Source organism: Phaenicophaeus curvirostris, chromosome Z (assembly GCF_032191515.1).
Source record: "Phaenicophaeus curvirostris isolate KB17595 chromosome Z, BPBGC_Pcur_1.0, whole genome shotgun sequence".
In the NCBI taxonomy this organism is placed as follows: domain Eukaryota; kingdom Metazoa; phylum Chordata; class Aves; order Cuculiformes; family Cuculidae; genus Phaenicophaeus; species Phaenicophaeus curvirostris.
In genome coordinates this window covers 34,908,663-34,980,751 of record NC_091431.1, presented here as the reverse complement: position 1 = coordinate 34,980,751, position 72,089 = coordinate 34,908,663, and the positions used below count along the sequence as shown (strand labels likewise).

At 39.8% G+C, this 72,089-nt stretch overlaps 1 protein-coding gene across 2 annotated transcripts; it reads right to left on the bottom strand.

Annotated features, from left to right (window-relative positions):
- Positions 1-24,837: 24,837 nt before the first annotated feature.
- RASEF (RAS and EF-hand domain containing) lies at positions 24,838-64,408 on the bottom strand. Of its 2 annotated transcripts, XM_069880821.1 has the most exons (17): positions 64,032-64,408; positions 48,741-48,887; positions 47,870-47,960; positions 44,490-44,585; positions 43,495-43,572; positions 42,895-43,010; positions 40,305-40,373; positions 39,038-39,122; positions 37,582-37,673; positions 34,460-34,694; positions 33,435-33,572; positions 33,194-33,341; positions 32,268-32,349; positions 30,477-30,591; positions 29,537-29,656; positions 28,141-28,217; positions 24,840-26,207 (listed from the first exon to the last, which is right to left on the bottom strand). In XM_069880821.1, the coding sequence occupies exons 1-17, from the start codon at positions 64,385-64,387 to the stop codon at positions 26,099-26,101; spliced, it is 2,154 nt and encodes a 717-aa protein (XP_069736922.1). In that variant the 5' UTR covers positions 64,388-64,408; the 3' UTR covers positions 24,840-26,098. The 2 variants fall into 2 exon arrangements, with proteins under 2 accessions (XP_069736923.1, XP_069736922.1); XM_069880822.1 differs by lacking the exon at positions 29,537-29,656 and having other exon boundaries at positions 24,838-26,207.
- Between the last annotated feature and the right edge of the window lie 7,681 nt (positions 64,409-72,089).

Here is a 72,089-nt window from a genome sequence, read left to right as displayed (position 1 = left end):
TTCACATGAAGTACAATTTACTCTCATCTTATCTGTTCTCTTAAGTACACACACTTGTTTTAGACAGTGCTGCTGCAACTATACACCATGCACAGATTCATCTTTCTGGCATAAACTAATTGGAGTAAAGACAAAAAGCAACAAGACTACTAGTCTTGGAAATAACACAGCTTCTATAAAAAGCAAAGCCATTGGAGAATGAAAAACACCTGTTCACTTTAAACTATTCATAGTATTATAACTTTATCAGAGAAAGTAACTGTCATTTAGATTTAAAATACCAATAAAAGTTTACAAGTTGTGACAACTGCCAATCATATGAAAGGATTTCTTGTCCTAAAGGTTACCAAACTTACAGAAAAGGGGGAAAAGCCCACTGCTATGCTTTGTGGGTCCCCAAGAAATCCACATGGAGGACATAGGCATCTGCATTTCAGCTCCATCTCTCTTGCAGGAGGGATGGCAGAAGCAATACCCTTCTCTGAGGCAGCCAGACAATTCCACAAGAAAACATGATCTTTGCATGTCTCATCATTTGGGCCTGCAATAGATGTATGACACTTCACTTCTTGTATTTTAAGACAATTTACTTCTATTTCTCTTTAATAGTCTAGGTAATGAAAAGTCATGTTTATGATGCAAACTGTAAGCTTCATAATACTTTTATTAATAATTCCCCAATGAAGTTGCAAAGTTGAAGGGGGGATTAATTTTATGTATTTATTTACATTGCTGAACCTATCATCATCTATTATGGTAGTACTAATTTTTATATATGACAACCTCTCAATGGATCAGTAGTGCTAAATCTAGTGCCCATTGAAACTGTTTCAGATTAATTTATGGTCAATTTTCTAGAATCTGATGCACAGTCAAATGCAGTAAATTAAATATTCTTTAGGTTTTATGGTTTATGCTCAGAAATAAGTGTGCATTAAAACTGGTTTTAATACTGAAGAATCATATGGTGCTTATAGATAACCACCAGAAGAAAGTATCAAGAATACAGTGAGGCTGTATTACTTAAACTGAAAAATTAGAGGATGGTAGAAAATAGTAGGAATGAGTAGAGAGGCAAATGGTGGAGTAGATGGAGAGGATGGCAAGTTGTTGAAAAATTGATTAACAAATGAAGTATATTGAAGAGGAAGACTACTTTATGATCAGAAAGTACCACCATTAATCAATTTAAGTTGATTTTCTTTTTTCAAAGAGTCTGTTACACTGAAAGATTCCTCTGTGTGTTGTGGAAGGATGTAGTATTTTCAGTATTTTTCATGTGAAGAGCTTATCAACATATTGACTATTACGAACATAAAGTTCAAGTGCAGAAGCTCTGTAATAGCTCTTATGTTCAAACAAGAAGGCCACAGCAAAGCCATTATGATAAAGAAGCTAGTCTAGAGAGAGGTAAATGGATTTTGTGCAGACTTGTGCATACACACACACAAAAATCCCATTAAAACGAGTCTCCAAGCGTACCAGTACAAGTCTAAATGCTGGATCAAACAGAAGCAAAGTAATTACTGGTCTCCGTTATTGTGTTAAATATGAAAAGATATAGAGGCTGTAAGGGGCAATAGTCAAGGTTTTGACTAGGAAAGTATTTGTACATGTAACTTACAAACTTACAAAGGATGGTATTGTAAATAATGTTTCCTAAATCAAGATCACAGATCATTTGCCGATTTGTAAGACTTGACTGGTAACATATTCTGTTATTTTCCTGTAGTTGTCATCAGCTATCACCACATTACCTGTTCTGAGAAAAATTTCTTTGTAAAGGGAGAAATGAGAGTAATGAGAGAGACAGGACTGAGTTGGTCTCAATTAAATGTGCGTCTATGCAATGAAGGCTACCGTCCAGCATTATTTAGCACACCAGACATATACTTCATAATTTTAAGTGAATCAATGCTTTGACATGCTAAAATTACTGTTTTAATTTTCAAACACAACTTAATTCTTGCTTTCACATTTGCAGGAGATAATCCACCAACATGGAATTTCTGCTCTGCTGACTCTCCCAGCATGTGTTGTGTCACTGACATCACCATTGCCCTATTTGCAAACTTACCTCACGCGCAGCAGGTATTACAGGACCTTTCCTCTTTCATTCATTTAGCTGTTTATTGGGTCTTGTCATTTAATACAAATGTGAATTGCTGAATACTGACACCATTGTTTGCACGAGTTTGAGGTATGATATTCTACGCCTTAGTTGTCAGGTATTTGTAAATCCAGGTGTAGAGGCATGCTTACATTTGACCCAAAAGGCTAAATCCTCTCTCTTCAACCAACAGATTTGAGCAAAAAAAAACACCAAGAAGGATTATACTGGAGAGAGTACATAGAGGTATTTCTTTTAGCTGCTGTAGTGAAACACAACTACTTAAAAGCACTACTACCTAGTAACTTGCTTTTCAAAAAATAAAAAAAAAGAAAGAAAAAATCAACTCAGACTCCCACCTTCATAGCTTTGTAGAAAAGAATTGTATACATCAGCCTAATCTTTGTCTGTCAAAGAACTTGACAGACCTATGCCATAAAAGAATCTTTTCCTCTGGATGAAAGTAGACCATAAAAAGGCAGAATATAATGAAACAAAATTTGATGGCAGGTCAGTAGTTATATAATTCTTTGGCTAGACTCTTGTGTATGCCTTTTTAGGGGAAAAAAATAAGGACAGTCAGTAAAATCAGATACAGAGATTAAAGGACATTGCCAGATTCTTCCTAGGAAAAAAACCTTATTTGCCATCATTTGCATCATATGCACACCTTCCCTGGTCTGAAGGATAATATGTACGTGTCAATTACAAGTGTGTTTCAAGAGTGGCTAAGGTCCTTATCATATGTAAAGTACACTGAAGAATTATTTACTCAGAACAAAAACAAGTGAAAAAGAAAGATAATCTGATTTATCTTACATCGCCTACTCATCCCTTTCTGTACATTCCTCAGTAGTAAGCTTAATTTTAAAGGTTAGTAATTTTCTTTGTGTTTGCTCCTTTTTAATTTATGGGATAGAATAGAAGGTATAGTTTTGCTCAGATGTTCCACAACTTGATACAACTCTGACTGCAGTGACCCTGACGATTTTTTCAAATTCTTATTCTGCAATTGTAATAAAGTCTGTTCGCAAACATAAGTAATTTCTCTTTGATTATATTTTTATCCTTTGATTTATTGCAAATCAATGCATCTCAAGCCAAAATTACAGTCTTCACGTAAACATACATTACCCAGTTATAAGTTTGAGTGATTGCTCATATCCTATAGATCTCAAGTATTAATTTAAGTTTTAACTCAAGTTGCCTTTCTCCTAAGGAGATAAAACCAAATAACATGACTGAATCAAAGTATTAGGTACACTGAGAAGGACCATTTCATTATCAATAACAGGAAAAAAACTACTGGATCACATGAAAGGTCCCCTAGGCCAAGATCCTGTCTCAAATGTTTCAGTTTCTTCCCAACTTCCCTTTCTTTCAGTCCCTGCCGATCAGGGAGAACTCTCAGGTTTTGAAAGGAAAAGCTAACAGCCCTATCCAGGGAGAAGAATTTGTTTTAAATGTATCTTGTAATAAACGAATAGGTGTGGTGGGTTGAATCCAGCCAATACCCAGACACCTGCTTGCTCACTTACCTTTCCTGTAGAATGGGGAGAAAATAGGAGAAGGGTAAGAAGTTCATAAAAGTCCATTGAGTTTCTTAAGTCCACAACTTGGGCTCCATCTACAATGCTTGCTCAGAAAAGAACATATGGTTTATTGTGTTGTTGAGAAGCAAAGCCAGCTCAAACAGAGTCACCACCACACTTGCCCAGCTTCTCATGAGGTTCGTCCTCCATTCATTTCAGTGGTTCCTGCAATAGCACTTCCCATAACATAAAACTCACACTGTGGGTTACAACACCTAAATGTATATGCATTACAATCTCCACCCCTTGTTCCCTTACACCACTACAACAACACTGCACCTGTACAAGGACAGATCCTCCATGTGCTGCAGTCCCTCTGAGGGTGCACCTGCTCCACCATGGGCTTATTCACAGGCCACAGACCCTTCAGGAGCGTTCCTGCTCCAGTTCATATTCAACTTCCCAGATGTCTGGTACGACATTAGAGGAATGGCAGCAATGCCAGGCTCACAGGCCAGCCCAAGCACAAACTATTATCAAAAAGTTACCAGAAACAGTGAAGTAAGATGGTAAGCAGTACATCAAACAGCAAAAAAAAAACCAACAAACCAAAAACATGGACTAACAAAGTATAGGCTTTAGTATACAACAAAGTAAATGAGCCCTATGGCAAGCACAGGCACCTACCAATTAACAGCTAAGCAATTATAATAGCTATAAATTCAGTCTAGCACACTACAATTAAATCTTATGTTATGTTGAATTCCTTAAGCCCCATGTTATGCAACAAAAAGGCCTATCATGGATTGACCAAGTCAAACGCCAAATATCTGTACAGCAAATCTGTCACTGCCCTAATCCCTTAAGAAGGGGAGAAAACAGAAGGGAGGCATGAAAACTCATGGATCAGGAGAGACAGTTTAATAGATGAAGCAAAAGCTGCATGTGCAAACAAAATAGAGGAGGAATTTATTCACTATTTGACATGGGCCAGCAGATGTTCAGCCACTCCCAGGAAAGCAGGGCCTTACCATGCATAACAGTTACTTGGGAAGACACAAACCAGAACCACAAACGTCCTTACTCCTTTCCTTCATCTTTTATTGCTGATCATTATGTCATAGAGCATGCAATATCCCTTTAGTCTTTGTAGGTGGCTGTCCCCTCCTAGGGGGCTGTGTCCCCTCCCAGTTTCTTGCACATCCCCAGTCACTGAGATGGGAAGGGGAGGGAGGAGAGTGAGAAAAAACAAAAGGCCTTAATGCTGGTCAACACTGTTTCAGTTACAAATTCAAAACACAGCACCATATAGCCTGCTATTAAAAAAAAAACCAACAAAAAAAACCAACCCAAAACCAAAAACTAACCTCCATCTCAAACAGACAGAGTAGGAAAGAAAAAAATCATGAATTAAGGATAGTAATACTACTCTGGTGATCCTTCTTAACTTTGAACACCCTGATCCTTAGGGACTACCTAAGGTGGTGGCACTAAGCATTTGATTAGATACTTAATGATATCACTAGATTTTTAACTAGTATTTAGAAAATCCACCAAATAAAAACCACATTTTTTTTAATATACTTAGAGTACTGGCATACCTATTCTGTATGACAGACGTTAGTGCAACTTCAATTCACAGGTGAAAAACATGTTTCATCTCTAGTGGCATGGTTCTATCCAGGGACTTACATACAGAAATAGGTCCCTTCTGGCCACATGCTTCCATTTCTCCACTAAATACTCACATGACTAGTTATTTCTTTTCCCTTTGACATTCTACCATCTTCTGGGAAGCTTGCCTTTTCTGTGTTGAATTATTCTACCATATTTCTCGTGTTTTATCTGTATTCACACATTCTACCAGTTTAACAAACCCTATATACTCTGCTTTTCGCATGAAAGCATGCACTTATATCACTGGTGCCTATGTGACTTTAGGTACTCCTCGGAAAATCAACACACAGATCAATCCCCTCCATCAAATCATAAGGTCTTTCTCTACAGCAACTTGAATGCAAAAGTTCACAGAAAACTATCACACAGTTCTGTAAAAGCCATTTTGAATATTTCCTGTTGGATATTCATGCAGTAACAAATTACACAAGGGTATAATTTTACATCTTTTTCACTATTTATAGAAGCAATGATTTTTATATATACTCTCTCTACAACAACTTGCACTTAACTTCTTCTAACAATTTAATTTGTCTGACAAGAAAAATGAAAGCTGCATTATGCTTGTTATAATTCTATCCCTTGCGTATAATTTTAGCAAATTTTACTAGTTAAGAGTGAAATTTCTGTGTTCCTCTCTACTTAAGGCCATATTAAGTTTATTTAAACGTACCAGCAGAAACAGCTCAACCATTTCCCAGAAAGTCTTCAATGGATAAAACGTAAGAAAATTGGTGAAACTACCTGTTTAAGTCAGATTATTTGTTTAACACTACTAGCCACCTCATCACTTGCATTCTGTAGATGGTAAGCAAACAATCACAAAGTTACATTCACTATCTTGATAAACATGTACAGATTTAAAAAAGTATCCGGTTGTTAAAATCTGTTGTGAGCTCAGCCTCATCAACACTTGACTTCCCCAGACCACAAGAAAACCAGCTTGGACAAAGATTATCATAAGTGCACAGTCTAGAGTTTCTTCAGAATAAACTTGAGTATAACAATACAGATAGTCGTCACACTCTATCCTGCATTCAGCAGTGTAGTTCTATAATGACTCTGTGAAGGACAGTGGGGGAAATGTAAACCAAAAAAACAATAAAATGATCAGATAAAAATAAACTATAAATGGAGTTTAGATTTTCGAAGTTTCGGGTACAGCTGTCTTGCAGCAACTTTCAAAGGGCTAGAATAGCTTTATTTTGTTGCAGACACTTAAAAAGAAAATCCACAAGACTAAACGAGGAAAAATCATTTGTCTCTGGACTTAAGTGACGGAACAGGAAGTTCTCTTTTTCCAAATGTCTAAAGTTCCTACTCTGAGGTCAGAGGTGTTTACTTTCTCATGGTAAATAGGTAACAGATTCATGCCCGTAGCTCAACTGGATTCCTCATGCAATTCTTGTGGGAAAGTTCCTGACCCATGAACAGAGTGTCCTCGAAATTGTGGTCCCAAGATAACCCTTAAAAAAGTAATAGCAAGCATCCAATGTCAACATTTCCCAATACGTGGAGGGGGGGCGGGTGGAAAGATGAAGCAAATCTTCAGTCTAGATTTCCAGCCATTTTTTGGCAGACAGCTACATCTTAGAGCCTCAGCTCTGGAAAGTACTCTGGAGATAGTATAATAATCTGTATTTGTTGTGTTTCTCCTGATAACCTCTCCAGCTAGCAGTCATTTCCTTGCTAGGGAAAACCCTCATAGACACTACTCACTTCTCATTTGCTAAAATTTGAGGGGGTGCACTGAGTGAATGTAACAAGCCTGTAGACATTGTGTAATAGCAGTCACAAATAGTCCATGAGAAGTGAGTTGCCCAAACACCTGTCACACTCCTTCTTGCCTAGGAACAATCAGTTGCTTTCAAACCTGTATTGAATTCCAGGTTTGGGGCTTATGCTACAGGCTTCTTATGAAGGGAACTTATTTGAAAGGCAACTCTTCCTCTTTTCCATACTCATAGAATTACTAATACCAGAGTCTGAGCTGGAACTTCAGTGACATATGAGAAGGCACAAATAGTAAGAACTTCAGTTTCAAAAATCTACTTTCCCACTTGTCCCAGAACAATCCTTATCTGTCCTAGGGCCACTCTGAAAGTAACTGCTGAACTGGAGCTGCATATGACTACTGAGTTAGTTGAGATGTGCAGGCTAATTTTCTATACCTACCACGCCTACATTTACTTTTATCTGATTGACTTTCATCTGCTAGGATAGCAAATTAACTGGTGAGATTAGTTACTTTGCAGTACTGGTAATACAGTGGTTAAGCTTGCTCTTGTAAACTAGTCTAGATCAGCATCACATGTGCCCTGTAATGATTTTTTCACTGTCATCTCATGAAGACTCTGTTAAGGTCACGTAGACATCTGCCTGCCTAAAACAACTTTATAGAAACAACATAATTAATCACTAAAATACACTTTCAGTTAGGATTTTTTTAATTTACAGAAGGAATTAAGATTTCTTCATTTAAAAAAAATGCTAATAATTCACATTTCAGTTCTACCACAACACACAGCAATATTTACATCAACTACAACCAAGTTGTTCTGTCATATATTTTAATGTATATGCTGAAACCTAATTAGCCTCTTAAGTCAAATCGAAAATGTCTTTTTAAATGACTACTTTTCTTATTTGGTATAAGTAAGCTTTTAAACACAAAGTATACAAAGCAGCATTTCATCTGAATCCTATCAAACAAAGTTACTGAAGCATGAGGTCTATATAACCAGTGAAGCAGAAGACCATGCTGTTACATGGGTAAATGCTCCAGAGTTACTGAAGCAATGCAAAAACAATCACAGAAACGGCTTTTGAAAACTCATAAGTAATTCATTTTGGAAAAAAAGTTCATGTGTATAGACACACACACACATATATATACACACATATACATGTGAGTATACAAACACAGCAAAAAATGTAAACCATTTGATATTAAAACTGCAGAACAGATAGATGTGTTTTCATTTTAAAAAAACTTTATTTCCCACTCATGTCCTCCCAAAAATAACAAAATCCAAGCCTGAAATCAAAGCACTTTATCTGTGAGATTTTTTAAAAAAAGAGAGAAAAAAAAATCCTTATCTCCTTAAGGTTTATTGTTCTTTCTCAAATGTTCAGACAAAGGAGAAAAAACAGTTTTCAACCCATTCTGTCTCTGGAGACAGCATCACCAGCAGCATGCAGCCTTTATAGCCTCTCAAAAATAGGTGGTGCTACAGGCTACCCATATAAATGGAACTCTCTCAAGGCCTCCACTTACCCACTTCATGCTTTCTGTCCCCATCTCTCCCCAGCCTTCTGAGCCTCTTCTCTTCATAAACATTAATTTCCTCACCACCTTCACTGCAGCTTTGCTAGCCTGCAGCAGGACAATATTTGCTCTTTCTGTTCCCATACAAAGGACCTCCACATACAATATTGGAGGGGGCTGCTCAAAAAGTACCCCCTGGGGCCCATCTCCAACAGTAGATATCAATACCCAACGCCCTGCTCACCCAAAGGGTCACTCAAAAGGGGACATCTTTTTACACCACCACCTCTGCTGGAGAAGGTGCCCTGTGGTTCCACCCTCCCACTCCTACTCAGCAGCCCCATTGCTATGGGGGAAACCTTTGGGACAACCCCCACTGCCAGGGTCCCACTTCACCCTCACTTCACCTATCAGCTCTGAGGGGTCCTTAGCCATCCCCCAGCAGCACTGGCTGGCACCTTGCAGAGTTGGGACCTCACAGGAGGCCAGCAGCAGTTAGTTGGGTCAGATTCCTTCCCTCTAGTGTTTGTGCAGCACCTAGAAATTTTTTAATTCAAGTGTCCCATGATCCCACAGGCAGCAAACTCTCCACAGCCACCGGCAACTAGACCAGGACTGAGCAGCAGGGGCATTGGGCTGTGGGGATGATGCTGCCTGGTGTTCACCTCAGATCACAACCTCCACAGTGACGGCAAAGGCTACTGTAGTACCACGCCAGCATCTTTGATCCAGGGTCAGAGGTTCACCACTTAATTAGTAGTTTTTTCCACATTTGCAACTGTTTTCCATGGCACACAGTAAGTTTAGTGTGGAACTCATTTGTTTCCAACTGCAAATATTTGCTCATTACCCTAGGCTGATCAGGAGGGTAAAGAACAAGCATTTTCTGCATTGATGAAAAGGAGCAATGAATAAAGACCTTGGGACTAGCCAAATCTTAACATTTAGAGTTGTTATAGTTAACTTGAGTTAATTGCCAATTAATGCATGCCACTACACAACCAAAAATTCTACTCAAGATTGTCCCAAAGTGAAGGTCTTCTATTTCTCAAATTTTAGTTATCTACTTCCTCAAAAGTAACAAATGCAGACTACCAAGATACATTTGTAAAGGGACTGTTGAAAGAAGTGATCTCTTCAGCCCACAAGATACTGCAGGACATAAAAATGTGACACACATTCCTCATTCATAACTACACTATCAGTCAGAGGAGATGAGGTGGAATGGGGCTTTTTCCTCCACTCAGAAACCATAATGCAATCCTTTTCATTATAGAAAGCTACCTTGCAGTAGTTTGTTTAAATAATAATAATAATATCCTAAAAGACAATTGAAAGTAATCAAATAATTAAACTAATCCAAGCAATTTTGCAACATGAGAACAGCCAATACAATGCACAGCAAAAGAAATGCGCGACAGGACTCTGGGGGCAGTAAGATTTTTGAATGTGAACTTTAGCCTTGGGGTAATTTTCACAAGGAAGTAATAAAACATTCAGAACGCCTTTTTTTTAAATTGAAAACTGTGCTGAATTTAACTAATATAGTACCAATTTTCTGCTATACCAACCTACATTTTGACTGTATGTATTTCTAAAGGGGGGCAGGGGGATTGCATGTGTTTGGTTTTGCAACAGGCGCCTAACCTGATGGATTAATAGCGAGAATAAAGAGTATTATATTGGAAATTGCTGCCCTCTAGTGACTACACAGAACAGGCAACTGGAAGAGTATTTGCTGCCAAAGTGTAAATCATCATTTGGCTGTCATTGAACTATGACATAGTGTTATGAGATGAAATCTTGCTTAATCTTAGCCTTAAAATATCATTTGAATAAGCAAAGTACTTGAGTGTAAATAAGTAATTAAACATTTCTGTAAATTGAATGTGTAGTGCAATAAATTACCACTGATTACAATCAACAGTACATATGTGTTGCATTAATATATTGCATAACCAGTAATTCAGAAACATTACAGCTGCAAACAATAAATCTATATTACATGGTAACTAGTTCAATGGATAAATTGGTCTAACTTATCTAGGAATCATTTTTCATATGTGACAATGTTTACAGTACTGGGGATTTTCAAAATAAAAAGTGTTGGTTCACCAACTTGGTTAACTGGACTAAATTATAACAAATGGAAACGTCATAGTAAACCACTTCAGTGAACCACTTGGGTTTCACCTTTACATGCAGCAAGCTGGTGGAGAACATCTGAATCCTACAGGCATAAATCTCCAGTTAGGTTTTACAGGTATTTGAAACAATATAATCAAATTAATGCAGCTAGCAACACAGTCGTGTAAATTGTGTAGGTTTATTGGTGGGAAAAAGATTTGGAAAGGGTTAATGCACTCTTAATGTTTCCTGGTGTACGCACTCTTGAGAAACTTCACCATTGTTTTTCAAAAGTAAGTCTCAAATATGAGATGGTTGCTTTATGAAATTATTGCTGACTCCTCAAAATTAAGTTCCTTGAACTGGCATTTCCTCCCAATAAAGAAAACTGTTGCCACTCGTGTGCAGTTACAAATGAGGAAAATAAGTAGTCTGTTCAAAAATTACTGCTTATGGTATCATTGTCTGTATTAAGATATTACCTAGGCCTGTGTTTGGCACTATCACAACATTCAAGTCTGTCTCTGATCCAATGAGATTATAAACAAAGTAGACGTTGCATTTATGTAAGCCAGACTATTTCCTTTTCCAGATTCTCAGGCTATATATCTAAATAGCATGCACCAGAGATGTTTTCTGGATGCTGCAGAAGAGCTTCTTCTGGACCTCATACCCATTTCCTTTCTGGTAAAACCTAAGATGAACGTCCAAAGCAGGGAGGAAAAGAAACAAACATGTTGTGAATGGGGAACATGATCAGAGCACATAACCAGGCCTAAAGGATCAAAGTCAGTAATTTTGAATCAGATTAATACTGAAAAAAAACCCCGACTTGTTCATGCCTCTTTTACTGTCTTTCAAGTCTTTTTGTCAACCGCTTTTGGTTTTTCATGCACTTATGCTTTGACTAGCAGAACATATTCCAGGTTTTAGTTAACATAGGACTACAACACACCAGATGAATGCAGCAAAACTACTCTGTCATTAGCAAGCTTTCAGCTCTGTAACCGACCTGGCAGAACAGAGCGCACTAAATATTAAGCAGCTGTCTAGCTAATAATCAAACCCTGGAGGACACACATGCATTCTTTTTGAACTACGCTTTTCAACTCCACCTTATAGCTCTTATCTGAAAAGAATCAGTGATAAAAGGAGTTACTCACGTTTTCTTGTCTAAAACCATTAAAATGCCAACTACTCTCAGAAAAATTGTTTACCATCTGGGCTGTTCTTTAGTAAGTTGGCAAAGGAAATTTCTCATAATTATCTGTCAACATTTTCCATGAGGCAAAGCAGAGACAGGCCCAGAAGTGTCAGAAGACAAAGCCTTTGCATTGGGATGGAATTTTGCAAAGGAATAGCTATGGGTGACAGAAAAATAGAAAATACATAAATAACTGGAAGATTAATGAGAAGGATGTGGAGAAGCATGGAAGAAGGATAGTGAGAGTATTGAATGGCTAACGACGCAAAGACACAGGATAAAGTTAAAAATAATAACACTAGAAAACTGCAGGACTAGGGAGCAGGGCAGTAAGCCCTTCTGCATATGCTGTGCAGGTAGACTTCTGGCCCACAAATATTTGGTCACAGTTATTGGATATTTGACTTTCCTTCATGAAGAAAATATTTAAAATGTCTTCATACAGAAACTACTGAGTTGCCTAAATCCTAAATCTCAAATTTAAGATAAAAGTAAGGTAAAGATGAGATTTAATAAAATATTATGATTTAACAAATGTTTACAAAACTAGTCTTTAAAGAAGATGATCCAGGTTAAACCCACTTATACCTCTTTCATTCAAAGTTATATCGGCACTTAGATGCTTCCCTAGTTAGGATTTTAAACCTCCCCATCTAGCTTCAAATGTATTCTTTGGAAGTAGAATTTAATTCAAAAAATCCTACAGGTAGCTAATCACCAAAGATATTTCACATGCCCCTATTTGTTCCATTCCCTGAAAGTGTCATATTCTATTTGAACTCACTTAAAAGCTTGATTTGGGAAACTCTCTGGGAAAAACACTACACAAAAGACTGCAGCACGTATATTACATGTAAACACACTAAAAAAGATGAAGAAAAAGAAGAAGAAGAAAGACAGAGTGGGAGGGGGAAGGGAAATGGAAAGGGGTTACTAGTCTCTGCTTAGCCTTATATTATCAATCACATTTGGTCACTTCAGATGACTTGAAAATGAATGTGGAAAAAGTATACGCATTTTTATGTATTCACTGAAATCTCTTAGGAGTAGAATTTCTTTTGTTCATACAGCTTTGTTCAGACTTCCACCAAAACTGATGGATAATGTTTAAGAATGGGAAGAGTTACAGAGCTGGCAAGGGTTTTGTTTAGTTCAATTGGGATGCTTGTGAGCCACCACTCTGTTTACAGGCAAGTTTAATGTTATAGCTCTAATAGTGCCAGAACAATGTCTTCTGGTTTGGGGAAAATAAAGACTAGAAGAAATATATAGCAACTACTTCCATATTGTTACTGTAATTCACAGATTAGGGTTTATATTAGATTTATTTTAAACATTGCATCAAATTGATAACTTCCATTTTTATTTGCATCACTTCTACACATAGTTTTTAATACAACTCCTCACAGGCCTGCTCTCACAAGCATGGTTTTCATTTTACACCTCTCATACAGTTAATTTGTTTTAATATTTTATCTTAGAATGTGCATCTGTTCAGTAGACAGAGGTTAAGCAAGTCTGTTCACTGGAAATGAAAACCCAGGCACTTTGACCTATCAATTGATCAAGGAAATTCTTCTCATAAATTTACTGCAACTCCAATAACAGTTGCCTCTGCAAAGATATGTTTGTGATATGAACAGAATGGTTCCCTAGGAACAACAAAAGGAAACATTCTGCAGGAATAGATACAGATGAAAGCAGAAAGCTACTTTCAGGAAAAACAAACAAACAAACAAACAAACAAACAAACAAACAAGCTAAAAAGCAAAAGCTATGAGAGAGTCACTATTTTGCTCTGACAATTTTTCTCAGCTGTTTCCACTACTCTTTTTATTCTGGTGTGCTGGTTTAGGCTGGAGAATCACAGAATCATAGATTGGTTTGAATTGGAAGGGACCTTAACAATCATCTAATTCCAACCTCTCTGCCATGGGCAGGTACACATCCCACTAGATCAGATGAATTTCCTTCTGCCTAGTCTAAATCTTCCCCTCTCCAATTTATAGCCATTTCTCCTAGTCCTATTACTACAAGCCGTTGTAAAAAGTCCCTCCCCAGCTTTCTGGTACTCCCTTCAGGTACTGGAAGGTTGCTATAAGATGTCCTTGGAGCCTTCTCTGCTCCAGGCTGAACAACCCCAGCTCTCTCAGCCTGTCCTCCTTTAGGAGGTGTTCCAGCTCCCTGATCATCTTTGTAGCCCTCCTCTGGACCCGTTCCAACAGTTCCATATTCTTCTTATGTTTAGGATTCCAGAACTGGACGTAATACTCCAGGTGGGGTCTTACAAGAGAGGAATAGAGAGGCAAAATCACCTCCCTCGACCTGCTGGCTACACTTCTTTTGATGGAGTCCAGGATACAGTTGGCCTTCTGTGCTGTGACCGTGCATTGCCTGCGCAATCGTAGAATCATAGAATCATAGAATCAAACTTCTTCTGACTGCCATGACTTTTCAAATATCATGGAGAGTGGCTTGGCAACCACAGCGGCCAATTCCCTCAGGACTCTGGGACGCATCTCTGAGCTTCACCAGGGGCAAATCCTTTATGACCAACTTAGTGGCTTTCTATGATGGGGTAACTGCAGCAGTGGACATGGGTAAACCAATAGACTTCTGTAAAGCCTTTGACACCGTCCGCCACAATATCCTTCTCTCTGAATTGGAGAGATATGGATTTGATGGGTGGACAGTATGGTGGATAAGAAACTGGTTGGATGGTCGCACTCAAAGAGTAGTGGTCAATGGCTCGAAGTCCAGATGGAGTGGTGTCCCTCAGGGGTCCATACTGGGACTGATGCTGTTTAATATCTTTATCAATGATATTGACAGCAAGATTGAGTGCACCTTCAGCAAGTTTGTAGATGACACCAAGCTGAGTGGTGCAGTTGCCTCACCTGATGGACGGGACGGCATCCAGAGGCACCTGGACAGGCTGGAGAAGTGGGATCGTGAGCACCTCATGAGGTTCAACAAGGCCAAGTGCAAGGTCCTACACCTGGGTTGGGGCAATTCCTGTTTTCAGTACATGATGGGAGATGATGTGATTGAGAGCTGCCCTGCAGAGAAAGACTTGAGTGTGCTAGTCAATAAGAAGCTCAACATGAGCCTGCAATGTGCCCTCGCAGCTCAGGCAGCCAACCATATCTTGGGCTGCATCAAAAGAAGCGTGGGCAGCAGGTCGAGGGAGGCGATTCTGCCCTTCTATTCCTCTCTTGTGAGACCTCATCTGGAGTACTGTGTCCAGTTCTGGAATCCTCAGTGTAAGAAAGATACGGAGCTGTTGGAACTGGTCCAGAGGAGGGCTACAAAGATGATCAGAGGGCTGGAGCACCTCCCATACGAGGACAGGCTGAGAGAATTGGGCTTGTTCAGCCTGGAGAAGAGAAGACTCAGATCTTATAGCAACCTTCCAGTACCTGAAAGGGGCCTACAAGAAAGCTGGAGAAGAACTATTCATAAAGGCTTGTGGTGATATAACGAGGGGGAATGGGTATAGACTGTAGAGGGGCACATTTAGACTAGACATCAAGAAGAATTTCTTCACCATGAGAGTGGTGAGACACTGGAACAGGTCACCAAGGGAAGTTGTGGATGTCCCATCCCTGGAGGTGTTCAAGGCCAGGCCGGATGGGGCCTTGGGTAACTTGATCTAGTGGGATGTCCCTGCCCATGGCAGGGGGGCTGGAACTAGATGATCTTCCAACCCTAACTATTCTATGATTCTATTCTATGATTCTCTGATCTCATCAGGTCCCTTGACTCATAGGCTCAAGTTACTCAGATGGTCAAGAACCTGATCCTCCCCTATAATCATCCCCTATAGTGGGAGGGGCTTTACCCCTCTGGTCCTCATCTTGTTGTCCGTTTATACAGGACAGGTGAGAACAGCAGTTGTCAGTGGAGACTGAGGCAAAAAAGTTGTTGGGTACCTTAGTCTGCTCCCTGTCTGTTGATCCAAGGTCATAATTTTAATCCATTAGTGGGAGTATGCTTTCTTTAACCTTCCTTTTCTGACTGATGTACCTGTAGAAACCCTTCTTGTTAGTCTTCACTTCCATTGCCAATTTCAGATCCAGCTGCACCTTGGCCTTCCTGACCTCATCCCTACACAAGTGGGCAGCATCCCTATCCTCTTCCTGGGTTCCCTGTCCCTGCTTGCACTGCCTATGCCATTCCCTCTTGCTCTTAGGTTTGACCAGCAGGTCTCGACTCAGCCACACTGGTCTCCTCCCTTCCCTGCTTGGTTTCCTACATCTGGGGACTAAGCGCTCATGGCAAGCTCTGTCCTGCTCCCTTTTCCGTGAGGACCATGTCCGAGGGGGTGCTACTGACTAACTCCTTGAAGAGTTTGAAGTCTGCTTTCCCAAAATTTAGGGTCCTGACTATACTACTCACTTGCCCCATAACCCTCAGGATCTTGAACTCTACCAGTGAGTGTTCACTGCAGCCCAGGATGCCTCTGATTTTGACATCACTGATGAGCTCGCTTGTATTGGCAGGTCCAGTATTGCATTCCTGTGGGGTGGCGTATCTTATTAGCTGGGTTAAGAAATTATCTTCAATGCACTCTAGGAGTCTCCTGGATTGCCTACAGATTGCTGTGCTACTTTTCCAGTGTATGTCAGGGTGGTTTAAGCCCACTAGTATGATAAGAATTTACAGGGTGTAGCCATTGATAGCCCAAACTTCAATCATGGAATTCCTCCTACCAAGATTCAGTGATGGTGAGCAGATCATAGCTTTCTAGTAGCACGGTAGCTTCCAGCTCCTCCTGCTTGTTGCCCAAGCTTCCTACATTTGTATAGAGGCACTTCAGCTGGGCTGTTCGCCACATCACCTTCTTAGTGGAAGACCCCTTATTTCCCTTAAGGTGTTCTGCAGAAGTTTCCTTCCTGGCACCTACTACCTCAGAAGCTCCCCCACTCATCTCTGCAGGACTTCAACTGTGTCACGGCACCCCCAGCATGCTCTGAGGCAGCAGGTGGAGGGCTCATACCGGCACTCCATTCCTCCAGCCACTGTGTAGCCTGACGCAACTTGTCATAGGCAAGCCTGGTATTAACCCCCTCCCCCTTCACAGCTAGTTTAAAGCCCTATCAATGATCCCTGCAAGCTCCTGATAAAAGACCCTCCTCCCCCTTTTGAGAAAGGTGGCTCCTGTGTAATACCTGTAAAACCTGGTGCTGTGTAGGCCATCCCACTGTCAAAAAAAACAGTTATTATTGTGACACCAGCCACAGAGCCATGTATTAATAGACTGAACCCATCTGATCCTTACAATGTCACTGTCCATAACTGGAAGGAGGGAGGAAAATATCATCTGGGCCCCAGATTCCCTCACCAGCTGTCTCAAGGCCCTAAAATATCTACTAATCACCCTTGGGCCACATGCTGCAGCTTCACCACCTCCCACATAGGACAGCAGTAACGGGTAGTAGTCTGATGACCTTATCAGACTGGGGAGTTTCCTAGCAATATCCTGCTAGGGCTGTTTTTCAGATTTGTGACAAAAACAGTGTTGACAACAGAGGGATGTTTTAGTTATTGCCGAGAAGTGCTTACACAGCATCATACCTTTTCAGCTTCTCACACCACTCCAACAGTGAGCAGGCTGAAGGTTTACAAGAAGCCAGGAGGGGACACAGCCAAGATAGCTGTCTCCAGCTGACCAGATAGACATTCCAAACCATATGACATCATCCTCAGCTGGGGGAAGAAGAAAGAAAGAAAGGGGGTTCACAGTTACAGCACTGATCTTCCCAAGCAATCATTACATGTAATGGAACCCTGGTTTCCTGGAGGTGGCTGAACACTTGACTGCTGATGGGAATCAGTGAATGAATTCCTTGCTTAGCTTTGCTTGCATGTGCAGCTTTTGCTTTACCTATTACACTGTCTATATCTCAACCCATGAGTTTTCTTACTGTCACCCTTCCGATTCTCTGCTGCATCTCACCAGGAAGAGTGAGTGAGCAGCTGTGTTTAACATTTTTGCTCATGGAAATACACAGTGAGAGCTGGGGAAAAGAAAAAAATAGCAACTCTTATGGAGAATTTTCTCTATTCTTTTAAAGATTTAATCTTTGATTCTGCATTTGGGTTTTTTCCCTATTTTTAAATAAGGTAAAAAAGACCTTTTGCAAAATGAAAACAATAGCAAGTTCTAAGAAGTAATAAAAAAGAATAAAAAGAAAATTACCAGGCAGGTATTTTCAGGTGCAGTAATATCAGCTTCCATGGCTGTACATGTTATCTTTCTTGGATTAAAAAAATTTACTTATGAACTAGAACTCCCCACTGACCACAATAATAGTAAGAAGATATAGTTCCTTAATATCGGACTATAAAACCTTCTCAACTCATCTCATTAAGGAGCTCAAAGTATCAAAACTTTGCAAGGTCAGATGTCAGCAGTACTCAGGAAAGCACCAGCCTGTTCTGAAGCCTAGGAATATACACCATGATAGTTCTGCCAGTAAATTTAAAGACTACCCTAAAAATCTATGATCTGTCTTATCGGTTGCTCTGAACTACCTTGCTTTTTATTAAAATGAAGTATATTTAGTACTTTGAGCATTGTGCTTATTAATATATTTGTAAGACAACAAAGTGCCTTTACGTTCCTATTGTACCAATAATGATGGCCATGCTCAAAGGGTTGTTTTGAATGGAGTTATATCCAGTTGACAGCCATTTACACATGTTGTTCCCCAGGGGTCAGCATCGATGATGTGGATGAAGGGATTGAGGGAGTCCTCAGTAAGTCTGCAGATGACACCAAGTCTTCTTGAGGGTAGGAAAGCTCTGCAGAAGGATCTGGATGGGCTGGATCAATGGGTCAAGGCCAGTGGTATGAGGTTTAACAACGCCAAGTGCCTGGTCCTGCACCTGGGCCACAACCCCATGCAATCTATAGTCTTGGGGAAGAGCGGCTGAAAAGCTGCCCAGCAGAAAAGGACCTGTTCATTGACATGGGCAGCACGCCCAGGTGGCCAAGGTTAACAGCATCCTGACTTTTATCAGAAATGGTGTGACCAGCAGGAGTAGGGTAGAGATTGTGCCCCTGTACTTAGCACCAATGAGGCTGCACCTCAAATACTGTGTTCAGTTTTGGGTCCCTCACTGTAAGAAGGACACTGAGTTCCTGGAACGCATCCAGAAAAGGGCAATGAAGCTGCTGTAGGGTCTGGAGCACAAGTGCTATAAGGAGAAGCTAAGGAAACTGGAGTTGTTTAGTCCGGAGAAGAGAAGGCTGAGGGAAGACCTTGGCATTCTCTACAACTACCTGAAAGCGACATGAATTGTTGGTCTCTTCTCCCAAGTAATATGTCATAGGATGAGGAAAAGGCCCAGGGAGGTGGCTGAGTTGCCATCCCTAGAGGTACCTATAAAGATGTGTAGACATGTGTTCTTAGGGACACAGGTTAATGACAGGCTTGGCAGTGTTTGGTTAACAGTTGGACTCAAGGGTCTTTTGCAACCTAAATGATTCCACGATTCTATGATAGCAGTTAAAGTTGCCAATTTTACTTGAAGCGGGTTTTAATTTGGGTTTTGGTGCAGTTTTTTCTTTGATATATGGACCCCTAAGTATTTCGTCTATCAGCAGCCCCGGCTGACTGGAGAAGTTCCACTTGACTGGAGGTTGGCAAATGTTACAGCAAACATAGGTTTGATAGGTTGAAGGGAGAATCTGTGGAACTACAGGCCTGTGAGTCTGACCTCAGTGCCAGAGAAGGTCGTGGAGCAGGTCATCTCAAGTGCTATTGCACAGCACACACAAGACAACCAGGTGATCAGGCCCAGTCAACACGGATTTATGAAAGGCAGGTCCTGCCAAACTAACCTGATTTCCTACTATGACAAGGTTACCCACTGAATAGGCAAGGAAAAGGCTGTACATACAGCATACCTGGACTTTAGCAAAGCCTTTGACCCCATTTCTCACAGTATTCTGCTTGAGAAACTGGGTGTCACTGGCTTGCACAGGCATACACTCTGCTGGGTAAAAAACTGGCTGGATGGTCAGGCCCAAAGCATGGTGGTAAATGGAGTGAAATCCAGGTAGAGGCTGGTTGCAAGTGGTGTTCCCCAGGGCTCAATGTTGGGTCCAGTCCTGTTCAATATCTTTATCAATGATCTGGATGAGAGGATTGAGTGCACCCTATTAAGTTTGTCGATGACACTAAGCTAGGAAAAACTGTTGATCTGATTGAGGGTAGGGAGGCTCTACAGAGGGATCTGGACAGGCAGTATCAATGCACTGAGACCAATGGTGTGAGGTTCAACAAGGCCAAGTGCCAATTCCTGCACTTGGGACACAACCCCATGAAGTGTTACAGGCTTGGGGAAGAGTGGCTGGAAAGCTGCCTGGCAGAGAAGGTCCTGAGGGTGTTGGCTGACATCTGGCTGAATACAAGCCAGCAGTGTGCCCAGGTGGTCAAGAACACCGATGGCATCTTGACATGTATCAGAAAGAGGATGGCCAGCAGGACCACGGAAGTGATTGTGTCCCTCTACTTGACTGAATACTGTGTTCAGTTTTGGGTGCCTCGCTACAAGAAAGAGAATGAGGTGCTGAAACACATCCAGAGAAGGTCAATGAAGCTGATGTAGGGTCTGGAGCACAAGTGTTATGAGGATTGGCTGAAGGAACTGAGGTTATTTAGCCTAGAGAAAAGGTGGCTGAGGGGAGACCTTTTCACTGCCTACAACTACCTGAAAGGAGGTTGTAGCAAGGTGAGTGTTGGTCTCTTCTCACAAGTGATAGGATGAGAGGAAATGGCCTAAAGTTGTGTCAGGGGAGGTTCAAATTAAACATCAGGAAAAATTTCTTCATCAAAGAGGGCTATCGGGCACAGGAACAGGCTGCCTAGGGATATGGTTGAGTCAACATCCTGGAGGTGCTGAAGAAACAGTACCTGGAGGTACTGAAGAAATGAGGTGTTCAGGAATACGATTTTGTAGTGGACAGGTACAGTTGGACTCTATGATCTCTAAGGTCTTTTTACCAATTTTCTATTTGAGGCCTAGAGCCTTAGAGCATAATCGCAATAGACTTATTACTTCTGGTTATTTCCTTTTTTTTAGCCTCACCCATATCACATATTAGTGGTTACAGACAGTGTGGTGAAAGCAACCCTGTAAACAGATAGAGCAGCACAATTTCAAGATTTTTTCAGGACTCACTATGAGGGACGTGTCTCAGCCCAGATGTAAACTGATGACTGTTCAATTAAGGCTAAGATGTTAGAAGCAGTAAGAGATTCCAGTAGTTGCGCCACTCTTGTACGGTACTGGCCGCTGAAATGAGTGAAATCTAACAACATTAAGCTGGCGGGTCACTGACAAAAAGAAAATACACAGAAGAAAAATGGCTATTGAACCATATTTTATTATACTGCAATTTGGAATACAGAGAATTTGAAGTTCTTTTAAAATACATATATGTTCAAAGTTACAGGGAATGCAGTGATTTGTACTTTTGAGGAACAAACTGCATGAACACCACAGCTTTACTTGTGAACATTATATATTAAAGTTTCAAAAGTCTTCACCATTTATAGCCTTATTTATTTAATATACAGGCTTATCTTAAAAGCAATTGGCACTGAATTTCTTCCACATACTAGTATGAAAATACACTTCTAATTTAAATATTTCACTTTATATTCAGTGGGAAACCTTCACAGGCTGGGTTTATTTGTTATTCAGCCACTTAATGTGTAATTTCCTATAAACCCAGCTATCTATACCCACAACACAAAGACTGCAAGTTGTAAGAGAAGGACGACTACTTAAAACCGAGTAATACATTTGACCCTACCTTCCACACCTCAGTCAAATTTTCTTTTAACATAAGCAGAGTTTTCAAACAAATCAAGATACGTGGGAAAAAAATAATAATGATGAATATTAACGTTACTAGTCCTAAAGATACCAATAAGAAAGGATTAGGCCTGGTGGTAATACAGTGGGAAAGAAATACTAAGATATATGATGCTGTAAAAATCTGCCTAAATCTGTAAGTAGCTTGTACAGGGTCAGAGGGATAGCATTATGGGCTACATCTAATCTGGAAAGATTAGTAGTAAAGAGCATTAGAACTGCACACAGGATATTAATGCAATTTTTAATTACCTCATACAATCAGAAACATCTTGGAAGTGTGTTTCTTTGTAATATAACTATATGAATAAATGTCTCCCTTGGGGTTATGAGTTAGGGATTTTTCACTAAAATATTTTTCCTCTAAAAATTTACCTAGCATTGTTATACATCATTGGACTGGGAAAAAAGGATTTATATTTGATCAGATTGCCTGTACAGATCCTATTAGCTAAACTGGGGACCTGCATGGGTGTACATCTACATGATGCTCCTTGCAGGAGCAATCTGTACATATTTTCCTCGGAATACATTTTAATAGGCTATACAGATGTGAATTTTGTAGTCAATACAAAAATAATTACAAAGAAAAATACTTAAACCATGTTAGGCCATAACTGTACTTCTAAGAACAATTAAAAGAAGCTACAGCTTGTCTTATTAAGTCACTAACATATGCTAAAGAGGCACAAAGTGGTTACAAGAACTTATGTGATCAAAACATTTTCAGAGCATCTCACAGAAATTATTGCCTTAGAAATGTATATTACACCACAATTAAAAAGGGTCAAAAGCAATACAATAATACTTCCATGTCAACTGAATAAAAAATAATTTATTTACAGATCATGCAGGAAAACAATGAAAGGCCTTGCCTTTTCAAATAAATAGAAGCACTAAGGGTACACATCCACTAACTGAAAAAATAACTTTGTGCCATTAAATGAATCATTCTTATGTACTAAACAAAACCATAAGTACATTCAAAGCACAAGAGTGCAACCCTGTCAGCTTTATAGCTCGTGTTTGCCAAAACAACAGACAGCTTGATATAGTCATTATTCCCATATATGAATACATGCTTTAATTTCTAAATTTAAATATTTTTTTCCAAGTTCTTTTTGCTTCAATGTGAATTCTATGTGGTACTATATAAATATTCAGACTTGAGGGAGCTGATCATCATAGGATTTCTAATATTATTTCCAACTGAACCATTCAGTAAAGTTTTCTGAAGTCATCTATACACTGACCATAAAACTACTGCAAGGTAAAACTTTGTTAATAGTTTCCAACCCTGAATCATATTTAAAAGCAACACTGTTTCAAAATTAAGTTGCCTTACATGACACAAAAAAATTACAGAGCTTAGAAAAGACAATTCAGTTTATACAATTTGGCCAAATAACACAAGAGAGATTTTGGATATTAGAATAAACAAAAAGAAGTACCCAAAATATCAATGGCCCAATTCTGCAGAGAGAAAAAAATATCAGTGAAGGCAGGTGCCAGAACTCATATCATTCACCTAAGTTCTCTAGAGACATGGACATTTACCTTAGCTCTCTACAGGCGTTTGTACAGTACTCTCTGTATGGTTAAGACTCTTAGATATGAAAACAATTGCTGCCCATGCACGTACACTCCTAATTCTGGAATGTTGAAACCACATCTGCAAGAGGTACCTCATAATGTTACTACAGTGGTGAAGAGAAGGCAAAGGGTGATCTAACAGCCTTCAAACACTGAAAGGCAAGTAACCAAGATAGCAGCCAAACACTTCTTGGTAGTAGGACGTGATACAATGAGGAGAAATGGCTACAGATTTGTAGTCACTTGGAAAACTGAGGTTGGACATGGAGAGAAATTTTTATCCAGAAGGGGAATGCAAGCACAGGAATACATTGTCCAGAATGGTGGTGGCATCTCTGTCTTTGGGGATTTTCACAGCCTGGCTAACAAAAGCCACAGCTAAACTGATCTAAGGCTGGCAACAATCCATCTCTGCTTGGGTGGCTGGACAAAACCACCTCCAGAAATACTTCTTGCAAATAATGTTATGTGAACCTCTGCATTCAGCCAAAATATTTTTCTCATCAGGTGCATCAACAAGTTTTAGGCAAACATATTTCACCTAATTTACTGCAGGCTATGACCATAGAGCTGGTCAATCACTGGTTCAGGAGACACACATGGAACACTGAGCCTCAGCCAAAGCCCTACAAGTTATAAAAAGCAACACTGACGAAACAATATTTTGGAATGTAAGTAACAGCTTATAATTATGACCTTTTCATCCTGACAAAATGCAAAGACCTACATGCTGTAAGTTTACAACTCAGAAAACAAGTGCTGGATTATTTCCCTCCCTCCTCCATAATGCTGCAGGAAGAACTTTCTTAACCAATGTAACTCTGCTTCCATTTCTCTCCTGTGGAAGCAGAGAAGCCTTTACATAAAATGAACACAGAAGAGGCCCTCACCAATGCTCTACCACGTATTCCAGATAATTCTCAGGGCTACAGTGAGGCCTCTCATACTGTTGGGTGGGCAGATGCTACAAGCCTGAAGTCTCCTGTGTGGACTATATTAGTGTGTGAAGGTACCCCTAGTATATCAAAAAGGACACCAACCATGTTTTCTCTTCTAAGGTTGAAGTACAATATGGCAAAATAAAAAGTCCTATTCCTTCTGGCATTAGATTTCTTTCTTAATAAGAACAAGTTTTCAGATAGTCACTCAAGAATTAGCTGCTCTGATCTAAAGGTTTGAAAGGACACCTAAAAGCATTGCTCCTCCTACATTAAAACTGCATTATTTAAAAAAAAAACATATGAACCATTCTGTTTCTGAGAAATCCACATTCTATAAAATTGATAACACAGTACAGTGTTCAAATATAGTGCTGATAAAATCCAGTAGCAGCAGTAAGTCATAAGGATGTCCAAACAGTCCCTACGACTATTTAAGGTTGATCTGCTGAGCTAGTTTCAATCTGAAGATGTTCTATATATATAGATGTCCAATATATATAAAAAAAAGAACTGAAACTGTTTGCTGGTTCTGAATGGGCCCTATCAAATTCCCATCAAAATTAGTGAAAGCTGAGAAGAATTGGATCATGACTGTTCACTGTAGAAATACCTGCATTTTTTGCTACATTATAGGGCATTACAAGCAGCAATATCTCAGTTTTCAGAGATGCTGACACCTAAAGCTACCACTGACTGGTGAGTTTCTCATCATTTTCCTATAATCAGGAATTCCTTATTAAGGTAAGTGGTTACTGTTCACTTCAGGAACTTCTTTTAATGAATAGTTTATACAGATGCTTGTGCACATGCAGTAGTTCTTTCACTTGCAGGTTTAAAACTTCAAAAATGCATAACGAATATCCATTAAAACAGACTTGTCTGTACTATTACAATCCAATTAGTGTCTGAGTGGAAGACATTTGAAAGACAAGGGAAAATTTGCAACCCCTATCTATCTGCAATACTATCAATGACCTAGTCTAAACAAGCAGGCAGGTATTGGATCATCAATTAACCTCTGAAACCCTACATATCACAGGTATTATAGTCTCTCTGGAATTTTGAGCTGTAATGGTCCTTTCACTTCTGAGCTCTGTAGGATCAGATGTAATGTCTACTTCTCAGTTCAGAATGAAACCTCAACTCCCCAAATTAAACAAATTCTAACTCACCAACTTTTGCAAAATTGCAATAGAACTCCATGCACCTGCTACTGTCTTCTCCCAACAAACCGTTCAGCTTCATGCCCTGAACTTAGGGATTACCTGGATCTAGGCAAATTTTCAATGGTTTGGGGTTTTCTTGGGAAGTGTTTCATCAACATATAACTTTAGGCCTTCAAAAAACTACATAAGCAGATGTAAGCAAATAGAGATTAAATTAATTGAAGCCATATTTTTTTCTTTTCCTGTATGATATGATATTAATGTTTTCTATATCTAAGAAAAATTGAGCCCATAAAGAAACAAATAGGTAAAGATAAAATATATGACAATACTGTAAGCACTGGCAATTGTAATATTGATTCTGATCTAATTCCACTGACTTATACTACTTAAGAAAAGTGAAAACAGAGCCTAAGAGGCAAAGCAACTGCCTAAATACGAATGAGCAGAAAGTACAGTCTGGATTTTTAACATGATGTGCAATTCCTCAATATGCAAATGTATATATCCCCAAGAATACATTATTGAAATCCTTCATTTTTTTAAAAAATATGTTAAAGTTATTTCGGTCAGGAAAAGTATCTGTCACTTAAACATTGCAACAGTTTTTCGTGAGTGCCAATTTTTTGACAGTTGTCCCAGCCAAGCTAGTGACTGACCTCGTATCATCTTGATTATCACTTCGTTTTCGCACTTCACTGTAAAAAAAGGCAACCAAAGAAACAAAACAATGCCCTCCATTAAAACATTTCTATTCATGTTTACTGTTTCTCCCAGTAAATCTTACATAGCTCACCATCACCTGTGTGTGGTTAATACAAACAATGGCTTTACGTGCACAGAATCAACATGTCTCTACTTCGGGAATCATATCAATATTTCTACAGAAATCATAATTAGTGATAGAAATAATCTCCTATACGTAGTAACTCCAGTGTTCTGTTTTCCCTTTCCTTTTCTTTTGATAATTTTTCTTTAATTAGTTTTCTTCAGTATACCACCACAGAAACAGAATACATCCATAGCTGAAAACATAAAACTAACTACAATTTCAAGTATAATATTATTTCAGAGGAAAAGTTCGTATTGCTGCATTCTTTATTATAAATGCAGCCTTAAAAGTTGTGTATGTATGAATGATAATTGATCTGTATTCTTACTATGGGCCCCTCAGAATAGCAAAAGCCAGCTCTAAAATTTCTTGCTTATAAATGTAGAGATAAATATATATATAAGTCTAAAAACTAATTTCAGCCCTCTTTATATTAGCAGAAGAAATTCATTAAGTTCCTCTCAAAATGCTGTATTATTCAATATAGCGGTGGCAAAAAGGAACGCTACAAAGTGGAAACCGGTAAGTCTGTAAGACTATCTGCTCTAACAAAATGTTCATTTAGACATTTTTATTTTGAAATTAAATGCTTCTTTCAAAAAATTACTAAGATTCAAGTAAAAAAATTGAAACCAACCACTCCAGAATATGGTTCTGGTCAACAGCTACACCATTTGAGGGTCAATGAACCTTGTGAAGAAAAATATCAATTTTCATTTTCCTTTGAGACTCTGAAAAGAGAGGCTCCAACTGTCAAAAAAATTTTAATCCTTGAAACTGTTAAACAAAGTTATCATGTTTAAATATTAGACAGAATCTTCCAGTTGTGATTAATTTACATAGCTGTGCATGTTCTCTAATTTCATAATCCACTGCTGCACTCACAGACAGGTTCTTGGCATTTAAACATCTGGCAACTAACTTTACGTTGACACTAACAGATAAATAAATCCCTGTGTTCTAGCTATGTATCCAGCCGATGCATTTTCCTAGAAATACAGGTGCTTTTTAAAGTTCCAAGTGAAGACACAACGTTCCATGCTAGAAAGCCAATATTTTGTATGCAAGTCCTGTTAATCAGTACTGCTTTAAAAATGATCAAATACTGACCAAATCTTTAAATGTTTGATTATTGCATTAGGTTGCTGCAAAAATCATATGAATATGTTTTGTAATTCTAGCCTTGAATTCTGTGTATTAAACTGAAAAATCAGAGGCTGAGGATTCATTACATACCACCAGCCCTTCCTAATTACACTGTAACTAAGAATGGTTTGGAAAGGTAGCAGAAGTGTAATGTTTGGCTCATCTCTTTTGGAGAGAGAAACACCAAAGAAAATATAAGGGATTAGAAGGATCAGTAATAATATTGAACATATATTAGTATATGTGAAAGAACTCAGAATCAATTATACATAGAATATATACATTTGAAATTAATTTTATAAAGAATTAACAAAGTAAATCCATGTTCCATTAAACAGTGTGACTGATTCACTAAACAGGCTTTAAAATTGTGAGCTTCCTAACTGTGCTTTAATTTAAATATTAATTATTGAGACAGCTTTGTAACATTCACAAGTAAAAATGTTACTTGATTAAACTTAGAATAAATCCTGTCTTGCATTTGTCTGTAAAGATTTAACATGTTATTCTTCTTAAAATTTTGTTTGTTGAATTTGATACTGGTATAATTTTAAATGTACATGTGTGTCTTTGTAGGTTTATTCATATGTAATGTCGTTTTCACGAAATATACTCCAATGTGTTCATTCAAAACCAGAAACACAGCTACTTACCGAGCAAGATGAAGAACTGCTTCTACAATATTAGATCCATCTCTAGCACTTGTTTCACAGAATAGCGCATTGTAAGTCTATGAGTAAAAATAAAATGTTAAGTCATCTAATCTGAAATGGTTCCCAGGTATACTCAAATGGTTTCCTCAATAACACAAAGAAATATGACACACACTTAAATGAACAGGATTTCTTCTTCTTCAATACATTCATAGAATCATAGAATAACCAGCTTGGAAGAGACCCACTGGATCATCGAGTCCAACCATTCCTATCAAACACTAAACCATGCCCCTTAGCACCTGGTCCACCCGTGCCTTAAACACCTCCAGGGAAGGTGAATCAACCACCTCCCTGGGCAGCCTGTTCCAGTGCCCAGTGACCCTTTCTGTGAACAATTTTTTCCTAATGTCCAGCCTAAACCTCCCCAGTGGAGCTTGAGGCCATTTCCTCTCATCCTCTCCCCTGTCACTTGGGAGAAGAGGCCAGCTCCCTCCTCTCCACAACCTCCTTTCAGGTAGTTGTAGAGAGCAATGAGGTCTCCCCTCAGGCTCCTCTTCTCCAGGTTAAACAACTCCAGCTCTCTCAGCCATTCCTCACAAGGCCTGTTCTCCAGCCCCTTCACCAGCTTTGTTGCTCTTCTCTGGACTCACTCCAGAGCCTCAACATCCTTCTTGTGGTGCAAAAAAAAATCCAGTAATTTCTTTTTAATTGTACCATTTTTATATTCGGGATATTCTGAATAATAAACTTAATAAAATACACATTGCAAGCTTAATTTCTGAACTGAAACTTCTTGCCTACAAGACTGTTGCTAGCACAGGTTACTGAATCCAAGTTGTCAGCTACTCTTAACCTACAGCAACAAGCTTCTAAAGATTCCACATTCTTTTCTGCAAATTATGTGACATATGCATTCCTTATTCTCCATATAAATACATGCCAAAAACCCTGTCTGCACTCTATAGCAGAGTTGCCTTTTTATTTCCTGACATGGCAGGAATATAAAATAGTCCCTTGGAGATGAAAATATTCTGCTCAAAAGGAGGGCAGACACAAGACAGGTGAAATGCCTCATATGCTCACTACTGTGTTTCACGTTTGTGCTGGCCATTTCTCTTTGGCAGCAGAAAAACTCAGTCTTCTTGCCTATCCACTTTTTCATCATGAAGACTGAGAAAACCATCCCAGCCAATAATGAAGTTCGTCTCAGGGGACACCTGAAATGTGATTAAGCCCACAAACATCACCAAAATAGGATATTTTTTCATAAAAAGTATCCATGAATCCTCATTACTAAGTCTGTACAAATTACAGGAAAATTAGTTTTGTTTACTTGTTTCAGACTAAAGTTCTTAAGATCATTTTAAAATGAAGAGGAAGACCTGGACCTTACCATAGCCAGCTTTTCTCCATAGTTTACAGGTACGCATTTTTGTCCTTGTTCTGTAACACCTTGACGGAGATCTGCTTTGTTTCCCACCATCATAATAGGAATATTGTCATGAGTTGCATCCTGTAAAGAGGATTTTATTTCGTTTTTGCCAGAATATGCAGAATGCAAAGAAGTAACTAGTATCATTGCATCATGCTGATTTCCTTCCCACAAAACAGTTTTGGACACTATCATAAAAACTGACAAATTATGAAGTCATCCTGAGAACTCTTCATGAGCTAGCTGATATTTTAAGTGACCGTCTTAAACATCAGCCTGTAAAGATGTTCTTCCTTTGCCATAGTCCCATTTCCCAAGAAAGAATGTCATGTGTTAAGGTAATCTAAATGCTACATGACAAAATTACCATGGGAAAAGTGACCAACTTCTTCACCATGATAAAAAGAAATAGTCTTCAGAAGGTGAATTAGAGAATTGGCTTATCACTTTCCCTCCTGTTAACCCACTCTGGTAGATAAGATAAACTCTTCGATAAAGGCAAATTTGTATTCAAATAAACAAACAAGATGTAATTGTGGAAAGAAATACTGAAAATTTCACTTGAACTAGAGATAATTTACAGAATCTCACATATTATTTTAAAATGCAAAGACTCCAAGGAATACTCAAGCCATCCACAAGAGGGTATGCAAAACGGTCACTAGTGTTCATTTCAAAAGGAAGTGAATGAGAAGAGTGTGATTACCCTTCTGTAAAAAAAGATGCAACAGTTTTACCAGCAATTGAACAGGTCAGGATGTATTTATGATTTCTATGTAGCTTTTACTTCTATGAAAAGCTGCAGCCTGGTTAACTTCCAATATGCAGATATTCAGATTTTATAGATAATAATGTTAGCAACATAGCGAGAGAGAGGGTTGTAAATACTTCAGCATCTTACCTCAATCATATCCACCCATTCCCGCACATTAAGAAAGCTTTTTTCACACGTTACATCATATAACAGTAGGACACCATCTGCTCTTCTGAAATATGATTTAGCAATACTTCGGAATCTTTCAGGAAAAAAAAAGATTTACATAAGGCCACATGATCAATTTAACATCATTAAGAACACGGCATAATTTTATTGCATTTGTTAGTAAGATTATATCCACAACACAAGATGAATTTTCTCATAGCTTCTTTCATAACTATTTCTCAAATACTGCTCATGCAGGTCTACAAACACCCCATAAGGACCCACAGGATTCTGTCCTAAAAAGCAATTAACATTTCTTTGTATTAAACCAGTCTATCTATCACAGGGAAGTGAGATCCTGCAGGGAAAAAATCAGGAGGGCTAAGACCCAACTAGAAATCAGATTGGCAAAGTCTGTGAAAGGTAATAAAAAATCTTTCCATAAACATATTAACCATAAAAGGAGGACAAGGGAGAATATACAGCCCCTATTGGATGCAAAAGGAACAACAGGGACAGGGGATGAGGAAAAGGCTGAGGTACTTCAAAGCCCTCAAGCTCCGCCAGGGGAGATTTAGGCTGGACATTAGGAAAAATTTCTTCACAGAAAGGGTCATTGGGCACTGGAACAGGCTGCCCAGGGAGGTGGTTGAGTCACTTTCCCTGGAGGTGTTTAAGGGACAAGTGGATGAGGCGTTGAGGGGCATGTTTTAGTATTTGATAGGAATGGTTGGACTCAATGATCCAGTAGGTCTTTTCCAACCTGATGATTCTATGATTCTATGAAATAATCTCCTTTGTACTGGACTTTTTATCAGGTGAAAAGGCTTTTTCACTTACATATAACTTCATAAATTGAGTGGGTTACTCTGCTACACTTGAAAAAGATATTAAACCAATAAACCTATTGCAGGAATTAATTCATCAGTTCAAGTCATCTTTGCTGTTAACTTAACTCAATCTACTTAACAACCAAGCACAGCAGCTATGTATTACATTATATAATAAAATATTCTTCACAAATTTATTTTTAACAACTTGGCCTCTGAATACCTACTTCACAATCACTCAGGCGAAAGCAAACACATACAGCCCAATACAAATCCAAATCAATGAACAGATTACACTGACTTTCAAAGTATGAGCTTAATCTCTTAATAATCTTCTGTCAGTAAAAAATAATGGATCTCAGGTGAGGATATCATAAAGTTTTGAGACACTCTACCCAGTAATTTGAAGAACATTAGATATACATTCAGTAATTTGTGCAATTTTGCCATAAGTCTTTTTAAAATCTTTGGGAATAAGTTTCCATACACTAGATAAAATCAGGATCAGGAATTTTAAGAAAAGGTGAGGAAGGTGAAAGGAAGGGAATCTCTAAGATGAAGCCTGCTCAAAAATATAGGTTTATAAGGACAAAGAAAACCAAAGACTAAAAATTGAAAAAACAACACACATCTGTACTGTATCTTTGTGTACTGCAAGAGGACATATGGATTTCATTAACTAATGCTGTGGTGAATCCCAACTATCTCTCTTTGCAGAGAGAAAACATTACCTCAGGTGTCATCAAAGCTATCAAATAAACATTCCACCTGTCTCAGAGTGTAAGCAGAGCAAAAGCTGATCTGATTATAATGGGTAAATTCAGTTAGTTACTATAGGGTATATAATATTTAGTGGGATTTTTTTCACATAGATGAAAAAAGACAAATGCCTTTTAGAAACAAAACAACTGAAATTGCATAAGTGCAGAGAACTACTAACCTCTCCTGCCCAGCTGTGTCCCATAGTTGTAGCACTGTAGGTTCTCCATCAACAATTAATCTTTTCATTTGAAAATCCACACCTGGAAACAGTAATGTGTATAGTCTAATCAAAAACATCAATAACCTTAAAAAAAACCACAGAGAATTAAATATTATGTGCCATATGAAGTTATTTCAAAATTCATCTCTTTTAACAGATTATGACATTTCAGTCATTCACAAAGCCCTGAACTGTAATGAACCCCAGAACATACTTGATTTGTTTTTAGAAAAGCATTTAAAGCATTATTGTACCCACACACATTCCCAGAGGCACTGATACAAATGTGGCATTGTGACCACCAAAAAAGGAGATCCCTCCCTGCTTTATTTTGCTAAACATTTCTATGGAAGAGAAAATGTTTTATAAAACAGACCTTATTTCAAATGCCAAGGCAGAAAAAGATTAATTAGATCAAAAACCCTGACTTAGAGCAAATGAAACAAATATATAACTACAATTTGATCGGAAGACAAAAATATCAGTCTTTGGAATCAGTATGACAAGTTTGTTAGCTGACAGTGGTAATACTATACACAACAAACCAGTCAGAAATCCCTCCAGCTGCATTTAAAGCAAGGTTTCAATAACACTTTGAAGAAACAGAGACATAAAACAGTATGAAAGATATCAGAGAAAAGTATTAAATACTAAAGAAGGAGAAAAGAGCTGAATAGACAAGAGAGCACTGACAAATGCAATTACAGCAGTATTATCCACTCTAAATAGCAGTTAGATACCTCTAAGCTTTAGTACTCAATTAGATTTCATAGCCTGAGAAACTGCATGTGCATATTCAGGTAGTCAAAGACTGTAAGTTTTTCACCCACTTCCGCAGAACAGCAATGAAATTCACCTCAGTATTTTAAGAACAATAACTATACCTAGGGTTGCACTGGTGTTGCCTCGAAACTCATTCTTGCAAAGCCTGGTAAGGAAACTAGATTTTCCCACTGCTGCATCTCCAGCAAGAACAATCTTGTAAGCCTTCTCTGAATTGGGGTATTTTGGTGTGCATTCACTAGCATCTGACTGAAAAAAAAAAAAAATCCTTCTATTTCAACTCATGTAGAAAATATTCTCTATATTGAACACTTCTTTTTTTTTTTCTGCAGAACTGTTTACCTTAGGAGTAAGAGCAGATATGTATTTCCTTGTTGAAGCAATTGAGCTGCTTCGACTTATTGGTCGTGAGGGCTTCCAGTCTAATACTGTGCTGCTGTTATCAGGACTGTATGCTTCTTCATCCCTGATCTCTGGAACCTGAAAGTATAAGCTAGTGTGTTTTAATAGTTTCAGTTACACTGAGATAGAGGACCAAATAGAGTTGTGCAATCCTAACTGTGCAAAATAACTGTGGTTATTTTGTTTTTATTCACGCTTGCTGTTTCCTGTAGCCTATGCTCAGTCCTTAAATGTTGTCTCCTATTTTGCAAAAACGCTTTCAGTACGGTTTCCAGACAGAACAAATAAATTTCCATATAGAAAACTTCAGCTTAAGAAATAAGCACAGTAAACAAATAGTTAATTTCAAAGCTTATTTTACAAAAATCAAGTATTTCCCAACAAAACGTTACCCTTTATGATATTACTATTCAACACATACTAAATACAACACAGCTGTAATCAGCACTATTCACAGCATTTTCAATAGCTGAGACTACATGTTTCTATGAAATGCACATTAAGGGGTCTGATATGAAAAATCCATGTTCTGCTATGCTTGATACTAGTCTTGCTATGTAGTCATCAGTAATTCTCTCTATGTTACTAACAAGAAAATGAACACAATAACTTCTTCCTACATTTGTAAATTCTGAGACTTACTGTTAGTCAACGTACACAATAACAGCACTCTTTTTCTCACATACATGATTATTACATTCACTGCCACATCATATTAAGAGAAAGTGAACAGAAACCTACTTTATTTCTATAGTATCTGCTTTTTAATCTTTAGAAAATGGACTCCTGTCTGCATGCTATTTAACAGCCTTCAAAAACCCCATGTACTTGAAAAATTATTACCTCAAAAATCTATCAAAACATCAAAACAAACATTTTTTTTTAAAGAGGAATAACTATTAATGCATTCTTCTTTGTCTCTAGCCAAAGGTCTTGCTCAGAGAAGTAGTAAGTCCGACACTTACATCTGTATCAGAAGCATCACCACCAAAGCTATCTTGCATACACTGTGACCTCTGAAAAATCCTTTGATGCCTGAATTCCACTTCTGAATCGTACTCATTGGAATCTCTCAGGGTAGACAAACCACTGTCAAAACAGCTCTCAGGTAAGCTGTCAACTTCACAGTTTATCCTTTGCATAGGATCACAAAGGGCTAGAGAATCATAATCTTCATCCACACAAGACGAATGAGATGATCTAATCAGAAAATATTGTGGGGGGGAGAGGGTGAGAGAAAATTATTCTACAATTGGTTTTCCCAACAAAATCCAAGCCATTCTGGAACAGTCAATATTCAAAAATACTAACTATCCACCTTAAGACACATGTCAATACCTAATTTGCCTTTCTAAATAATTTCTTTTTCAATCATATGTCTTAGGATTAAATTAGATAATCTTAGATTAAATTAGATAATCTATGTTATTCCTGATGACTTCCCCAGTCTCAGTAACAATACCTATTTATTCATCTGCAGAAAAAATAATTGTCTAAAAAGTATGCATAAAATTATGTACTATGAAGACAGCAAAGACGGAAAATTACAACTGATGGTTTAGCTAATTTGGGCCTATTTTGAGACATATAAAATGACCTTGAAATACTGTATGCAATTTAAATGAATGCATTTGTTCAGAGGGGCACTCAGGCCAATAAGTCACAGCTATATAAACAGAAAAGGAGAAAACAGTTTAGGAGATCAGTAATGGTGGAAGAAGTCAATGAAATATGTTTTCTTACAGTTTGTTAGGCTATGCAAAACTTAAGGTATTACACGTCCTTTCCCCTCACCTTTCCCCTCACCCTCCCTTCAAAGGCTTTTTTGGTGTTTTTCTTTTTCCTCATTCTGGATGCAGTAACATATAAAAATACTTAAATGGATGCAGTAATGGATGCATGGCTTACAGAAAAAAATAATTTGGTTTCTATGTATGTAAATGAAGAGAAGATTAATAGACCGAGTCTTAAAGGAATCAATCTTTTAAAAAAAGTTTAGAATAGAATCATAGAATCACTAGGTTTGCATTTTTAACCTCACTGAAACATTAATTCAATGTTTGGAATTTAATATGTGCAATGACCAGTGTGCAAGTTAGGCCAAGATCATAGAATCATAGAATCACCAGGTTGGAAGAGACCCACCGGATCATTGAGTCCAACCATTCCTATCAAACACTAAACCATGCCCCTTAGCACCTCGTCCACCCGTGCCTTAAATACCTCCAGGGAAGGTGAATCAACCACCTCCCTGGGCAGCCTGTTCCAGTGCCCAATGACCCTTTCCATGAATTTTTTTTTCTGATGTCAAGCCTGAACCTCCCCTGGCAAAGCCTGAGGCCATTTCCCCTTGTCCTGTCCCCTGACACTTGGGAGAAGAGGCCAGCACCCTCCTCTCTACAACCTCCTTTCAGGTAGTTGGAGAGAGCAATGAGGTCTCCCCTCAGCCTCCTCTTCTCCAGGCTAAACAACCCCAGCTCTCTCAGCCGCTCCTCATAAGACCTGCAATTTTAAGGTGAAAAAAACCAAGATGTATGATACAGCTAAGAAAAGAAGTAGTATACCTACTGATGTGAATTGCTTGTTAGAAAGCAAATTAGTATATCTTAAAAATAATCTGATGTCAAGAAACAAAGTACTTAAAATGAACAGGTTTAGGGACATTCATATATCTTTCTGTCTTTTGATACTACTAAGCCATGCCTGTCAAGAGCATGCAAGTTTTATTTCTACCACATAAACCTTCCTCTACAGTAGCTTGCACTTCCCACTATTGTGGGAATGCAAGGATTGCACCACGTGGCAGGTACTAATAAATACTCACACGTAAGGACATCACTAATCCTCTAGAGAGTTTTAGTAAATCACTCAATGTAATATGCAACTCTGTAATAGATGCCTCTCAAAATTTGCAGAAGGTCCGACAAAGGAGAAATGGTTTTATCTTCATTCAGCAGAAGGAATCCATTCACAGCAAGCAAAACATTACTTCCAACAAACACTATTCCCTGAAATAAAGGTCTTTACTAGTGCATTTTCAACCTCACTGAAACATTAATTCAATGTTTGGAATTTCATATGTGCAATGACCAATGTGCAAGTTAGACCAAGATGTATGATACAGCTAAAAAAAAGAAGTAGTATACCTACTGATGTGAATGAAGAATGAAACTTCTACTCACATAGCAACAGCAGAATAAGAGTAATACTACTGAATGAATGGGGATGTTACTAGTGTGAAGCAGAAGCCAATTTAATCCCTACCACAGATATTCATCTCTCTGGCAAAATGTAAACCACAGACTACTAAGAACTCTAAGAGTTATCTTTCTAGAGTCTGAAGTATCAGTGAAAGAAAAGGAAGACAAAACAATCTATCAACTCAGTAATAACACATATTTGTGCTGACAGTTCCAGCTGTTAAAAAAAAAAAAAAAAGTATGAAAACAGCATGGTCTGCAGCACTTGAGTTTCAACACAATTCAGTGACAGAATCCGCAATGATCTGAGGAAGCTCTGATCAGTGACCTGCATCCACAAAGTACAAAGCCAAAGCTGCTCTGACCATTTGATATTTGCATTTAGGCAAATAACTCTTCTCTGTGGCTCATATCTTGTTAGTATCCAACTGCATTCACTGTTCTTGCCTATCAGTGTGAGATATGAATGTTTATTTTTTTAAGAATCAGGCCCACATACCATTGTAATAATTGTTACTGGGAAAACCAGTCGTAAAGACTAAAGATATTATCTAAAATGTTATATTTCCCAAGTACTGAGTAAGCTAACAGAGGTCCTTAGTAGATTTTTATAGTTTCTTGGAGACAAAGAGGGGAGATTGAGAATCAAGCTAGAATCAAAACAGTCCAAGACCAAACAAAAGACTCTCTGAACCCTACATAAGTTCATGATGTGCACTCAGAAGAGTTTTCATGAAGTCACTTCAGTATAATCAGGATCATGTACTACAGTCACATGTTTCTTTTGAATCAGACAGAACTACTCCCTTATTTGACAATATTTACTCTTCTAAGACAAGTGTGATGCTCTAGCCTTCTTAAACTTAATAAAAGGAAAGCTAGCTTACCTGTCATAACGTGGGTTTAGAGGAGACTGTTCACCATTACATTTAGGACTGCTTCTAGAAAGGGTACCTCCTGGTGAGGTGTTTGCTAACCGCTTCAACAGATACATAACAAATAAGTTTGATGAATACAGTGTAAACATCGAGATTTGTCATGAAAAAAAGTATGCAGCATCAAAATTACAACTATGCATTTTCATATATATTCAACTACTTATTTTTAATTAAACCTCGTGCTGTACACAGGACCAGGTGTCAAAAGGTCCACTATCTTTGGGAATTTAGCCTCCACTGTTACTTTAATACTGAACTTGCTAGTCACACTCACACACAAAAGATTATAAACATTCTGAGGGGATGATTCCATTGACTACATATGAGGACTTTGAAATGCTAAGTTTTGAAGAGAATATTTCACTACTGAAGTGAAAAAAAGAAGACACTGGCTGAGCTAGTTTCAGTAGAGATAACTCATGGTTCTTGAGTGAGCTAGAAGGAGATCACAAGCAATCGCATGTGACAGAGTATTTCATATGTTCTGCTGTTCCTCTATACATTTGCTCACTGGGAACAGTTTCCTCTGTCTCCTCTGTAATCTGCATCACATGTTTGTGTTTCAGGGCATGGCAGAAGGAAATGGTCTTTTTTGTTGCACCTGTGCGAATCTCTGGGAGCCTGTATCAGCAAAAGGCACTCACATTCATTGGTACAGTATGCCGGAAACTACAGGTAGTGATTCCTATTTTCCTCCTGCCTGGCCAGTATTGCCTCTGTGGACTCACTCTTGTGGGCATGTCCTTCTAAAACAGTTAGCTGCTTTCCTGATGACATAAGGCCTTGCCCAATAATTAGTTTTGGAGCTTAACAGATTTCCCAATACTGCAAAATAGCAGTGGTGGGTATGTTTTTTGGTAACTGTTAAGCCTTCATTTCTTTGTTTGGAAGGATGCTGAGTTCCAACCATTACAGTAGAACATGGTACATTTGTGATAGCCCAATGTTTTATTCCCCTATTATCAGAAGTTCCTGCTTTTCATTTTCAAAGTGACTTGCCTGAACACAAGTTCAAATTAGGTTAGGACAGCGGTATGAAAAAAAGTAATTTTCTTAAAAATTATGTTTGCAGTGGTAGGACACTCGCATATACAAAAATATTCCCTTCAGTGCAAGAAAAAACATTGATTTATTCATCTCATCAGGTACAGTTTGCCATAGCATATTAAAAATAATTCTCTACTTCCCAGAGCACCCCAGAAAGTAGTTGTGCTTTAACAAAACTCCATTATTTCACAAAACACAAGTAAAATCCAACAAAATTCAAGTATGTGAGAGTATTTCCAGAGTAACTCCATTGAATAAAACTCAGTTTTCTGAGTGCCTATTGAAGTATAAACAAAATTGCACTGTGTGTTTATTCTTAAAGCTTCTAGTACAACAAAACAAAACTATAAATACATACCAATGATCTGTTGTACTTGCTGAAGCTGTTTTCAAGTGCAGTCCTTAAGCCATCATTGCTGTCATGCAGCTTTCTATTAGCTGATCTAACAAGGAAACAGTTTAAATATGTACAGTAGAGTAGAAAACACTAAAAATTATGTAATTTATCACAAAGAAAATGAAAAAAATATAGATCAAAATATAATTTTCTTTTTCTTTAGATAAACACTAAAGAATGATGTGGGACTAGAAATGTGTTGTCATTACTGAAACAAATTACCATGAAAAATCACTGTGAAGTTTAGCCTCCAGTAGCAGCCTAGGAAACCCTTTTTTCGCTTCTGTGGCAAGGTCTGTGGTCAGCTGACTGGAAAAAAAGACCCTGTATAGATGACCACAAAAAATCAGCTATGGGGCAGTAAACTGGTACAGCCACTTTTGAAATACAAAGTGACTACCCTTTATATACTGTTGAGATGACTTTAGGGACAAACGTGATTCAGCTGCTTGAAAGAAAGAGTATGTTTATGACAAAGAAATTAATCAAAAAATAGGAAAACTGCGCATTGTGATCCTCCTTTAAAGCAAAATTCTTTGTATATTACTGCATACAGTTAGTACTTTCCACAAAATAAGTTGAGTTACTAAAGAAGCAAAGCCCAGTAATAATTTCTATAATAGCACAGATAGACTCAAACCTTGCTCATCTTATCATAAAGAAATGAAAGTTAGTACAGCTAAGAAAAATAAAGAAAAAACAATAAAGAGTTGGTAGCACAGTAGTCACACATTACCAAATTCAAGAGGTTGCCATGTCTGCTGAATAAATATTTAATACTTTCAAGCTGCATAGTTCAGTAGAGAGCTCTGCCTAAAAATAAATGGAGTAGGATGACTCTCCAAGTCTCCACATAACAAGCATTAAGGATAAAAGTTTTAGAAGGCATAAACAGATCCAGATACATTAAGCTAGAAATAAGATTCAGGAAGGCAACTAACGCCTTTCCAGATGTATCCAGCCTTCTGAAACTGAAGTTTTGAAGAAGTGGTATCTGCTGAATCTTTTTTTTTTTATTCCTTTTGGGAATAGGAGGAGATCAGCAACACAAACGTACAAGGAAATGGTAAAGATTAACACAGTACCTTCTATGAAAACTGCAGCCATTTCAGTATTTTTATATGTCTTTTCCCAAATCTCATCCCAGTCTTTTACACATAAAAGCAATTACCACTGAATATGCTGGGACAAAGTTTCTTCATAAAAACTTGAACTACTTAGAACTTACTGAAGTATTTCAATTTGTCTTTCCAGATTATCTCTGTCTTCAGTATACTCTCGGATCATTTCTAGGTCTCTGCAAAAAACATTTACAAGAGGTGATACATACGTAGTGGGGAATATAAACCATTTCAAAATATGTTTACATTTCTCCTGAAATACGTTAAAAACAGTTTTATGCAAAGTAAAATTATTTGGGTACTTCAATGACTTCTGCCATTATATCTCAAAAGACTGTGAACAGAACATCAACAGTATAATCATATGGACTGCTTCCCTTCCCCTCAAAATATCATTTGGGTTATCGGAAGATAACCACATAATAAAACTGTAATTTATGCTCCGTTAGAAGCAGTTTTCATTTACTTAAAAAAAAAATGTTTTAGGCCGATGTGGAAGGCTTCCAAAACTATTCTCCCTAATGCTTATATAGATATTCATCTAAATTAAAGTCATGGAGAAAGAAAAAAAAACACTTGATGCTATAACTTCTCCTTCCAAACAAACTTCCAGTAAAATCAGTACGCTTCCTTCCAAGATTAGAAGAGTTTGCATTATATCCTGAACTTCCTTTTTCAAAAACCTAACAAGAGAGGTGAACACTAATCATGGCATATTGCAGAGTATCAAAGCAGACAAATACCCATTCAGAAGTACAAGGGCATTGTAGCCATTGCCAAGGCGTGCAGAGGGTGCAGTTAGAAGAGCAAAAGGTTGCCTCGAATTGAAACTGGCCAGAGATGTCAAAAACAACAAGAAAGAGTTCTTCAGGTACATAAACAACAAGCAAAATCAAAAGGAAAATAGTGGCCCACTGTTATACTAGAGACATGGGTTAGTCACCAACAATGATGAAAAGACAAAGGGTGTCACCACCTCCTTGACCTGTCTTTACCAGCACTTGTTGGACCCCAGGCCATAGGAACAAAAGTCCAGGCTGATGCAATCACAGACCCACCAGCAGTGAAGGAATATGAACTATTACAGGAGCTTGACCCCTAAAAATCAATGGGCCCTGACAATACCCAAGGATGTTAAGATTGCTGGCAGATGTCGTTGCAAGGCTGCTCTCCATAACCTTTGAGAAGTCAGGGAGTTTAAGTGAAATCCCAGAAGACTGGAAGAAGGCTAATGTCAAACCCATCTACAAGAAGGACTCGAAGAAAGATCCAGAAAATTATAGGCCCATCAGTCTTACTTCAGTCATTGGGAAATTTATGGAATGAATCCTCCTGAGGGCTCTCATAAGTCAAATGAAGCACGTGATTGGGAAAAGCCAATTCAGTATGGGCAAATGGTGTTTGACAAACCTGACTACCTTCTATACCAAAGTAACCTGCTCGCTTGACGTGGGGCAGGCGGTGAACATTGTCTACCTGGATTTCTCCAAGGCTTTTGCTACAGTTTCCCATAGCCTGCTCCTAGAGAAACTGATGCTATGTGACAAGTAGCCTGTGCAGTAGGTGGGGAGCTGGCTGACAACTGACACCCAGAGGGTGATGGTAAACAGCTCTTTTTCAAACTGACAACTAGCATAAGTGAGGTTTCCCAGCGATCGATACTGGGGCCAACAATGTTTAATATCTTGTAACTTATCTGAATGATGGAATCAAATGTACACTGATAAAGCCTGCTGATGATACCAAACTGAGTGGGGAAGTGGCCACTGTGGAAGGGAGAGCCACCCTGTAGGAAGACCGGCAGGCTCCAAGAGTGGGCTTAGAAGAATCTTATCAAGTTTAGAAAGGACAAATGCAGGGTCTTGCACCTGTGAAAACACAGTCCATAAGTGCAGCACAGACTGGGATCCACCCATCTGGAGAGCAACTCTCTGGAAAGGGACCTGGGAGTCCTTGCAGACAAGCTCAATATAAGCACTGTCCAGCTCCAGCAAAGAAAGTCAAAGGGATGCTGAGTTGCATAAACAAGGACATCATCTGCAGAGATAAAGAAGTCATTATCCCACTGTAGTCTGCACTTCTTATGCCATACCTGGAATACTGTGTTCAGTTTTGGTCCTTGCTGTACAAAAAAACATGAGGACCACAAAGATGATCAAAGGACAGAGAAGTCTGCAATATGAGGAAAGGCTGAGAGAGCTGTGTTTGCTCAGCCTTGAGAAAAGAATCCTTAGGGAGGACTTTATCACTATGTTGCAGTATACGAAGAGTGGCAACAAAGAACACAAACTCCCTTTTTAACAACAGGTTACATGGAAAAGACAAGGGGTAAAGGGTGTGAGTACTCCTGGGAAGATTCCAACTGGACAGAAGAGGAAAAATTATTCACAATGAGAACAATCAGCCATTGGAAGGGAAGTGGTGGATCCCCCAACTTTGGACATTTTTAAGATTCAGCTGAACGGGTGCCGGGCCATCTTGTCTAGACCATGGTTTTGCCAAAAGACGTTGGACGAGACAACCATTGAGGTCCTTTTCAACTTAGTACTCTATGACTCCATGATTCTATGAAATCTGTACCTGCCATTTATGGCAAATTTACAAAATAACAGTTAGGAACTGCATACATCAGAACAACATCAGACAAGAGATTTTTTTTTTCCCTGGTGAAGATACTATCATGTAGAAGTACCTTACCTCTCAGTGTTCAAAGTCTGATCTGCATACTCGCTTTTCAAGGTATCTAATTCACTCTGTAGAAAAGCTATATTTGTCTGGGCTTCTAAAAGATCTTTCTTAAGTTTCTGATTTTCCTTAAAAAAAAAGGAAGATATCAGATGTTAGCTATCACAGTCACCCACATAAATGTTGACATATTGTCACAGCAAAAAAAGAACTATCAAAATTAAATAAAAAATGAAACACTAGGATATCTGAGCATGCAGTTGGGGGAGAGGAAACAATGGAAGAATTTTAAATCAACAGAGAATCAGTAAATTAGCATGTAAGAAGCACTGAATTTTTATCTCCATTTCAGTTACACAGAAAGAGGACTACACTATCTCAAGCTATTTCTATATGTCATACCTAGAACGTGTATGCATCCATACAGTCATATGCATTCATACTGAATACTTTTTTCCAAGTTTTTTTCCCCAAGTTCCTCACTTATAAAGAACTTTAAAAGATTATTTCTTAGTTTAACAGTACTAAATGTAAAAAAAATCCTAATCATCTGTATTGCAATACGTGAAAAGCTGAGGCTAAATTAGTATGTTAATAATAATCATCTCTTACTAGCAACACATCATGTATTCTTTTTTTCATTTCAACCACATCTTCCCTGTGATTTATGGTTTTGGATTGCTCCTCCAGCTAGAAAGATAAGAAACGCTCAATCAACCTCCAAGTACTCTGATGCAACATACATAAAAACTAGCAGAATTTATATTATATAGCCCCTAAAATACACTAGAGCTATAAAATTTTTTTAAAGACTTTTTAAAACAGTACTTCAGAAACGAGCATTTTGCATTCAATACGTGTTGAATATGCATAACCACTGACACAGAAGCTAGCTATTGAGAAGACACAATAAGGTGTATCCCCAGTAATATTGCAAAAAGAAATTATATACTACCTCATGTGTGTAGCATTTGTACTATAATCACTCATGTTTCCTGTGATGAATTTCCATTGCTAGCAATGCTTTTTTAAAAGCAATTCAATATGAAGAAACAAAAATACATTCTCATGGGTCACTATAATTCTGGTAAAATTTATAGCAAAAACTAATGACAAATCCAAATGCAAATTACAAAACAACCCAAACCAATGTTCACATCTTAGATTTCAATAGGTTCAGACTAGTAGTAACGACTTCCACTAGTAATTTCAGTTTAAAATTACAATTTAAATTCAGCTCTACCATTAACATTTGAGAGAAATACACTAGCTGCTAAAAGGCACTATATTACTTTAATATAGTAAATTACTATACTTGTGTTACCAATTTCATCTAAATCTATGAATTACAAATACCTCGATGCATCAAATTCAGATAAAGAATTTGGCTAGCAGTTGGTTTCTTTCTCAAGTATTTCAGTAAATTACACAGAATAAATACAACGGCACAGAATGACAACACAACCTCAAAAATTATTTGCAGTTGCCATTTATTAATATTCATTTAATTAAAAATCCAGTTATGATTATCCATCTGGGTAAGGCACTTTATAAAGTCAGCATCTCTCAAAACACTTCAAAAACTCTCCATGACTTAACTCACTTACTTTTTTCAACTTTTTTATTGTCACCTGAAGATCCCCAACTTCAGTATCATACTGGCGCTTCAGCTCATTTAGTGCTTCTTCAGCTTTTTGCTTCTCCTGCAATATTTTTTACCTTATTAAAAGTTGAGACAGGTTTCAAAAGTCTCCTAAAAATGCATTCATCAGTTAGGAAACCATACACTTTCCCCTTAGCGTAATGTGTGCCCCTTCCTTAAGATCCAGAGATACTAAGTCTATAATTGCAGTCCGTTTATAAAATATTCATAGAAATAAAATGGTAAGGTGGAAGCAAAGAAGTGGTTCAATTCAGTGTTTGTTATTAACGTCATAGCTTCCTGTGCTTAACCTGCTTGATGACTTAAAAAAAAACCTACTGAAAGAGAAGTGTACATAAATTCATGTTTATTATATATAGAGATGTATACATGCACACCCCACAGACAAATCACAGGCCCATGTTCAGTAACATGTATGTAGATGACAGCATTTTTAGTTTCACGTGGTACTTGGTCTGAATATGAAACCAAGTACACTATTCTGAGTGTACTAAACCAGAGAGGTTTTGAAAGGAAGTTACACCAAGCACAATCAGAAGACTGGTTTATTCCATGTGCTATTATTAACTCACTACAGTGACTTCCCAGGAACTTGTGCACTGTTTCACAATGCAAGAAACCTCAGAGCAGCTGCGACAGACTGACAATGAGACAGCTTGTGTTTTCACATGGAAAAGACGCAGGGACTTTGTTCAGAATTCAGTTCTTTCCTGCAGGTAATGCTGACATCTGTATGGTAAAATGATAACCAAAGTAATCATCTTAAAATAGATTCCCTTACTGTTGGCACCTATATGCTCCTAATTATTGTTTGGTAACTATTTGCTTCCCTTGAAGAAACAAAATATAGAATAGGCTAAACCTGCAGATACTATCATGCAGAGGCAAGTGTCTCCGTGGCATGAGTGAGATCACTCTGATAAACAATAGCCTTGAGTACAGCCATTAAGATTAATGGCTTGGTACAATCCCACAAAGTAAATACCTTAAATTTACTCTCAGGGCGTTTTTGTAGGTGGAGTATGTGGAGCTATGAGCTAAAGGTAACATTTAGGAGCAAAAATGATAACAGCTCTATGAGAAACCAGTTACAGCCCTTTTTTCATACCTACACTAGATGTGAACAGTGAAAACCCCAGTCCATGCAACTCAATTACAATCTCAGGACTTCTTAGAATAAGGAACAGTGACGAGATGTGGGTAATACATAGCAGATGTGGCTTTACATAATGCTAGAACATAACTGGATGTTCACAGAATGAGTGAGTACAAACATCCCAGTTATTCTTTTACAGTAGTAAAAAGGAGTCTTTAGGGCTTTTTTCAGTGATTTACCACTTTCTAGAACAGAAATTTTCCAGAGCAAACTTATTTGTTTTCTAATCATCAATGCTTAGTCTCTCTGGAAGAGGAAAGTTTCTCTGGTTTAAGAGTTGCATTATCATAGTTAAAATATTATTATATGCTTTTTTTTGCTGGGGTGATGTCTTCAACATTTTTAAGTAACTATATTTTATTTCTAGCAAAACAATTTACTTTGATGGTTCGGTAGAACTGTTTCACCACGTATAGAAAAAGGTCCTCTTTGAAGCAAAACTATCAGAGTGCCACCTGCCTTCATGAATCAATTACCATCAATTATCTAAAATTACCAAGTCAGCATATTGTATTTTGTTGTTTCTGATTCTGCAAATGCTTTGTTGAAAGAACGCATACCAAATATACAGACAGTATATTATATGTCCTACAAAGCAATAATAAAGCCTGTGACATATGTTTTAACTAATGGATTTCTGATGTCCACTTTAGACACATTCACAAACTGTTACTCTTACACACATTATAAAGTTAGGTTTCTCTTGAGTGAATTCAGTAACACTTCCACATGAAGCAGACAACACTATACTTTTTACAATACTGTTTTCTGCTACACTGTCATGTGTTGCTCCAATGAAAAATTATTCTTGTAGTTTTCCATAAAGATTGCAAGCTGGTTGAAAAAACAGATGAAATTTGAGCAAATTGAAAGAGAATTTCCCATCAACTTTGGGAGATCCAGGCCCTCAAATACTGTATCACAGCATACCCTCTAATGTCTCTAACTTTTTTTTTTTTCACAGAATCACTAGGTTGGAAAAGATCCACAGGATCATCGAGTCCAACCATTCCTATCAATCTCTAAACCATGCCTCTAAGCACCTCATCCACCCATCTTTTAAATACCTCCACGGATGGTGACTCAATCACCTCCCTGGGCAGCCTGTTCCAGTGCCCAATGACCCTTTCCATGAAATTTTTTTTCTGATGTCAAGCCTGAACCTCCCCTGGCAAAGCCTGAGGCCATTCCCCTTTCTCCTGTCCCCTGACACTTGGGAGAAGAGACCATCTCCCTCCTCTCTACAACCTCCTGTCAGGTAGTTACAGAGAGCAATAAGGTCTCCCCTCAGCCTCCTCTTCTCCAGGCTAAACAACCCCAGCTCTCTTAGCTTCTCCTCATAAGAGTTGTTCTCCAGGCCCCTCGCCAGTTTCGTTGCTCTTCTCTGGACACGCTTCAGAGCCTCAACATCCTGCTTGTGGTGGGGGGCCCAGAGCTGAACACTGGATTCAAGGAGCAGTCTCAACAGTGCCAAGTACAGAGGGAGAATAACCTCCCTGGACCTGCCGGTCACACCATTTCTGATACAAGTCAAGATGCCACTGGCCTTCTTGGCCACCTGGGCACACTGCTGGCACATGTTCAGTCGGCTGCCAACCAACACCTCTAGGTCCTTCTCCTCCGGGCAGCTTTCTAGCCAGTCTTCTCCTAGTCTGTAGCACCACATAGGGTTGTTGTCCCCCAAGAGCAGGACCTGGCATTTGGCCTTGTTATATCTCATGCCACTGGTCTCAGACCAGCGGTCCAGCCTGTTCAAATCCCTTTGAAGAACCTCCCTACCGTCCAGTAGGTCAACATTTCCACACAGCTTACTGTTATCCGCAGACTTGTGAAAGGTACACTTAATGCCTTCATCCAGGTCATTGATAAAGACATTGAACAGAGCTGGACCCAGCACTGAGCCCTGGGGAACACCACTATTAACTGGCCTCCAGCTGGAGTTAACATCATTTACCAAATTTTTCTTGGTTTATCTGAGCAGTCATTCCTCTTTGGGTAAGCATTAAGAGAACACATTTCCGATCTCATGGATACCTTCTTCTCATCCAGTCCCTGCCTTGGATGACTTTGAGTAAGTGCATCAGGATCAAAACCACACTTACCCATCAATCCTGCTTAAGACCACTGAGTTTAGTAATCATGAAATTCTGTAAACATAAAATACTTACTTCCTTTTTCACTTTGTGTTCTGCAGCCAGTATCCGTTGCTCCATTTCTTCCTCCAGCTCACTAAGCTGAGCTGCCGCTTTATCCTGAGCTCTAAAATTTAAAAGTAAATATATGTTCAGGAATTACCCTCTGGCTACCTCAGGGGAAACACATTACCTAGATAGACATGGAAACAGTTCAACCCTGCCCAGGACCTTGAAACTGGTATGGTTGGGAACCAAAGTAAGAAGTTAATTTGACAACAGACAAATCTGAAGATACAGGCAAACTGGATTTTAAATTATAGTCAGCAGCGGATGATTATTATGAAATACATCACATCTGCATTTTGAAAATTAACTTACAGATATAAAAGGCCCTTCTGATGAAGGACCTTCAAAAGACCTCTAAAGAATAACTTAGAGCACCTTGCATTACTCACACACACAAGACCTTTGTTCTGAGCTGATCTGTTTCATTTTGGTATTAATAATGTGAGATCGTAAATAGTAGTTACAACAGGTGAATGCATGCCTTGAAGCTGAAGAAAACAGCTTCTAAATGAAATGGCTTCTAAAATGAAGTTATAACATATGCCAAAAACTCAAACTTATAGCCAAGGAAGATGACACAAGACATTTTAAGACATTACGCACAAGAATTGAGACTGCAAAAATCTGGTCCAGGACTTAACCAAAATATGAACAGAATCATTTCCAAGCTGCTATATGTGCTCATGCACCTGTGTACACAAACTAACCACTGAACTCAGTTTATGGAAATACTCTGCAAAACATATTCTAGCATTAACTTTCAGTACTTCAATCAAATGAAGTGTTACAGAGAAAAAAAGTAACTGCATAACTGAACTCGAACCACAACTCAATATACCTTTTTACTGCGATGGCCAAAGTTTCCATTTCTGTGCTTTGAAGTCTGATCTCTTGGATGAAGTTCTTAATGACATGCTCGTACGGCTGGATTAATCTTGGTTCAACTATGTGTATGTTCTGATACAGAACACTAACCTGCTCTTGTCTGAAAAAGACAAATTCCATTTTCACACATTTTTTCATTAGATGATACAAACTATGTATAAATAATATCACTAAAGAACCCCCCAAATGTATGCTTACTCAGTTAATGATTCACATTTTAAGAATTGTTAAGGATATATTCCTCAGAAATAAAACTGCATTAAAACAACACTGACGTTATCAGCACCATCATAAATACCAAAAGTAGGAGAAGCTGAAAAATAAAAATAAGATTGTAGACTTAAAATCCGCCCACTTTTCACTCTGTACAATTATACTACAACTTAAAGACAAGTGTGAGACTTCTGCCCTAACGGGTTTACTGCACAATAGAGTTTTGGAATGGTTCTGATTATAACATACATCACAAAATTAAGTCTGCAGTTTGGGTTCCTCAGATCTCAACTACATTTCAAGTGTACAGCAAATTTGTAGCATTAGACACATATTTCCGAAAACAGATGGACAAACAATAGTGTCCTAAAATGTTACCATTTACAGAATTCCTACCACACTTCAATTCATGTTTGGCAGGCCTGAAGCAAGAGCCTGGCTGTACTTCAAACATTACAAAACGTAACATCTCTGTAATCTCTACATTTGAAAATTCCATTTATTTTTGATAGTTGAACTGAGAGCTGGTAATTTATCCTGCATATTCCTCACCAAAATGGCCAACAAACTATTCCAGAAGTTTCAAATTTCAGATAGAAGTGGATGTTGTGCTTAATCAAAATTAGCAGCTGAAGAATGTCACTTCTTCAAACAGTGTGAGTACAGGCAGTCCTTAAATGAGTTGCATGTAAAACAGAAATGGCATTAGCCACAGTGAGATGGATAGACTTTATCAATCTTCCAAATCAGATAAATTCAGCACAATCTAAGTCAACATATGGAACTTCTAGGAATACTAAGTACAAACATGAAATCTGTGTCCTTAAATTTTCTTTTTGCTTTTAAATTCCCTTTCAATTTCACTAATAAGAAGCCTACTGTTAACTCTGCTTCTTAGAAAGCCAACAAAGAGTAGGAAAATTACTTATTAAATGATGCCAACATAAAATATTCATTCCCTGAGCAAATGTTTTCCTGATTCCATTTTAAATCATAGGTCATTGAATTAGGAGTGGATCTTTAAGGACTACATAACATTTTTCACAAGATTATAGGGTTATCCTTCTAAAAGGAATTCCTATTCTATTTCTTTCCATAAGGTTATCTTTCTCACCCCATCTTGTGCAGTAGTAATCAGTTGCTGTCTAAATAAAATGAAGCTACATCCCTCAGGCTGTACTACAAAACCTATGTTAAAATATAGCACATGCATAATGTGAATACCAAAGGTTTCCTACCATACAGATCATTAATGGAGTAGCAAAACTGAAAGTATAGTGTCTCATGCTGAGGGAGCAGAGAAACAATTAGTCTGGCCTTTATTACTGCATTTTGTGCCAGTAGCAGAAGATATTTGTAGCGGAATACTGTAATGTACTACTGCAAGTTTCACTCACTTTACCAGAAAAGCTGCAGCCTCTTTTCAAAGTGTATGCAAATACACATACCAGAACTGAAGACAGAAATCAGCATCTCCATGCTGCCAAGCCTCTGTCATACAGCAAAGTTTGCTTTAAGATGCAGTAGGCAGAAGCAAAAACAGGTTATTGCGAAAGTTTATTCTCCCCCCGTGATGGAAAACTCACTTCATATTTACTATTGCTCCTTAGCTCAGTGACAAGCTACCAGCCATACAGATTTAAACTATCTCAGTGATGCAGTTTTTCGAAACAACTGTCTTAAGAAACAAAACAGTACCCATGCAACTACAACTGCACTGAATCCTGTAAAGGGCCTGAAAGGCTTTTCTAGATTAAAACTGGCCACTGGAATTCTTAGTAACACCTACCCAAGCGCTCCTAAGGCAACTTTACAGGGAGTCAATTAAAAACATGACTCAACAACTACTGTAGCAACAAAAAAACTGAGGAGAAATTAAAGTCATGCAACAAAATTGATGGGATTCTGCTTAATCACTTATGCCTTCAGCAATAAGTAATACACTTTCATGCGCTGGGAAGACTGCTAGTGATTTAAGACTCCAAGTATCCATAATGAATTAGCAGCAACCACACTGCAATAATATTTTATAGACATGAGATTGTAGAAGGATGAAGCTGTATATGTTGTATATCAACATTCAGTTTTGATAATTTTAAGAGGAATTGTTCTGAATTGTCTCTTTCTATATTTTCAATCACTACTCTACTTTCACATACTTTGGATACTACCGCAGCAGGACAGATTAGCTACTATGAATACTGCCCCATTTGTTTGTTTGTCTCCAGTCCTCCTTGAATGTTATTCCTTTCTGCAAATTTGTTAGTTATTCAAAATTATTTATCGAGGAAGATTTCACAAATGGATTTCACCAAGATTGAACTCTGAATTATATCCTCTTACTGGACAAAAAAGCAAATATAACACTCTTACTTCTATTTCAGCAAAATGCATCAGAACCAGTCACGTTTGCCCTTTAAGACTGGACTTCCTTAAAATCCTGAATTAACTTTTAAATAGATTTAGCTGCACCTCTCCAAGTTCTATACTAGCACAACTGTGGACATTCATGAATCCTAATGCACAGAAATAGCATTTTTTTATTTATGACATGTCTGTTTGGACCATGTGACACTATGATTACGCTACCTACGCATGCCTTTCTACTGCTTCTACGTAGGAGAGATGGGAAGCACTAATACCCCAAAAAAGTATAGTATTCTGGCCAACTACTGCTCTGGGTTTACCCTATCTCATCCCAAAGGTTTTACAACATAAGCTGTCTGTAAAATTAGTAATTAGAAGGGGTCATTAGTCAACACCTGCACAACTTCACATATGAGTTAATTTAAGCAAAGTTACTGTATTCACATGGTTTCAAAGAGTCCCTCTAAGAATTAGTGAAAGAAAATAAAATTGCCCTGATGATAACACAGTTTGTTTAAAATACCATGGTAGAATACAGGAAGCGCAGAAGAGAAAAAAAATGTAAAAAAAAAATAAAAATCAACAGGGTCACAAATATCAGATATTTAGAATCATAGAATAAACAGGTTGGAAGAGACCCACGGGATCATCGAGTCCAACCATTCCTATCAAACACTAAACCATGCCCCTCAGCACCTCGTCCACCCGTGCCTTAAACACCTCCAGGAAGGTGAATCAACCACCTCCCTGGGCAGCCTGTTCCAGTGCCCAACCATCCTTTCTGTGAAAAAGTTTTTCATGTCCAGCCTAAACCTCCCCTGGCAGAGCTTGAGGCCATTCCCTCTTGTCCTGTCCCCTGTCACTTGGAAGAAGAGGCCAGCACCCTCCTCTCTACAACGTCCTTTCAGGTAGTTACAGAGAGCAATGAGGTCTCCCCTCAGCCTCCTCTTCTCCAGGCTAAACAACCCCAGCTCTCTCAGCCATTCCTCATAAGGCCTGTTCTCCAGCCCCTTCACCAGCTTTGTTGCTCTTCTCTGGACTCACTCCAGAGCCTCAACATCCTTCTTGTGGTGAGGGGCCCAGAACTGAACACTGGATTCAAGGAGCAGTCTCAACAGTGCCGAGTACAGAGGGAGAATAACCTCCCTGGACCTGCTCGCCACGCCATTTCTGATACAAGCCAAGATGCCATTGGCCTTCTTGGCCACCTGGGCACACTGCTGGCTCATGTTCAGTCAGCTGTCAACCAACACCCCCAGGTCCCTCTCCTCCAGGCAGCTTTCTAGACAGACTTCTCCTAGTCTGTAGCACTGCACAGGGTTGTTGTGCCCCAAGTGCAGGACCTGGCACTTGGCCTTGTTAAACCTCATCCCATTGGACTCAGCCCAGCAGTCCAGCCTGTTCAGATCCCTTTGCAGAGCCTCCCTACCCTCCAGCAGATTCACACTTCCACCCAGCTTAGCGTCGTCCGCAAACTTGCTAAGGGTGCACTCAATGCCTTCACCCAGGTCATTGATAAAGACATTGAACAGGGCTGGACCCAGCACTGAGCCCTGGGGAACCCCACTTGTCACTGGCCTCCAGCTGGATTTCACACCATTTACCACCCTTCTCTGGGCCCGGCCATCCAACCAGTTTTCCACCCAGAAGAGTGTGCACCTGTCCAGGCCAGAGGCTGACAGTTTTCGAAGCAGAATGCTGTGAGAAACTGTGTCAAAGGCTTTACTGAAGTCCAGGAAGACCACATGCACAGCCTTTCCCTCATCCAGCAGCCGACTCACTTTGTCATAGAAAGCGATCAGGTTAGTTTGGCAAGACCTGCCTTTTGTGAACCCATGTAGACTGGGCCTGATCACCTGGTTCTCTTGCATGTGCTTCATGATAGCACTCAAGATCACCTGCTCCATGACTTTCCCTGGCACTGAGATCAGACTGACAGGCCTGTAGTTCCCTGGATCCTCCCTGCGACCCTCCTTGTAGATGGGCACAACATCAGCCAGCCTCCAGTCCAGTCTTGCAGGACTGTTGGAAGATGATGGAAAGGGGTTTGGCCAGCACATCCACCAGCTCCTTCAGTACCCTAGGGTGAATCCCGTCTGGCCCCATAGACTTGTGGGTATCTAGTCGGGCTAGCAAGGCTCTGACCACCCCCTCTTGGATCATGGGAGCCTCATTATGCTCCTCTAGTTCCTGGGTTAGTACACAGATGGAACGACCCTCCTTACAACTAAAGACTGAGGCAAAGAAGGCATTAAGTACCTCAGCCTTTTCCTCATCCCCTGTCACTGTTGCTCCTTCTGCATCCAATAGGGACTGTATGGTCTCCCTAGTCCGCCTTTTATTATTTATATATTTATAGAAAGATTTTTTGTTGTCTTTCACAGACTTTGCCAATCTGATTTCTAATTGAGCCTTAGCCCTTCTGATTTTTTCTCTACATAATCTAACTTCCCTCCTGTAGTCCACCCAAGAGGCCTGTCCCCTCTTCCAGAGCCCATAAACGTTTCTCTTCTTCTTGATATCACTCAAGATCTCTCTGTTCAACCAAGCTGGCTTTCTCCCCTGCCGGCTTTTTTTCCGGAACATGGGGATGGCTTTCTCCTGAGCTGCTAGGATTTCCTTTTTGAAGAGCTCCCAGCCCTCATGGGCTCCCTTGCCCTTAAATACTGTCTCCCATGAGACTTTGCCAACCAGCCTTCTGAAGAGTCCAAAGTCTGCCCTATGGATATTTAATGCTACTGTCCTGCTAACCACCCTCTTCACTTCACCTAGAAAACCCTGTCATCTCACGATCACTTTGTCCTAGGTGTCCACCTACTGCCACATTCCCCACAAGGCCTTGTCTGTTCACAAACAGCAGGTCCAAGAGGGCACCTTCCCTTGTTGGTTCATTCACCAGCTGTGCGAGGAAGTTGTCTTCCACACACTCCAGGAACCTCCTAGACTGCTTCCTTTCTGCTCTATTGTACTTCCAGCAGATATCAGGAAGATTGAAGACTCCCACAAGAACAAGAGGCATTGATCTAGAGATTAACCCCAGCTGTTTAACCTCAGAAGAGCTCATCAGCTGCTTCTCCTTGGTTGGGTGGTCTGTAACAGACTCCCATCACAAAATCTACCTTCTGATGGGCTCCTCTGATTTTAACCCACAGGCACTCAATCTCCTCATCACCACAATCCATCTCAACAGTGTCCAAGTCCTCCCTCCCGTCTCCTCTCCTACCCTTCCTGTCCCGCCTGAAGTGTTTATACGCCACCATAGCTGCACTCCAGTTATATGAGTCATCCCACCACGTTTCTGTGATGGCAACGACATCTTAGGCTCCTTGCCCTATGACAGCTTCCAGCTCTTCCTTCTCATTACCCATGCTGTAAATGCATTGCATTGGTAAATTGGTAAATTGCATGGGTGTAAATGCACTTCAGCTGAGCTGCTCAGCCTTCAGCCCTCTTAGAGGGAACAGAGTTCATTCCCAATTGCCTGGTAACTGGAGTAGCTAGCTCCAGACTGCCCGTATCTCCCTTAGCACCCCCAGGCGTGTTCTCCCCCACTTTCTGTGTGGTGATGTACTGGTGGTCCTCTCCAGCACACCCTCTCCGAATCACCAGTGCCCCACGTCAAGACTCACTCCTGTCTAGCCTGGTCTCAACCCCCCCCCCCTTCACATCTAGTTTAAAGCTCAATTTATGAGCTTAGCTAGGTTTTTAGCAAGGGCTTTAGCCCCCCTAGGAGACACACATGCCCCATCCTTAGCCACAAAGTCTGGGGGTGCGTGAGCCACCCCATGATCAAAGAAGCCAAAGCTCCTTTCCTCACACCAGGATCGGAGCCAGGCATTAACCAAATTCTTCTTCCTGACTTCCAGCTCCTCTCTCTTTAGCCTTGGGATGGAGCAGAATACTATTTGTGCCCCAGAGCCCCCCACCATTTTTCCAATGGCCCTGAAGTCTTTCTTGATGTCTTTGGTCTTTCTGTTTACTAGACCATCATTACCAGTTTGGACTACTATCAGAGGATAGTAGTCTGTCTCGTGGACCAGGGAAGGAAGTTTTCTAGCTACCTCCTTCACTGATGCCCCTGGTAAGCAGCAGACCTCTCTGTGGAGCGGGTCCGGTCTGCAAATGGGTCCCTCCGTTCCATATTAAATGGCATAATTTCTTATACCCCACACAGATATGATAATTCCTATCAATTCATAGTACTATTTTGGTTTGCTGAATGTGCAGTAGTTGTTTGCCTAATGATCCACGCTCTTAATGCAGCTAAGAAGGAGTTGATTCCTCGGCAGCTCAGCTGAAGTGCATTTACACCAATGCACACAGCATGGGAAATAAGAAGGAAGAGCTGGAAGCTGTCATAGGGCAAGGGGCCTATGATGTCGCTGCCATCACAGAAACGTGGTGGGATGACTCATATAACTGAAGTACGACTATGGTGGGGTATAAGCTTTTCAGGCGGGACAGGAAGGGTAGGAGAGGAGGCGGGGTAGCCCTCTTTGTAAGGGAGGACTTGGACTCCATTGAGATGGATTGTGACCATCAAGAGGTTGAGTGCCTGTGGGTCAAAATCAGAGGAGCCCACCAGAAGGTAGATTTTGTGATGGGAGTCTGTTACAGACCACCCAACCAAGGAGAAGCAGCTGATGAGCTCTTCTGTGAGCAGCTGCGGTCAATCTCTAGATCTCTCGTTCTGGTGGGAGACTTCAATCTGCCTGATATCTGCTGGGTGTACAACACAGCAGAAAGGAAGCAGTCTAGGAGGTTCCTGGAGTGCGTGGGAGACAACTTCCTCGCACAGCTGGTGAATGAACCCACAAGGGAGGGTGCCCTCCTAGACCTGCTGTTGGTGAACAGAGAAGGCCTTGTGGGGGATGTGGCAGTAGGTGGACGCCTAGGACTAAGCGACCATGAGATGATAAAATTTTCTGTTCTAGGTGAAGTGAAGAGGGTGGTTAGCAAGACGGTAGCATTAAATTTCCAGAGGGCAGACTTTGATCTCTTCAGCAGGCTGGTTGGTGAAGTCTCATGGGAGACAGTACTCAAGGGCAAGTGAGCCCAGGAGGGCTGGGAGCTCTTCAAAAGGGTGGTCCTAGCAGCTCAGGAGAAAGCCATCCCCGTGGTCCGGAAAAAAAGCCGGCAGGGGAGAAAGCCAGCTTGGTTGAATAGAGAGATCTTGAGGGATATCAAGAAGAAGAGAAATGTTTATGGGCTCTGGAAGAAGGGACAGGCCTCTTGGGTGGACTACAGGAGGGAAGTGAGATTGTGTAGGGAAAAAATCAGAAGGGCTAAGGCTCAGCTAGAAATTGGATTGGCCAAGTCTGTGAAAGATAACAAAAAATCTTTCTACAAATATATAAATAATAAAAGGCGGACTAGGGAGACCATACAGTCCCTATTGGATGCAGAAGGAATAACAGTAACAGGGGATGAGGAAAAGGCCGAGGTACTTAATGCCTTCTTTGCCTCAGTCTTTAGTTGTAAGGAGGGTCGTTCCATCTGTGTACTAACCCAGGAACTAGAGGAGCATAATGAGGCTCCCATGATCCAAGAGGGGGTGGTCAGAGCCTTGCTAGCCCGACTAGATACCCACAAGTCTATGGGGCCAGACGGGATTCACCCTAGGGTACTGAAGGAGCTGGCGGATGTGCTGGCCAAACCCCTTTCCATCATCTTCCAACAGTCCTGGAAGACTGGGGAAGTCCCACTGGACTGGAGGCTGGCTGATGTTGTGCCCATCTACAAAAAGGGCCGCAGGGAGGACCCAGGAAACTACAGGCCTGTCAGTCTGACCTCAGTGCCAGGGAAAGTCATGGAGCAGGTGATCTTGAGTGCTATCATGAAGCACATGCAAGAGAACCGGGTGATCAGGCCCAGGCAACATGGGTTCACAAAAGGCAGGTCTTGCCAGACTAACCTGATCGCCTTCTATGACAAAGTGAGTCGGCTGCTGGATGAGGGAAAGGCTGTGGATGTGGTCTTCCTGGACTTCAGTAAAGCCTTTGACACAGTTTCTCACAGCATTCTGCTTGAGAAGCTGTAAGCCTCTGGCCTGGACAGGCGCACACTCTCCTGGGTGGAAAACTGGTTGGATGGCTGGGCCCAGAGAAGGGTGGTAAATGGTGTGAAATCCAGCTGGAGGCCAGTGACAAGTGGGGTTCCCCAGGGCTCAGTGCTGGGTCCAGCCCTGTTCAATGTCTTTATCAATGATCTGGATGAAGGCATCGAGTGCACCCTGAGCAAGTTTGCGGACGACACTAAGCTGGGTGGAAGTGTCGATCTGCTGGAGGGTCGGGAGGCTCTGCAAAGGGATCTGAACAGGCTGGACCGCTGGGCTGAGTCCAATGGCATGAGGTTTAACAAGGCCAAATGCCGGGTCCTGCACTTGGGGCACAACAACCCTATGCAGTGCTACAGACTAGGAGAAGTCTGTCTAGAAAGCTGCCTGGAGGAGAGGGACCTGGGGGTGTTGGTTGACAACCGACTGAATATGAGCCAGCAGTGTACCCAGGTGGCCAAGAAGGCCAATGGCATCTTGGCTTGTATCAGAAACGGTGTGACCAGCAGGTCCAGGGAGGTTATCCTCCCTCTGTACTCGGCACTGGTGAGACCGCTCCTCGAATACTGTGTTCAGTTCTGGGCCCCTCACCACAAGAAGGATGTTGAGGCTCTGGAGAGAGTCCAGAGAAGAGCAACAAAGCTGGTGAAAGGGCTGGAGAACAGGCCTTATGAGGAACGGCTGAGAGAGCTGGGGTTGTTTAGCCTGGAGAAGAGGAGGCTGAGGGGAGACCTCATTGCTCTCTGTAACTACCTGAAAGGAAGTTGTGGAGAGGAGGGTGCTGGCCTCTTCTTCCAAGTGACAGGGGACAGGACAAGAGGGAATGGCCTCAAGCTCCGCCAGGGGAGGTTTAGGCTAGACGTTAGGAAAAAATCCTTTACAGAAAGGGTCATTGGGCACTGGAACAGGCTGCCCAGGGAGGTGGTTGAGTCACCTTCCCTGGAGGTGTTTAAGGCACGGGTGGATGAGGTGCTGAGGGATATGGTTTAGTTTTTGATGGGAACGGTTGGACTTGATGATCCCGTGGGTCTCTTCCAACCTGGTTATTCTGTGATTCTGTGATTGAATTTATCTAAGAAGTATAACTCTACAATTTCTCAGTATCTTACATGTGTTACCTATGTAGCTGCCAGAGAGAGGATGCTGTTACATGGACCCTCAGTGTGAACGCAAGGGAGGTATTTTCAGTATAGTTTTCCACTAATGATGGACAAAGTACAGTAAGCTAGTGGAAACTCGACAAAATCAAAGATTTCCCAGTGATGTTATAATACCAGCTTCCCTCATTCACATGGTAAAGATTCAATGCATCTTCCACTGATATTCCGCATTTTTACCTGAGTCTGCTTTAAAATGGTGGAGGCTGAAAAGGTGACCAGCACAATGTCAGAGCGCCCCAGTGCAGAGCACTGTTAGGAACAAAAAGCAGCAAAACAAGGTAAAAGCTCATAAAGGCGGGAGCTGCACATAGGCTGTCAGGCTTAGCTGGGCAAGAGTTGTATTGAGACATAAGAAAACTAGACCAGAGAGTTCCTCAGCAGGACTTATTTTGTAGGTCTTTCTGTGTCCATCTTTCTCAAAACCATCCTTTGCCAGTTACTGTCTTCACTTCATCATCTTTCTTACCCGTGTTCTTACCTGCAGACTTGAGGTCTCCAAACACTTTCTCTTTGTTTGCTTGACCCAGACATCTTCGAAGCACTAGAAAAATGTAGTTTCTATTTTTGTAGGTTCACGCAAAAGCAAATATAATCACTGCTACACTTAAACTTGTTTTCATGCTGATAACATGCTCCCGATCCTAAGTTCTGTAATACTGTTATAATGGTTTCTTCCCAGTGTAGCACTTTCATCACCTGTAGCAATTCTGTTCTGTTTTGGTCATAAAGGGATTAAGTATAAGATAGTCTGAGCCAGGAAGTACTGTCCTGGATAGTCAAAACAAGAGAAAGATCAAGTTTTACATATCTGATGATTGGCCTTACACTGGAGACTAGTAGCCTATGTGTGCCACCAAGAGATAGAGAGATACCTTTTTCTGAAAAGCAGACACATTGGATATGCCATGATATCAGCCACCAGAGCAGATGGACCAAATCCCTTTCAAACTGGAAAGGATTTGCTTTTGTCACAGCTGAGTGCCTAACACTTTCTCCTTGCCTTGAGGAAAAACAGATTTCATGAAACATTAACACAGTGTAAAATCAAGGTATTTCTCAACGAGAAGCACTATGAGAATTCTTAACACCACCTCTTCCTTTTCTGAAAGCCCTTCAGAAACAGGCTGTATTAAAAGAAGACAAACAAATCCACAGATGAGAGAGCCTGTCCAAAGGCTGATTCCTAGGGAAGGGATTTTTAGGGTTTCCAAGGAATGAATATTGTTTCCTGCCTAAAGACACAGGCATGATTTGGAGCCAGTGGGCTGTGAGCATAAAAGACTGTGGGGCAGGGAGGGAAAGATGAAGTCTGCGCAAAAGGAGAATGCTCCAAAGGATATAGTCATGACAAATTACTGTGTGACATGAAAACACCAGGCAAATGAATGCTGCAGTGGTTAATTATTTGGCAAAGACACTGTTCCAATAAAAGCTGAAAACATAAGACTAGTGAAACCTTAGAAAGTACCTTAGAAAGTATTCTAGCTCACGAAAAGGCATCCTTCACACGTCCATCAGAGCACATTTGTCAAACACCTGTCGTGAGATGTATTAGAAGGCAAAATATGATTCTTGTGCAGAGATCCCCCTTCCAGCACTGTGACAAAGGGAGACCTAGCATTTGTTTTTCCTCAGGATTTGCCTTTATCGTCTCTCCAGGGAACACACTTCAACCTCCATGGAAGTCTCTCCAGTATCATTATTATGGTTCATCACCTTTTAGAAGTAAACAAATTGCTGACAAGAGTTGATTCTGTGCTCTGCACTGACTGTGGCAAAAATAAATCCTGGCTCAAGATGGCAAGACCATAACATGACCTGGACATTTTTTTTATGCAGCAGAGACCCTATCCTTTGATGCAGCACAGCAGTATAGCTCATGAGCACTGCCTGTCTTCACATTTTAAGTCGCTCATATTAAAAATGGCACCATTTCTAATTTTATTATGTCCCCTAGATTCACATTGTCTGTACAGCTCCAGATGACATGATTGAAGGGAAACTTATCATAATCATATTAGGACTTTGGAATGGTACATAAAATTACATAACTGTAATACAAATCGTAAATAATATGTAAAATTTCACAATCAATGAAATTGGAGTCTGATGAACAGTCAGCGTGGCCTGAAATACAATACCCACAAGTAAAACAGACCCCAAGAATAAAAAGCAAAGCAGCGAAGTATGAAGATTCCCCAAAGAATTTAACTCCAAATATGCAGATAAACTTTCTCCTCCAGATTCACCCACTCATCCATGTTCAAATGGATCAAATCAGGTTATGCAATGTGCCAAATACCACACAAAAATTGCTTGGTAGGTCTAAGAGGATTCAGCTTACCTCATGGCAATTCAAAATCCTTTTACTGTTTTTTTTGCCTTTTTGCACAATTGTCCTGAGTATCTGTAAAGACTAAGGCAAGCAATACTTTGACTCACAGTGACCACCTTATCAAGAAATCTACCTGAATTCAGTCCCAAAATCTGTTCAGGTGGGGAGAGAGGGAGGAAGGAGCAAGGCTGAAAAGAAACTCTTTGATGTTACTCCTGTTCAGCTGCAACTGAAACAAATCATAGCTCCAATACAGACTTGAATGTTCTAAAGCATAAGCTAATAGAACTGTTCAACCAATACACAAAACTACAGAGAGGCAGGGTCCACTCCATAATAAAATTATCTTTTTTAAGAATTAACTAAATGCAAAATACTTTTTTTTTCGTACCTACTTATTTTAATACCTGGAAGGAGGCAGTAGCTGGCAGTAAACAACGCTGTGTCTAACATTTGCAACTACAATGAGGCCTGGATCTGGACATTGGCCAGTTTCTCAGATTCACATCTCATTACAGTGGCTTATTCATGGCTTTTAATAGCTCTATCACAGAAAGGGAGGCTGAACCATGTGTGGGTATCAGTGAAAAATTTTCCCATAATTTCTGCAGGCACTCAATCAAGCTCAGGAACAACAGACACCACAGGTGTTTAGCTTTTAATTTTCTCCTGACTTCAGCCTTGGTTTTATCTCACTACTTCCACTTGCTACTCTTCATTATCCTATACAAGCCGCAATAGCATCAAAGCACATGGATCAGCATGACTGATGCCAGAAGGCACAGCATTTTTAGGGACCAAACCCCAAAATGACTGAGGTAGAAAACATACATGTTTGAGATAAAGAAAATGGAAAACTAATTACAATCATTTGAGTACAAGAAGTTTCTTCAGTGTAATTACTTTTTTTCATGGTTTTCAACATCAAAATTACAGCAAACGTGAACAATAAACCACAATGTGTGAGGCCACCAACAGTTTTGTAGTACTGAAGACGCAAGTAGTACTGAAGTAGAAGCTAGGACTCGTTTTCAAAATTCTGCCTTTCCCTAAAAAACAACTAAAAATATTAAATAATTTAAATAAAAATACTAGCTTGTACTTTACATGGTTTTGTTATATTCTGTTATTCTGTTGCTTAAAATCTCTCCTATGCCCAGACCCCTCAAACAATTTCAATGTATTTGCTACCTACACATGTGGTCCTAATGATTTTAGTGGAACTACTCACATGAAAAACAACTTACTCAACCATTTCAACAAAAAAGAGGTGGGCACACAAATGAAAAAGTTGAGCTGTTACACAGATCTGCTTCAGGAAAGGAAAGAGAAAGAACAAGAAAACAAAGGTCACGCTGCTCTTCAGCTGACACTGGCACACACTACACAAATACTGCCAAATACAAAGGATGTTCAAAGTTATTTATAAAGCTGAATATGAATAGGAAGCATTTACATCTAATTACTGCCTACCTGATATGCACGTATTTAGCAATCAAAATTCAGTTCTGTTTGCAATTTTGATGTATAAGAATCATAGCACAAATGACATCAGCTGTGTCATGATGAATTTAACAAAACTAAAAGGATGTGCCTGCACACTTTAACCAACGAAAGCTATTCCCCTTCCCTCCTACAACCCTCTTAGACCAACAACCGGACTATATTAAAACTGCCGCTGCAACACAGCAACTAAGGAGATAGCTTAGTACCAAAAGGAGATAAATGCTTTCACAAGCCACCATTCTTTACCTGTCAGATTTTTTCCATATCCTATTGAGCTCCTGTCTGGCTTTAGGCTGTTATGAATTGTTTCTACAAATTTTCAAACAGTTTTTTTCTCTTTTGTTCTCTTTCTGTGGAAAGCAAGAATGTAGCAGGGAAGGTTATCATGAACTAGGTAAGACAGACCTGTACGAAGTTACAGATCTGTCTGAAATTGAGTAGTCCAATAAGACTAACCAATGTTACTTACCATTCCAGAAAAGAACAATCAACTCCAGTTGTACACAAGTAGCAGGCTAAGTAACTGAAAATTTCTTTGAGGAAACTTTTCATCTCACAAACCAATCACAATTTTAAAAGTGGCTAGAACCACATTATTGGCTAGATAAGAATTTAATACATACTACATGGAGTCTGTTACAAAAATTTCCAAATGGTTTGATACACATCCCTGTAAAACAACAAACTGCACATTCTATTTGATTGTTATAAAAGTTACTCAGAAACTAATGCGTTTTTTATTGGCTTCCATGTACCTCACCACCAGGGTCTGCTGCAACTTGACAGAGTCCCTTGGGATCTATTCACATACTTATTTTGTTTTACTGCCTCTTGAATAGCAGCAAAGACTCTATACTCAGATTGCTTGTTCTTCACCTTAAAGTACAATTTTTAAATGAAGCAAAATTCCACTGTACTTTCTACAGCCAAGATTTTCATATTAGTTTTGAGCATCTCAGGTTTCAGGCAGATAACTACAAATTACCAAAACGCACCTCTGTAAACAGCTCAGTACTGAAAGACCCGTCGTAATCAGGTTTAATCCCAAACCAAGTTACCATCAATTGTCTTCATCTCACAAGGCTCTCACAGGGTTGAGTAAGCTCCACAGCCCGAAAGCCACACTAACCAACACTGTTCAGCTGGAAGCAAAGTAGTGTTAGTCTGCCTTTATCAGGAAAAAAAAGGCGGGAGAGCAAAAAATATGCTGAGGGCTGCTCAAGGGAGAGGTGGGTGGGCGAAAGTTTCATGCGCGGAGCTGACAGCACTTTGCATCCCGTGCGTTTGCTCGGCCTGATTTTCCTATGTGGGTCCCTGGCAGAGTAGCGGAGAGGAATCAAGAAAGCAGCTTCGCGCTGGGAAAACAGAACTGGCAACCCTCAAACGCGGGAAGCAGAGAAGGGCTCTATGCCTCTGCAAGAACAGCGCGCCAGGGGTACGGCCGCGCCCCAGTAGGGTGTTGCATCAGCACCTGTGCAAGCGGCTGCCAGCGGGCCGTTCCACCTCCGCAGGGCGGCGCGAGACGTGTCCGGCGAGGCGCCCCTTGGGCAGGCTCGGTCCCGGCCGCAGCCGGGAGACAGGAAGCACAGGGGTCGGGCTGCGCCTTACCTGGGGATGTACCTCGCCTCCTCCCCGAGCCGCACCTCGAAGTCCCTCCAGGGCTGTTCCAGCGCCGCGGCCGACCAGGCCGCCGCCGCTTCCTCCTGCCCCTCAGGCTCGCTGCCGCCAGAGCGCCGCCGGGTGGCGCCGCGGAAGCCGCGAGCGAACTCCGGAAAGGTGATGGCCCCGTCTCGGTCGCTGTCGAGGCGCTGGAAGATGGCCTCGGCGTCAGCAGGTCGCACTCGCAGCTCGGCGCAGAGCGCCACGAAGTCCTCCCGTTCGATGCGGCCCGAGCCGTTGGCGTCGCATGCCAGGAAGAGGTCGCGCAGGCTGGACAGCTCGTCACCTGCCTCCTCGGGATCCATCGGCGGCCGCCGGGACGCGGAACCTCTTCTGCCTGTGGCCTGGATGGGACGGGACGAGGCGAGCGGCAGCAGGTGAGCCGCCAGTACAACTCTGGCGTCGGCTTAGCGGGGCGGGGCGGGACGGGACGGCCGCTGCTCCGCCCCGGCGCCCTGCGGGGTCGGGCGCGGCCGGCGGGTGGGGCTCAGGTGGCTGCGGTTGCCGGTGGCAGGCGCCTGGACGTGCCGAGGGGGGCTGCTAGTCTGCCGCGAACAGCATAGGGAATGACTGCCGAGGGCCACACGTAAGACACAGGTTCCACCCCACCTGCAGCGATCAAATGTGAGTCCCAATACTATGCAGTCACGGTAAGGTGTTAAACTTCATTTCTGTTTCCAGCAGAAAATTAATACTGAAAAATGTTCATGGCAGATGAGGAACTGAAAAAGATCCCAAGTCTCGCTAGATAGATGTTTGCTGACTATGAATAGTCTTAGAGTAGTACTTGCCAAGTACACGCTCACTGTAATCCCATTTTAGAAATATATGTTGTTGAAATACCAGCTGAAAATGCAAAAGCTGGAATCAAATCAATAAAACAAAGAAGCAGGGGTTTCAATGCACGGAATAGAAGAGATAGCATCTCTTTCTTGACAGAAGTCAAGACTTATCACTTTCTTGAGGTCAGGTTCAAAACTCAGGTTTTGTTGGAAGCATTTATTCTTGTTATGGCTATCTGCAGATGTAAAATATGTGTAACAAACTTGTGATAGAGTTAAACAGCATACCAATCCAACTATTGAAACAGTGTTTCCTTACTGCCCTAAACATAGCACAAGGCTAAGTACCTGATCCAGCAAAGCACACATTGTCTAGCTGACCTCTCATTATAATAAATCGTAGAATAGTTTGGGTTGGAAGGGACCTTAGAGATTACATAGTTCCAACCCCCCATGCGATGTGCAGGGACACCTCCCACTAGATCAGGGTGCTCATGGCCCCACCCAGTCTGTCCTTGAACACCTCCAGGGATGGGGCATCCACAACTTCCCTGGGCAATCTATTCCAGTGTCTCACCACCCTCATCATAAAGAATTTCCTCTTTGTGTTTAGTCTAACTCTTCACCTCTCTAATTCACAGCCATTCCCCCTAGTCCTATCACTACATGCCTTTGTAAAAAGTCCCTTCCAGCTTTCTTTTATGCCTTCTTCAGGTACTGGAATGTCACCGTAAGATCTCCTTGGAGCCTTCTCTTTTCCAGGCTGAACAACCCTAAGTCTCTCAGCCTGTCCTCATATGGGAGGTGCTCCAGCCCTCTGATCACTTTTATGGCTCTCCTCTGGACCCGTTCCAACAGTTCTGTATCCTTCTTATGTTGAGGACTCCAGAAATGCACACAATGATTCACTGAAGCAGAGTCAAAGATGTTTGTAATTATTCATACTTTTATGAAAAAGTTCTTTAAAAACACAATATTGAAATAAAATGCAATATTTTGTGAACAAAATAACTATTCGTGGATTTCTGTATTGTACAGTATTAAAGACACCACTTAAAACAGCTACATCACATGCTCTAACATACTCTGTCCTGGAGAGCTGTAATTTTGAAAAAGTGATGCACAACCTATAAAAGTAAATAGCTTAACAGCAGTCATTGTAAATTATGATTATAACACAATTATAACACAGACATTTCTGTAAGGGTAAGACATCTTCCTGGACTTCAGTAAACTTTGACACAGTTTCTCACAGCATTCTGCTTCAGAAACTGTCGGCCTCTGACCTGGACAGGCGCACACTCTCCTGGGTGGAAAACTGGTTGGATGGCCGGGCCCAGAGAAGGGTGGTAAATGGTGTGAAATCCAGCTGGAGGCCAGTGACAAGTGGGGTTCCCCAGGGCTCAGTGCTGGGTCCAGTCCTGTTCAATGTCTTTATCAATGACCTGGGTGAAGGCATTGAGTGCACCCTTAGCAAGTTTGCAGACAACACTAAGCTGGGTGGAAGTGTTGATCTGCTGGAGGGTAGGGAGGCTCTGCAAAGGGATCTGAACAAGCTGGACCACTGGGCTGAGTCCAATGGCATGAGGTTTAACAAGGCCAAGTGCCAGGTCCTGCACTTGGGGCACAACAACCCTGTGCAGTGCTACAGACTAGGAGAAGTCTGTCTAGAAAGCTGCCTGGAGGAGAGGGACCTGGGGGTGTTGGTTGACAGCCGACTGAACATGAGCCAGCAGTGTGCCCAGGTGGCCAAGAAGGCCAATGGCATCTTGGCTTGTACTAGAAACGGCGTGACCAGCAGGTCCAGGGAGGTTATTCTCCCTCTGTACTCGGCACTGTTGAGACTGCTCCTCGAATCCAGTGTTCAGCTCTGGGCCCCTCACCACAAGAAGGATGTTGAGGCTCTGGAGTAAGTCCAGAGAAGAGCAACAAAGCTGGTGAAGGGTCCGGAGAACAGGCCTTATGAGGAACGGCTGAGAGAGCTGGGGTTGTTTAGCCTGGAGAAGAGGAGGCTGAGGGGAGACCTCATTGCTCTCTGTAACTACCTGAAAGGAGGTTGTAGAGAGGAGGGTGCTGGCCTCTTCTTCCAAGTGACAGGGGACAGGACAAGGGGGAATGGCCTCAAGCTCTGCCAGGGGAGGTTTAGGCTGGACATTATGAAAAACTTTTTCACAGAAAGGGTGGTTGGGCACTGGAACAGGCTGCCCAGGGAGGTGGTTGATTCACCTTCCCTGGAGGTGTTTAAGGCACGGGTGGACAAGGTGCTGAGGGGCATGGTTTAGTGTTTGATAGGAACGGTTGGACTCGATGATCCGGTGGGTGTCTTCCAACCTGGTTACTCTATGATTCTGTGATTCTATGATATTTGTTGCATTTTAAAAGTTAGCTGTGAAAGGATTTAAAAATATTTTTTAAGTTTAATGAGAATAGTAATGGTTTCATATTTGCATTATATTATCAGGGTCTGATGGGAAATGCTGCAGCTGTAGCCAAAGATTGAAAGATATTTTTTTTCTGGATGGCCAGACACTTAGCTCTTGCTATTACCATACAGTTGTTTAATTGCATTCACTCTGCATTGCAGAGTGAATTTTCTGCAGAAATTGAGTTTCACATATTCCAGACTTACCTAGGAAAAGCTGGCCAACAGGCACACTCTGAGACTCACAAATAAAAACCAAGTTAACACTAAATTCTTCCAGATATCTCTAAGAATACCACCATGATTTCTATACAGTTAGAGACCTACACTTCATATCATTGTAAAGGCTGAGAGAGCTTTACTTTTGGAAAACCATAAATAAATGCAGAATTCCACTGATAAGTATGAAGTGTGAATTTCCTTTTCCATGCTTCAGAAAAATCAGAGAAAGACAGGGAAGCTATATATAGGCTCAAAAAGGAAAAACCTCTGGAAATAATAGCAGGATTTGTAAACATTTTTAACTAAAAGTGAGTTTTAATGTGTAACTTTTAAGGTTAAGAAAGACACTTTGTTCACATATCCAACTTAAAGAGCTATTTTTTCCTTTTCTTTAGTGTGCCACTGCTACTTCCTAGACACTATAATTTACCTGTGTCTGCTAGTAAATTACTAGACTATTTCTTGGCACAAATTCAGCTGTTCTAACTAACAGTTAGAATGATTACCAGGCAACTAGAATGGTTCAGATACTGTTCTTAAAATGGAGTATGCATGCTGGCAGACTGCACAGACACGTGCCACGCCACGTGGATTTTTTTCAGTACCCAGGAATAATCCCAGGCACACCCATTTATTTACTAGTACTGATGCAAGAATCATTGCTTTTCTCACAGGATACTAGGGTGCCAAGTAATTCTGAAGAAGAATTGCAGAGTGGCACATTTCTGGAAAGTTATCTGAGAATATCTAAACAGTGACTAGGATAAAGAAAAGGTAGTCCCTCTTTCTTTACAGTTCCCTTTTCCTATAATGGCAAGCAATGGAAAGTTTTTCTAAATGCTCCATGGCAATTGTACGGATTCCGTAACTGAACTTGATCCAGTCTGTATAAGTGCAAGATGATTTGCAGGTCCATCAAGAGACTTACTACTACTTCAGCAGGGTCAGGTTCCTCTCCAGACAACTTAAGCAGCAAAAAAAAATTAACAAAAATGCGCAGATCAAAGCTAATTACTATAAAGAGGCATATGTGACTATTTATTGGACCAGTTATTATTCTAGATTTTATTTCAAAGTAATTCAATGCAAAATGAACCAGCTGTATCTGGTAAATTTTAAAAATGAAGTTCATTCCATTGTATTTAAATCAAGGCAGAAATAGAGCTGTAATATCATTTGGTGTTTTTGAAAAATATATGGAGTTTGTACAATAATTAAAAAGGTAAGAGAAATTACTGTATTTCAAAACACATAATTCCTAAGAACTTTGGAAACATAACTGGCAACAAGGCATTTCCAAGGCTGTATCAGATGTAAACTGCAACCTGGAGTATGGTTATCATTCCCATTTGGAGGTAGGTGGGTGGTGGCGGTATAAATTTAATTGCAATTTGTGTATGAATACAAACTATTCTACAAAGCCTATGCAGCATGCACTTAGCTGTGAGAGCCTGTTTCCAAGAACGATTTTTATAATTAGTGCTTATTTTCAAAGTACTTAATTATGTCTAAGTAATCAGTTTTGTTCACTTATCACAACTCAGTGAATAAGACTCGTCAATGTCAGTCAATAATACAATTAAAAGAAATCTTATCTGATTTTCAATAAAAGTGTGGTTGGAAAATAACATTCTAAAGACTCAATAGAAATCATAAATATAAAATTGTAACTGATAACAGCTGCGAAAAAAATCAATTCTGATGACAGCATTCTTTTGAATTCCTTAAACTGATAAAATGCGACTATTAATTGGGTGGCCTCTGAAGTAAATATTCTTGTGATTAAATTATTTCTGGAAGATGCCCACTGACAGTAGCAGCTTTTGATGAAGAAAAAATTGTAGTTTCCAGATCAATAAAGACACCTATATGTTACATTTTTCAAATCCGTGAATCTTGATCAGCTAACAGAAGCTGAACAAGGTAGTTTGACTGACTGCTGGAGAAAGCAGCCAAGTAAGGGGTAGCATTTCACTCAGGCTATATTTTAGTTGCTGGTAGCTAGCTCAAGGCTATGTGTTCATATTTCATCTTTTGCCTGTGGAAAATAGGAAGACTTAAAAGTATAGAATTTTGAAACAGACAATGTTTATTGTCTGTGTATTATACTGTTGAGGGACATAAATCTTTGACTGTATTAGTTAGGCTGCAAAGAACCGAGATACTTTATACATCCTGCTATTTAGGAAGAAAAAGAAAAAAAAGTATGTTCTTTGAATCAGTATTCTCTATGCCTAAAAATCTAAAATTAAAGAGGAAAGATACAGAAGTGTAAGGCGTTCCTATGTGGTCAAAAAGCTACACATTTTCAAGTCTGCAGGGCTACCACTTCTGACATTAATTCAAGAGAACCATCCATGAGAAGTAATACTAACAGGGCAAATTGCAGGTCCTTTTATTTTTTTTTGTGATTCTACTGTAGCTTTTTAAAAAAATGGATGTATTCCATAGAGTTCACTAAAGACTAACTTCAGATCAAACTGTAAGCATACAATTGAAACATGTGGTGCTTAGCATTTCTTATTGATTTTTCTTCATATTCAGAAAGAATAAAAGTAATTTTCTAAATTACAGACAAATTTTATTAATAAGTGGAATGTATCTAAGAAACTGATTTACAGAAATACATTCCAGCTACTTGCTCACAGATATACTGAATGTGCAACTGAGAGCAAGAACAAATGACAGCGGATAGTGAGACATGTAAAAGGTACAAACTCACAAACTAAGGTGAGGCCATGAAAAAAAGTCTATAAAATATGTGCTGAATAAGTAGGGTCACATAAAGGAATTATAAGAAATAAAATTGAACAGTATTAAGGAGAATGCCAGATGTTTATATTGACCTCCGTAAGTCTAGATATGAATAATGCCACTGCAATAAAAAATTTTGAAATGTCTAAGTACTCCAAACATCACAGTAAATTCAAGCTGAGAACTTCCACTGTAGTAACTTCCACAGGAGAATAAAAGGCGTGCACAGAGAGAGAAGGTGGAAGGGAAGGCCCACTCCTCCACATGTATAAGGAAAGTAAAGAATTGGCTTTCTCCGTTACCTTGTGAAATGATGTCACAGATAGCTGAAACACAGAGGAAAGCAAGGAGAAAGCTACAGATTTCCAATATTTGAGCTTTGTCAAATACAATGCGTATAGATTCCACCTTCCAGTCTAGATGTGCTTACATCAAAACCCAGCTCCCAAAATTATATGCTATTTGCATGCGCAGATCACAGCTAGGCATCTATTTTTTTTAAGTATCGTGAATGGTTAGAGTAATTGCTTGATAAAATATAAGGAAATCACTTTTTTACTATATTTAAAATAGATAATAAAATTTTCTTTCCTTCCTTTTGAATGTCAAACCAGAGCAGCCTATTGTTGCAAAATTATTTCGTGCCATTATTTTAAAGTCAGAGTCTTCATAAAATCTAACTAATTTATAAGTGATACAACATAAACAGATACACCTTCAGCTTGATTATCTCAAATATATGGAGTCTTCCTTGGAGTCAGCAAAGTAGAAGACAGTCAGGGGCATGAAGGTATCTTAAAAAGATCTCAATAATTTGTTATGGACAGCAAGCTAAGTACAACTACAAAAAAAGCCCGGACCTATGTAGTCAACACAAATAAACTTTAATTAATTTTCATCATAGAAAAAGAATTCTAAGTTCAGGTTCAACTGAGAAGTTCACTTGAAGTTATATATAAGTGGAAAACAGCAAACAGAAATAAAACAGAATTTTATTTATAGCACGGAATTGTATTAAATAAACGTAAAAGGTAAAAAAGAAATGTTACTATAGCTATCTACAAAACAGTCTGGAATCTCAATATATTGTATTTCAGGACAGGAAACTGAAAAAGTACTGAAAAGGCCTTTTGCTCTTTTACCTATTCTGCACTCTGTATTTTAATTATCAGGCACTTAGCCTCTTAAAAAATTGAATCATGATGAAAAGAAAGTGTATTCATTATACCTGCTCAACATAAAGCTCTGAAACCTGTGACATGCATGAACTGCATCAGAGAAGATGATCTTTTCAAATGTAAATAATTTTCTCATGAAAAATAGATTCAATTTGTTACACTCAGAATACTAAGATCCCCAACTGTAAACAAGTTGGACAGTAATAAGTGTGTGGCGCTTGCTTTTTCTCTTCAAATGTACAGGCAGCATAACATTTTACTACTGAAAAATAGAAATCTAAATTCCCGTATGAGATACGATTTTTCAGTTCTTAAAAATAAATGGAACTACCTCGATAGTAAAAATAATTATATGCAAACAATTCTTTTTCTAGACTTCCTAAATCAGAATACAGTTGCAAAAAGTTTTATCGAACTCCCCACTCTATCATGTGGAGAAAGACATCTGCGTTGTAATGACTGAAGGAACTAGCTGTGGATTAGTCTGTGATGATGTAACAGATAACATGAAACTCTTGTTAGGTAAGTGAAAAAAATCCCTCAAAAAGTCATACCTGGAGAGTGTTTTCCTAGAGTTCAAAGTTGAGATCTGCCATAGGTACATAACTGTTCAGATTCTCACTGATAACTCTGCTGGGTTTAGGAATAT

Excerpts from the sequence above, each read along its gene's own strand:
- RASEF (XM_069880821.1), bottom strand. The coding sequence starts at position 64,387 with ATGGATCCCGAGGAGGCAGGTGACGAGCTGTCCAGCCTGCGCGACCTC. Across the intron at positions 47,961-48,740 it reads TTGGCCATCGCAGTAAAAAG|AGCTCAGGATAAAGCGGCAG; the intron begins GTATATTGAGTT and ends TTTAAATTTTAG. Across the intron at positions 28,218-29,536 it reads ATGGAGAAAAGCTGGCTATG|ACTTACAATGCGCTATTCTG; the intron begins GTAAGGTCCAGG and ends TTTTACTCATAG.